This window comes from Coffea arabica, chromosome 10c (assembly GCF_036785885.1).
Source record: "Coffea arabica cultivar ET-39 chromosome 10c, Coffea Arabica ET-39 HiFi, whole genome shotgun sequence".
NCBI lineage: Eukaryota > Viridiplantae > Streptophyta > Magnoliopsida > Gentianales > Rubiaceae > Coffea > Coffea arabica.
The window spans coordinates 51,329,940-51,402,028 of NC_092329.1; the positions used below are offsets into that span (position 1 = coordinate 51,329,940).

The 72,089-nt window shown below is 35.2% G+C and overlaps 2 protein-coding genes and 2 long non-coding RNA genes across 4 annotated transcripts; 2 read left to right on the forward strand and 2 right to left on the reverse strand.

Annotated features, from left to right (window-relative positions):
• The first annotated feature begins 3,790 nt into the window (after positions 1 to 3,790).
• LOC113713325 (uncharacterized) lies at positions 3,791 to 4,684 on the forward strand. The gene is made up of 2 exons (XR_011822633.1): positions 3,791 to 4,087; positions 4,228 to 4,684. It is a non-coding gene; the product is annotated as an uncharacterized lncRNA (long non-coding RNA).
• A 22,197-nt stretch (positions 4,685 to 26,881) lies between these two features.
• On the forward strand, positions 26,882 to 27,347 carry LOC140015673 (uncharacterized). The gene is made up of 2 exons (XR_011822304.1): positions 26,882 to 27,091; positions 27,198 to 27,347. It is a non-coding gene; the product is annotated as an uncharacterized lncRNA (long non-coding RNA).
• Positions 27,348 to 48,141: 20,794 nt separating this feature from the next.
• LOC113715092 (serine carboxypeptidase-like 42) lies at positions 48,142 to 53,089 on the reverse strand. The gene is made up of 11 exons (XM_027239256.2): positions 52,951 to 53,089; positions 52,410 to 52,758; positions 51,479 to 51,586; positions 51,266 to 51,358; positions 51,021 to 51,113; positions 50,193 to 50,278; positions 49,770 to 50,048; positions 49,553 to 49,686; positions 48,763 to 48,855; positions 48,553 to 48,670; positions 48,142 to 48,465 (listed from the first exon to the last, which is right to left on the reverse strand). The coding sequence occupies exons 2-11, from the start codon at positions 52,648 to 52,650 to the stop codon at positions 48,298 to 48,300; spliced, it is 1,413 nt and encodes a 470-aa protein (XP_027095057.1). The 5' UTR covers positions 52,651 to 52,758; positions 52,951 to 53,089; the 3' UTR covers positions 48,142 to 48,297.
• An 11,885-nt stretch (positions 53,090 to 64,974) lies between these two features.
• On the reverse strand, positions 64,975 to 68,986 carry LOC113713572 (uncharacterized). Its single transcript, XM_027237324.2, has 5 exons — positions 68,588 to 68,986; positions 66,436 to 66,494; positions 66,113 to 66,288; positions 65,582 to 65,690; positions 64,975 to 65,436 (listed from the first exon to the last, which is right to left on the reverse strand). The coding sequence occupies exons 1-5, from the start codon at positions 68,886 to 68,888 to the stop codon at positions 65,128 to 65,130; spliced, it is 954 nt and encodes a 317-aa protein (XP_027093125.1). The 5' UTR covers positions 68,889 to 68,986; the 3' UTR covers positions 64,975 to 65,127.
• Between the last annotated feature and the right edge of the window lie 3,103 nt (positions 68,987 to 72,089).

Consider the following 72,089-nt stretch of genomic DNA (forward strand, 5'->3'; position numbering starts at 1 on the left):
AAAGCATCCAAAAATAAAGTTTAAAAACTAAAGAGAAACCGTGCTTATAATTTAAAGGTACAAAGTGAAATTTAGTCACAATAATTTGAAGTTGGAGTTCGAATTTGACTGTGGAATATAATTTCATTTACTAAGTTCTAATGTTAAACTGTACTTATGTCCTGAAATGTTTATATGTGAACAATTTGTCAACGAAACAAAAGATTTAGAATTTAAGTGTCATGGTGAAATGTACTCTTCTATCCGGCCATAGCATTTATTAAAGTACTCCAGCACTAGGATGGATTTTGATCTATGTTTTCAGAACCGGACCGGATAGTGACTCGGCCGAGGTCAGGGGTCAATGGGTTCGACCCGGGATCGATAGGGGTCGAACCGGATGACGTCATAAATAAAAATTATTTAAAAATTAAAATATTATATATATAATATCTAATAATATATTGATATTAATAAAGGTATATTCATATATATTTGATGTTTCAAATATATTTAACAAGAAAATACAAAGAAATTAGAACAATCAAGTAGCAATTTATATTATTTAATAAATATTAACAAGTTTAGAATTAAAATTATGAATTGAATTGAAAAATAACATCAAATTTTAGGACAATACTTATAAAGTATCAAATATTTGAGGTATATCAATAAGTTTTAACAATTTAGGGGGTCAAAACATAATATTAAAAAGTTTGATTTTTTTTAAAAAAAATTACTGTTGAATCGGAAAAACCGATTTTTTCCCGGTCAAACCCGGTTTTTGACTGGCTTTGACTGGGTTTTAAATTTCCGGTTTTTTAATATGACTCGGACTGGCTACCTGACCGGTTCCCGGTTCGACCAGCCGGTCCGGTCCGAGTTTTAAAACAGAGATTTTGATCCTCATTTATCCATAATCAGTAGCCAGCTTCATCAAGGACATAGAGTTGGTAAATCAAAATGGGAATTAGAAGATTACTAATATGGATGCACATAAACAACACCCAATGATTGTACAAGTGAAGAACAAAAAAGTAAAAAAAAAAAAAATCTTTTTTCTTACAAGCATGCAAGATGACTTCCTAGAATGCGAGAACATCTAGTTTTGAAACAGTATCAGGTGAACAAGTTTTTCCTTGTAAAGAAATGAAACTTGCCCGGCATAATGACCTGTATCAAGATCCAGATAAAGCTCATAGGCTGAGAAATAATTAAGAAATAAGCCACGAGTGACACTATAGAAATTACTTTATTGACAAAACAAATCTAAAACAAAGTTCCCTTCTCGTCGTTGTCATCCCAATTTTTTTTGGGTCTTTTTACAAAGTTGTTCTTAGAAAAAGAAAAAATACACGTACAAAATAATTGACACAAGTATGTTTATTGTCTTTTTTTTTCTCTATTCTCCCTTCCCACGTTCTTTCCACCCCCAATTGCCAAGTATAGAATTCAAGCTCTGAACTTGATATTAAGAAAGATGGTGATAGCCTTCTCTTAACCACTTAACATGTCTACCTATTATATAAGAAGAAAGTGGAGTTACTATAGCAACTCCAATGATTGCCAAGTGGATCTCTCTCATTTTGACACGTGGTTCATTCCTTTTCTTTTCTTCATTTTGCTTTGTTTTTTCTTTTGTTCACTTTATTTCCTTTCTCCTTTTTGATTAAAGATAATTAAACAAATCCTCATGTACACTGTAGGTTTGTTATTTAGTTTCCACTTTGTACTCTATTTTTTTCCCCTATTATCCTAATTAATCATTTATGCTATTTTTTTCTCTATTGGATTAGTTGATGCATTTTCTTTCATTTTTGTCCATAATTAACTAAATGAATGATTTCATTATCGGAGATCAAGAATGGGTTTGATATTTCCTTTCTTCCATAGTTCAATAATCATGATTCATGATCTTCTACTTTTAATGTCTCTTTTTGGTATATACTATTTGATTTTTTTTTTTGTCATTTTTTGCGTATTGATCAACAACCTTTGCTTATTGCTTTTCTCACCTATTTCTTCTTCATCTGACTTTCTTTTCTACCCAAAATAGGTATGTGATGCTGTGAATATTTTTCCCCAAATCTAAAGAAACATTTTTTTTAGTTTTTTATATTTTATTTATTCTGAATCTACTTTTTGATCTTTTTATTTTTAGAAAAGGCTGACAACAAGACGGGTGGTGATTACATGAAGAATTTTTAGGCTAACAATGAAAGAATTGTAACTACTTTTCCCTCATAAAATAAATAACACCATTATGCAGATTCATTCTAATTCTAATTTTTTATTTGTTAAAACTGTTATTTGATAATAGGGTGATAGTACTACAGTAGAGGAGAAAAAAATCTAATAAATGAAAATCCAAGGTAAACGATGATCAGGAAGAAAAAATGATGCCTATTAAATTAAAAAATAACCAGAATCTCTTAATTTATGGATAGGTAATTATATTTTAATTTATATAAAGTTTATTAATTGTGAAAAGTGCTTATAAACTGGATAAGGTGGATGACGGGTAAAATAATTGTTGGGGCTGGCAATTTAGAATGTGAAGATAATATTTTATATCTCTTCATTCAACATTTTGAATAACTAGCTTGTATCCATAATAGGTAGTTTATTTTCATGGTTTTAATTTTAGCAAATGATGGCTTGGAAATAAAAGAAGTGCAAAATTAGATTTCAGAATCTTTTACTTAAACTCGTTCTATATGACTTTGTACTCTTATCCTTTTCTATTGCTCATAATGATAGATAATGTAATTAGAGTTTGAGATAATTGTTAGGCATAGAACTGGACATATCATTACTATTTGGCTAAAGAAGTTAATAATATTTTGTCGATTTGACTAGTTAAAACAATTGCAGTTTTCAAAGGAATGCAGTTGGTGGGAAGTTAGTATTGAGACTTTTAGTTTAGAGTGTCACTCTACAAAATATTATTAGAAAATTCTATTTTGATTAAGAAGACATATTTGCAATCAAACAAATTGTTGGATTTGAATTTGCATATGTAGATTTACAAATATGGCAATTCATGTTTTTATTTAAACTTGCTATGCATATTCTATAACTATTTGGTTAGATAATGTTTTCATCTATTTGTAATGCTATTAGACATGATTTAAATGGATAGATTAACTCGCTCTTTCTCTCAAAAAAGAAAGACAAATATGCAAGTTTGTATATATTTTTTTTATTGATGTTGAAGATAGTGACAGGTTTTTGTGGCTTTCTATATTTTTTCTAATTATTAAAATATTAGAAACATTACGACTACTCTTTATTTAATTACAACTAAAACTATGCTGCTATTAAACCGATAATGCACTCATAATGGATTTGCTTTCTTTTCTTTTTTGGCATCATTACGTACACATAATATTGGTTAAAAATTCTTTTTCCAAATCACAATAAATTGGGGTTAACTTTATATATGAAATTTCTTTTCACAACAAATTTTAATTATTTTTATACTTAATATTTTTCCTATATATTTCTATTCATCATGTACTAAAACATTTGTTATTATGTATTTAACTAATGTTCTAAAGGGTCCGAGCCGAGGTACCTCTAGTACATGTACTAGACAAGAGAGGTACTCGGATAGTTCCCAATTTTTGGTTTGACAAATGTCACTCGTCACTATTTAGCTAGTGGATAGTTATTGCACGTTTTTCATGCAATCCAAAGAGAGGAGGTTAACTTGAGATTAAGATTAGGGTCCATCGTCTAAGCACTAATTCAGCATTAGTTAGTTAAATGAGTTCATTATTTGATGGCCCCAACAAATTTATATATACGAGGTTAAGGTCCTGTTTGGCACACCTCTCCTTCAGTCCTGCACAGACAGAACTCCTTATAAATAGGTAGCACCCTTACAACTACTACCACCACCAGTGTTTGCCATTTACACAAAACAGATAAATTGTGCAGCAAACGACTGCAATGGCAAACTGTGCCACCAGAATTATGTGTTTTCTCTTCCTCTTCTTGGGCTTTGTCGTCCTCAGTTCTGCCGATGATTGCTCCGTTGATTGGAGCTCTGAAAATCCCGACGACTGGACTAAAACTGCTGTCTGTCCTTACGGCCAAGACCTGGGTGAGATGATCAAAAGATTTATTTAGGCCTGTGATTAATCTTATTCACGTAGTTTAACCGTCCGATATATTAAATCCTCAACTGTATTAATTCGTGAACTTCGCTAATTCTTGCGTACCAATTTGTTTGGACTTTTGCAGTTATCAAGTGTGGAACAACCATTTCTTCGGTTTCGAAAGTTAGCCCGTCTGACTACTACAATTGTCCAGCAGTCCCTTATCCACCGACTACAACAACGAAACGGGTAGAGGACGGCCAGGTCGTCTTCAGTGATCTTCCATTCGATGCACTTTCGTATTTCATTCCTGCAGGTATCGACCAATATTGGTGTTCACAGGGGATGAAGGCCATGGTCCACGTCCTTCCCCCCGATGCTGCACTTTGAAAACCTAGTTTTTCTGCTATATGTACAATAAAAAAGTTCCATCATCAAGTTTGGAGCTTTTAATTTACGGCTGTACCGTACGGAGTCGCTCACCAGTGCGAGGGAACTCCGTACGTGATTGTCTGTTCTTGTTCTCTCTGATTCCTCCTGTGTTGCTTTGTAATGTGGTGTCGCTGTTTTATTTATCTCGAATTCAGTAACTTTTAAACCCACTTTTCTTGTCCCTCGTTCTCCGGTAACTGAATATATTTTGACTCCTCCTAATGGCTGATGCATGATGGAACTTCTACGCCAGCAAAAAGATAATAATACTAACTACACCAAATCATCATATTATAGTTGATCACAACTACTCCACCCGCCAATTATCTTCCCCACCAGTACCCTAACTAATGCTTTTCTTTTTTTTTTTCTTCTTAGTGATTTTATATATCTTGAAAGTGTTATAGAGTGTTAATTTACAGGGGATTTTAATAAATTTTATTTTTCTAAAATCGGAATGAAACACTCTTACGAAACACACCCTATCTTTTTAATTCAGGCGATCACATCAGTGTGATGGCAACAACGATACCAGAAAGGGGTAATACTTATACCACATGGGGGCGTTTACGGCAATTAAGAAAAAAAACTATTTCTTTAATTCATGTTCTCACATGTATAATCCCTCAAGTCATGCACTCTAATAATTTGTAATAAATATTAGTATTATACTTTCATTTTTCCACATGTTTTTACAAAAACTTTATTTTGTTAAAAAAAAAAGGGAAAAAAAAAGATGGAAACAAAAGATCTGAAGGAAGTACACTACATGTTACGATTTCTTACCGTCCTTATAATAGTAATAATTTCATATAAGAGTATTATTACTGTAGTGGCTAAATTTTGTTTGAAAAATGTACTAATTAGCCAGTGGAGATTCATCATTAATGTTTTAAGCAATCCAAGAAGAATAATACTTTTGACATCAGAATGGAAATTAGGGGGTCCATGCCATAGTTTTGATAAACCTCAGCTTGTGTAACATTACCGTAGCATCTTTTCGACTTTTGATTTGACTATTGAAAATTAGTTTTACAGAAAAAGAAAGAAAAAGAAAAGAAAGAAGCAGTATGATCACAGATTGATTTTAGCACACTTCTATGTAAGGGTGCAAACGATCCGAGTCGAATCGAATTTTGGTCTAATCGAGTCGAACCTCCAGTTAATTTTGTGAAGCTCGAACTCGAGCTCGAGCTCGATGAACTCAAAATGTCAAGCTCGGCTTAAAAGATAAAAAATAATAATAATAAATTTATTTTTAAAAAATAAAAAATAATTATTTATTTTTTAAAAAAAATAAAATAATAATTTTTTAACAAATAATAAAATATTAAGAATATATGTGTTATTTTACTATTAAAATAAAAAATAAAAAAATATATATATAATTGAGCTCGCGAGCCCAACGAGGTTAATGTTTTCGAGCTCGAGTTCGACTTAATTAGCTCGAGTTCGACTCGACCTCAGTGCTCGACTCGAGCTCGATATTGACCGAGCTCGAGTCGAGCTCGATATTGACCGAACTCGAGTCGAGCTCGTACTCGAGTCGCTCGTGAGCCGATTCATGAACATCCCTACTTCTATGTATTGAGTATTACTTCTTAGATGAATTACATCATCGTCCTATCCAAATAAAGAAGGTATAATTTCACAAACTTCCCCTGAAATTTATGACAATTGAAAAAAGGACCAAAAAAAAAAGTAGTAATGATCACAATAGTTTTTTGTAAGTGGGGAAACTCTCAACGCACCAAAAGCCATTGCCATATTTATCGCGATCCATCGTCGTCATAAAGAAACTAAACTTGCTCTCACAACGATTCTCATCTGGATCAAGCTCACAAACTTAGAATTAAGAAATTAGGCCATAAATTACACTAGTATTCTTATATTGACAAAATCAAATATAAATTAGTGCTGAAACCTTTTCCCCTCGTTTCTCAATGTCTCAATTGAGGTGAAAGTTCCGTTCTCGTCGTCTTCCTCTCTATCCTTATTCATTTCGTTTCATCTTTTTACAAAAAAATTTTTTTCTTGAAAAAAAAAGTAGTGAAAGATCTGAAACAAGGACACTATGTTGTAATCCGATTGATTTAAAGATTACTTATCATCTATATAGATAGTATTATAACAATATATGGTAGCTAAATTGTGTTTTTTTCAAATATAAGTGAAGGTTTATGCACATTCTTAATGCAATCCAAAGAAAAAAAAACTGTTCTTGTATGCTGGGATCTGTTTGCTTTGATGATTTCTTACCCTCTGCATAATATTCTTTAGCAAATAACAGTCAACTTCAATTTGTTTGACAAATATTAGTGAAGGCTTGTGCATCTTTTGATCTGAATGAGTCGTAATCTATTGTTGTTTGATTTCACAATTAATTGTTGGTTATGTTTTCGAGATATAAAATTCATAGCCAGTGGCGTAAAACTTCACTACGTTCTCATATTTTCCTCCACTGTGACCAGAAAGTGCAATCTTGGCGTGCTCACGCAGTGTTTGTATCTCCTGAGGTCAGTAGATGTCTACCAATTTTGGCGTATCCACGCAGTGTTTGTGTCTCCTGAGATCAGTAGATGTTTTATAATCTTGGCGGGCCCACGCGGTGTTTGACGACCCAAAACATGAATTAAAAAAAAAAAAGTTTCCTTTTAAACCTTCAGTTTTGTGTTTTCTTCAAAAATTCAAATTTTGAAAATTAAATTCAAAAACAAAAAAAAATTTACAAAAAAAAGAGTAGAAAATAGACCAAAAGCTAATATTATTATTTCTTTTTCTCCTTTCTTTTTCTTTCTTTCTTTCTTCTTTCTTTCTTTCTTTCTCTTTTCTTCCTTTTCTTCCCCGCTGCCTCGCTTTCCCCTTTCCCTTCTCTTCTTCGACCGAGATCCCTAGCTGCACGCCGCCAGCCCCTCTCCACTGCTCGATTTTTCTCTCTCTCTCCGTGACCAGTGCGGCCATCACCCGCTACCCACAAGCGCAGCCGACAGCCGAACGCTGCTCCACTCCTCTCCTTCACGCGCCCCCTAGCACTCCAAAGTCACCAATCCGCGTCCGCCACCTACCGCCTGCAGCCCACACACCTCCACCACCGAACGCAGCACGTGAGCTCAGCCCACGCAGCTTGCGCGCCACCAGCTCCACGCCGCCGCATGCCTCTGTCCTCGCGGGGCCTTCCCCTTGCGCGAAGCTCCGTCACTGGTCTGCGCAGCTCCTCAGTCCGCACGCCGCTGTCCACGCACACCTCCACCCTCAAGACAACCACCCGACGGTGCCGCCTTCACACTTGGGGCGTCGGTACACATTTTCTTCAACCCTTGATTGCGATTTTGCACTCTCAAGTGTGTGGCTCACCTTTCGTTTTCACTAAAGCCCTTTTGCTGCTTTCTAATTGAGTAGATTGATGTTATTTGTGGGCCATAATTTGTGTGGATGCCATTTTCTTTACTTACAGCTTTTGGGTGAATTTAATTGACCTGCCGGAGATAGTCTGTTTATTGATTCAAACTGGGCGTTTGCTTAGACCTTTTATCTTGACCGTGGGTGACTAGTTTGAGATTTTGATTGATTTGCTTGGAAGTTCGAGTTGTTCCATTTTCTGTGGGGCACACCAATGGTACTGGTTGTGATAGTGTGTATAAAATTTATCCCTCTTATGTTATTGGTTGCTTAATTGACTACGGGACATTTGTGCTTGAGTTATTTTAGTCCGCATTCTGAACTGTGGCTGCTGGAGTTATCATTTTCGTGGGTCATTTGCTAATATGGGTTGGTTGCATTGGGTAGTTGACTGCCCATTTCGACACCATTGTTGAGATTTTGGGTGGAATTGTGTCCAATTGTTGCGATTTGTTGTTTTGAGTAGACACTGGCATCGCTCTTAGTTTGTTTGAGTTGTTGTTTTGGTGCATTATTGGGAGCTGTGTCCTGGTATTGTGGGTACTTTTCTGCGTTCATTTGTTGAATTGGGATATGAAGGTGCCGTTTGCATTTGCTTATTGAAGTGGGTTGCCCCTAATTGCCTTGTGTGGGAGTATTTTGTCTTGTTCATTTCAATTACTTAGTTCATTGGAACACCTGCTGCGATTTTGGGTGCCTGCATTGTGCATTTTATTGTTTGGATTGCCTACTAGTTACCATGATCAAGCCACGATCCTCCCCCAGAGGTCGATGACTGGCTCCAACTCCGGATGACAGTTAAGAGACTGGAGACTCGAGTAACCCACATTGACATCAACTTGCATAACATGGTGCAGAATTTGGCAGCACGTATGCACCATACGGGTCTTGCTCCTCAATTCCCGCACACCCGCCCATGTTTTGACGACTTCAGGGAAGTACCATTGCTCTTCTCCTTCCTTTTGCTGTTAGTTTATCACATTGAGGGCAATGTGTGATTTACGTGTGGGGGGGTTAGTTTGGGTGCTAGTATTTCCAATTTTCAGTTTTTGGGTGTTTTCCCTTTGTTTTTAGTTTAGGTGTTTTTCCTGTTTGACCTAGAGGGGACTCGGATTCGACAATTTTCTGCCTTCCTTTAATTTTCTGCCTGGCTTGCAGTTATCTTGTTGAATATTTTGGCAGCTCACTCTTCTATTGCTAGTTGTAGTTTACTCTATGAATTTAGTTTCGGTGGCAAGTAAGAGCATGTTGTCTTGGTGAATATTTTAAGTTTAATAACTTGGTGCAATTTATGGCTAACTTGTTTAGGCAATATAAATATTTTGCTGACACTGTTGTGTGGATTGGTCCCCTGTTGACCTTGGTTCTCCATATTTAGGAGATGACGTGGGCTATGATCCTTAATTGCCTGGTATTTTGGTATTTTATTGTGAATAACATATGGCTATACTCCGCTAGTGTCGTCACCCAGTAACCGGGAGTTTTCACCACAAGTATCGACTCTCGCGTCAAAAAGAGGCGATATCTATGAGTAAATAGTCCAGGAGTTGTGAAAAGTTGAGTAACTGGGCTCTTTCAGCTAAAAATGTCAGAGTTCACGTCAAAAGACTTGAATGTCTTGGGATTAAGCATATATTCGTTCAATCAAAAAAAAAAGAAGAAAAAGAAAAAAAAAAGATCAGATGTGGAAAATATGTAAGTCTATGATCATGTTGGCCCGTCGATCCTTGGTTCTCAATGTTGAGATTTTGGTTGCCAGTTGACTTAATTGCTGACTGTTGACTTGACACTTAGCCACTAAACCTTGATTTTGGTGTAAGCACAGCTGGCAATAGATAACGTGAGAGTTAGCTATTGTTGAGTTGAGTTGTTCCCATGCTTGAGGGCAAGCATGATTCAGGTGTGGGGGGAATTGATAGGGTATTATTTGTTAGCAATTTTATTACTAATTTTCCTTTTATTCCTGCCAAATATTGTTTTAATTATTAATATCTACTTATATTTGGTATCTGAAATTAATTTCAGGAATTGGAGCAGAAAACTACAAAAAAGGAGGGACTTGCTCCATAAGTGGTAGACTTAAAAAAAAAACCCCATAGACCTGGCCCACAAGGAGAGAAAGAAACGAATTTCCATTTCATTGGCTGAAGAAGCATTGAGTTGGGTCTGACCCTTTGGTACTCTTGGTTGACTTATGCGGCGGGGACCATGGAGAATGAAAGGTGATAAGTTGTATTTTTGCGATTAATTCTATGATTATTTTCCTCTTTTATTATACCAAATATTGCGTTAATTGATAGATTCTACTTATATTTGGTTAATGGTGCTAAATTGCAGGAAAAAGAGCAAAACGTGACAAAAAGGGGCAATTTTCCAATTAATTTGATGGTGGCACGTTCGGGATCGATTTCCAAGTTCGATTCAAACTCTGGGCAGCTTTAGAGGAAGATTTGGAAGACTTGAATTCTAATTACTAGTCTTATTGTTGAATTAGGAAACTTGAAATACTTTCTTTTGTGGTTTATTTTGCTATTTAGGAAACTAGTTCTATTAGGTAGTATTTTTCCATTAGGAAACTAAAGAAGAGAAAGAGCCGGATCCCGCGTGATAAAGACTTCAGCTAGCAACAAATTCGGATCTTCCTTGGACGGCAGAAATAAAAGAGCACAATTGCTTTGTTCTTATTACTTTTTTTCCTGGGCTAGTTGGCCGATTTTGGCCAGGAACAAACTTGTAAACTTCAAATAGCTCTTTTGCACAGCTGGTTCTCCATTAATGGAGAACTAGTTTCTCAATTCTAGTCAAGGGGACAACTGAAGACTTGGTTCAATAATTTCTGTGAGATCTAATTTATTTTAATTGCTTCCTCCATTTATTGGTATTTATATGTTTCCTGCTTTTAATTGCTATAGCTTGTGTGAGTGATTGAATAGATGCGCAATATTTAATTATTCACGTAGGCTATTTTGCTAAATAGGGGTAATTGAATCCGTAATTGTTCGTTACCTCTATCCCGGTAGCAACTGGCGTAATTGGGTTTATGTCAGGGGAGCATACGATCTAATTTAAACAAACCCTCGTAGCGTGTTTGTTAGTTAGGATTGGGTCTTTCTAATTATTAATGCAATCTAGAAATTAAATCCTACGGTCGTACCTAGGGTTGTTTTTGGGTTAGAGAAATAGCTAACGGTCGTACCTTAACTATCGATAAATTAAGGAAGGGTTGGTTGTTTAGCGCGTGCGAGACAACTATAACCAATCTATTAATATGTGTTGGAATTATCTGTGAATCGATGATTAGTTGCATGAACCATTTCTGAAGTGTACCCTTGGTTAGAGTTTCTCTTAGTTATTCCTTTTAATTAATTATTTTCTGCATTTAGTTTGTTTAGTTGGCATTTGACACCAAAACCCCCCATTAATCTTGATTTGAAAAGAAACAAAATATCTTGCTAGTCCCTGAGGAGACGACCCTGCTTACCACTGTCTACTAGTTAGGGAATTCAGTTAAATAATTTATTCAGGTATATCGGATTAAGCAAACTCTTCGGGAACAGGGTGAATCAAGTAACCCATTGCACACCTAGAGTCCCTGCTCCAGTACTCGAATTGATTATTGACTGTTTTAAGTGGTAGTTAGGTTTTATTTATTATTATTGCACAGGTTCGGCACCTGTCAAAAGGATAAGAAGCTTTAGTCATTTATGGGTTTTAAAGGGGAGAACCAACGTACAGGCCGCTCTTATGCTTAGTTTTTAGGATAGTTTTAGTTTTCCTTTTTCTTTTTCTTTTCCCTTTGTTAGGCACACGCCTACTGTTCGACAATATTTCTCAACGAGAAAAACATCCCTTATTTCTTGCTTTCTAGTGAAAAACTTGATGCCTTTGTAATCAATTAATTTGCGTGAAAATTTATTTATACGGCATGGCTAAGCCTTTCATCTAGTCAAGGATCAACTCGACGGCGCAATCCCGAAAATCTGTGAGATCTAATTAGTTTTCACGTGTTTCTCAATTTATTAATATTTGCACGTTGTCTGCTTGAATTTTCATGGGATTATTTTATTAATTGGATGTCAAGGGCCCGATGTTCAATGTGATTTATTAATCTCCTGCCAAGTTAGTCAATTAAATTCGTAATTGTTTGATTGATTAATATTAGTGGCAACTGGCGTGTTTACACACTAGGGAAACGTGCAATCTAATTTAAATAACCCTTGTAGCGTGTTATTGATTGGAGTTAGATTTTTCTAGTTATAATGCAATTGGGAAATTAATTCCTACGATCGTACCTAGGAGTATTTTCTGGTTAAGGGTAATCAATGGTCATATCTTGGTTATCAATAAATTAAGGAAAAATTGGCCGTTAGACTTCACCGACGACTATAACTAGCCTATTAATAAATTAACTAAACCTCCCTTACATTAATGATCGGGTAAGTAGACTGTGTCTGAATAGTTGTATTCTTGACTAGAATTTATCTATTCTTGATTTAATTCCTGCTATATTCGTGCTAGTTAATTATTTATTTTTAGTTGAATTGTTTAATTGATTTTAGTTTCATTCCGGTGAAAACTCCTCTTATCAATTGGAATTTAAAAGAGACAAATATCCCCAGTCCCTGAGGAGACGACCCTACTTGCCACTGTCTACTATTTAGTAATTTTTGTCAACTAATTAATTTTGGTATATCAGATTAAACAAACTCTTCGGGAACAGGGTGAATCAAGTAACCCATTGCATACCTAGAGTCCTTGCTCCAGTACCTAGGATTAATTATAAACTGCTTTTAGTGGTAATTAGATTCTATTTTTATTATTGCACATGCTCGACACCCTGTCAAAACGCAATTCTAATTCCCAAATATCCAATTTGAAACAATTTAGGATAATTGAAGGATTTTTTTTCCAATTTTTTTATGGAATTTAGTCTTCAACAATTAGAAATGGCAATTTGAATCCATATCCACTTATCCATCCTAATAAACAAGTTTAAATAGATATGGATGACCATTTAAATAAATTATATTTATAGATTTGAGTTGTTTATCCATATCCATATAAATCAGTTTATCAGAAATAGAATGCAACCAACCAAGGCGGAAGAGAGACTCGTCTTGATTTGACACAAATGATCACAATTTTCGGCCATTTCACATTGATGTTGTCTAATGTCTGTTTCTGGATTTAAAAAATAAATAAATAAAACTTACATACTCCGTTCTCACTAGAACCCCCAAATTAAGCACATTCCAATTAAGAACGGCTCCCTCTTTCAGTTAAAGCATGATTAGAAATATAATCCAAAGTCCTTTATTAACATTACACTACTGCAAATAACACACAAATTTAAGTACAAAATCCACGAAAAGAAAGCAGAATTTGCGCTAACCAGGAATTCACACTTTACCGTCACTGTGATATCATTAATGCTGTTCTCTGTGGCAGATCTAGCACTGATTGTGCTGAAAGGTGAAGACTTTAACAGAATCCCTGAAAGATTAGGAGATAGAAGAGAAAATCCATATCGGAAAAATGCTGATTTTGATGATCCAAAGTTGGTTCAGAATTTGAAGTGCATTTCAGCTTATTAGCTTGAGAAAGAAAGTCTCTGTAAAAGGGCCGAATAAAGCTCAAACTTTGCTGGAAAAAAACACTAACCAGGTAAGCTCTGAAAGCCGACTGAATCCTAATAGCCGCCACTTCTTGCTGCCAGTCTCTGCCACTGTTGCCCGGAGGAGTAAAGGAAACAGTTCCAGCCTGACGACCTCTGCAGCTGCCTGAGCAGCAGCAAGAGTAGCCTCGGCGACGGTGGCGATGGCAGCAGCACGGCTATGGCATGTTCGTCGTAGGACCATCTGAGGCCACCGCCACCAGCATTTAAGGTCTTGTTGTCATAGTTGGAGGAAATGGAAGATTTGATGAGACACGGCGGCGGATGAGAAGTTTGATTGGAGGAAGTGAGGAAGGAAAATTATGTAACCTAATAGGGGAAGTGAGAAACAGAATAAGTTGTAAATTTTAATTGATTCAGGCGTATTTTTATAATTTTGTATTTATTCGAACCTAACGAGCAGCTCGTCGAGCTATCGAGCCTAAGAAATGAAGGCTCGAACTCGCCTCGTTTGTATTAACAAATGGCTCGAGCTTAGCTTGAGCTCGTATTGACGGAGCTCGAGCCGAGCTTGGACTCGAGCTGCTCGTGAGCAGCTCGAGTCGTCAGTAGGCCTAGATCAAAGTACTTCCAGATTACAAAAAAAAGTAGGATTCACCCCTATATATAGGCGATCCAAGATCAAAGATACATGAACCCTATTAAATACTAATACATGAATTTAGTACTTCAAGTACATCCATAAATGGGTTAATCCAATGTACCAATGAATCTAGAGAGAATACATGTATCTATCTTCTTGAGAATACAAACGGACATCCACATCTTATAATTATTTCATAACACTCCCCCTTGGATGTTCATTATACAAAGAACATGCCTCGTTAAAACCTTAATAGGGAAAAATCTAGTGGGACAAAAACTCTAGTGAAGGAAAAAGAGTATACTATTCTTGTGTAATAATTTCTCCCCCTGATGCAAACATTATACGAGATCTTTTAGCCAGTTGGCAATGCTTTGGTAAACAAATCGGATTTGTAGCACATCAACCTCACCATTCTTCTGTAAATCATGAGTAAAGAAGAATTTCGGTGAAGTGTGTTACGTCCTATTTCCTTTAATATATCCCTCTTTTAATTGAGCTATATAAGTTGCATTATTTTTATATAAAATTGTAGGAGGATTTTTCTTCTCGGAGATAGCGAAATTTGTGTTTAATACCAATCCAATGTCGTCTTGTAGGCGAGGAACTAAATCTTGCCAATAAACTCACAGCAAATGATATATCTGGTCTTGTACAATTAGCAAGATATATAAGCGCATCAATTGCACTGAGATATAAAATTTCAAGATCAAGTATCTCTTCATGTTCCTTTCGTAGCCTAAACGGATCCTTATTAGGATCTAATGATCTGACGACCATTGCGGTACTTAATGTATGTGTTTTATTCATATAAAATCGCTTTAATACCTTCTGGATATAAGCAGTTTGGTGGACAAAAAAATTTACCTTCTAAATGCTCAATTTGTAAATCAAGGCAGAATTTTATCTTCCAAAATCTTTGATCTCAAATTCTTTCTTCAAATATTCGATAGCTTTTTGAATCTCTTCATGAGTTCCAATCATATTGAGATCATCAACATATATAGCAATAATCACAAAATTTGACCCATTTTTCTTGATAAAAACACAAAGACATATTAGGTCTTTGGTATAACCTTCTTTAGTAAAACATACATTGAGGCGGTTATACCACATATGTCCAGATTGTTTGAACCCATACAAAGACTTTTGTATTCTAATAGAATACACATCTCTAGGATTTGATTTACATGCTTCAGGCATGTTGAATCCTTCAGGGATTCTCATGTAAATATCATTTTCAAGATTTTCATACAAATAAGTAGTGACAATGTCTATCAGACGCATATTAAGTCTTTCATGCACTGTAAAACTCACAAGATACCTAAATGTGATCGTATCCCCTACAAGTGAATACGTTTCATCATAATCAAATTCAAGTCTTTGAAAAACCTTGGGTTACAAGTCCTTGCTTTATATCTCATAATATCATTCTTTTCATTCATTTTCCTCACAAATACCCATTTATATTCAATTGGCTTTACACATTTAGGTGTTTAGACTACAGATCCAAAAACTTTCCTTTTAACCAATGAATCTAATTCAAATTGTATTGCATCATTCCATTTTGGTCAATCATTTCCATGCCGACATTTATTAACCAATTTAGATTCATGATCCTCATCAACTTCTATCAAGTGCTACATTCCATTAGGCTCCAATTAAATTTTCTATAATTTCATTCTTTTCAGGAGTTGGCTCTTCGGGAGCTGGTTCTTCAGGAGCGACCTCTTCAGGAGATTAAATTTTGTCATAATATTTATTTAATCTCCGGAGATATTTGAAATCAATTTATACCTTATATAGGTAGGCCGGCCTTTATTTGTAGCACTTGTGCATGTCTTTCAGGGATATCAATTTTAACAAGAGTATTTCCTGTGAGAATAGTTGATTTAATGACTCTTCTGGAGTCGATAAATATAACTTTCCAGTTCACATTATTTTGTATGAGAATCGAGAAAATCCAAATTTTATGATTTTCTTTTGGTTGATCTTTCCTCCCCTTAATGTCAGTAATCGTAGCTCATTAGAATAAATAAATTATTCAATAGATCACTCTTCTGGGTGATGCATACCCGACATAAATTTCTTTTGGAGCCATGTATAATATAAAGGGGGTATGTATAAATACTTGTCGACATTCAAATATTCTCATTTTTGTCAAATCATATATTCATTGAAATCAGTAAACTTCTAGTTTATTGCAGGTAATGATTATAGATCAAATGAAGACAACTATATCGATAAACATGATAACGTGCTGATTAGTAGATTGATAACATGAAAACATGATAACATGAAGACAATTATTTCTAAACATGATCTCCTATTGTTTAATATCTCAATTTGATATCCATTTCTTCATCAGGAAGAAAATAAACAAAGATAAACATTAATAAAAGATTCGAGAATAGATTTTTACAAAGTAAATTGATAAAACTAACAACATACCAAAGTAATTGACAATCTAGCAAAACTAACAACACATCAAACATCTGGACAAATATTAAATCTTTAATATATGATCATTTTGCATCTTCAGAATGCTCAAAGAAATCTGCAATATCCAGGTGTCATGTTAGCATCATCATCATCATAAGCATCCTTTTGGTCGATAAAATTTGTCTCGATATTTTTGTCTTTCTTTTTCAAAGATACTTGATAAAGGTTAACAAGGTGGTCAGTCGTACGACAGGTACGGGACCAATGACCTTCCATGCCACACCGATAGCATTTTTCTGATAGTTGTTATTATCCTACTTCTGGGGGATATTTTGTTGCTTGCCACGATTATTATTATAAGGCACAAATTTGCCATGTCCGCTTCCATGGCCACGACTACGTCCTCGGCCTTCTTGACCACCTCTACGGCTACGTCCGCGACTACGACCAGAATTTTGAGATTGAGTCGCATTTGTTTCAGGGAATAGACTAGCACCAATTGGTCGAGACTCATGATTTTTCAATAATAATTCATTATTTTGTTCAGTCAAGAGGAGACATGCAATAAGTTCAGAATATTTCTTAAATCCTTCCTCTCTATATTGCTGCTGCAGGAGCATATTAGAGACATGAAAAGTAGATAACGTTTTCTCTAACATGTCTTCATCAGTAATTTTTTTTCACCACATAATGTTAATTGAGAAGTAATTCTGAACATGACTGAATTATATTCATTGATAGATTTAAAATCTTGTAACCATAAGTGAAGCCAATCATATAGAGCCTTTGGAAAAACGACCAACTTCAGGTGGTCGAATCTTTCTTTCAAATCTTTCCAAAGGACGAGCGGATCTATGACGGTAAGATATTTTGTTTTTAATCCTTCAATTAAATGATGACGAAGGAAAATCATGGCCTTAGCACGGTCTTGGTTTGAGGCATCATTCTCTTCAACAATAGTATTACCAAGACCCATTGTCTCAAGATGAATTTCAACATCTAATACCTACGATAAATAATTTTTTTCAGAAATATCAAGAGGTACGAACTCTTGTTTTGTGATATTAGCCATAAGAATATGCAATAGATACGTAGGAAAGAATTTTTTACCTCGACAAGTAGCCAAAAGCTATTCAAACAGAATCTTGACAGTGTCTCGTGCTTCACTTTTGCTCAAAGGTTAGACTCGCGCTTTTCCTTCGCTCAAAGTAGAGGCTCGTGCTTTTCTTTCGCTCAAAATAGAGACTCGTGCTGATAACGTGTTGTAAAATTAATAAAATAAACTACCAAAAGTAAGGATTGGAATAGTAGAATAAGAAGCGAAGAGAGAGAGGAACTATAGTATTATTATCTTCACTGATCAAGGTACTTCCAGGTTACAAAAAAAGTAGGATTCACCCCTATATATATACGATCCAAGATCAAAGATACATGAACCCTATTAAATACTAATACATGAATTTAGTACTTCAAGCACATCCATAAATAAGTTCATCCAATGTACCAATGAATCTAGGGAGAATACATGTATCTATCTTCTTGAGAATACAAACGGACATCCACATCTTATAATTATTTCATAACAGATCATTAATTGATGGCCCCCAACAAATTTATATATACAAGGTTAAGGTCCTGTTTGGCACACCTCTCCTTCAGCCCTGCACACACAGAACTCCTTATAAATAGGTAGCACCCTTACAACTACTACCACCAGTGTTTGCCATTTACACAAAACAGATAAATTGTGCAGCAAACGACCGCAATGGCAAATTGTGCCACCAGAATCATGTGTTTTTTCTTCCTCTTCTTGGGCTTTGTCGTCCTTAGTTCTGCCGATAATTGCTTCATTGATTGGAGCTCTGAAAATCCCGGCGACTGGAGAACCAGGGCTCTCTGTTATCCCCCCCAAGACCTGGGTGAGACGATCAAAAGATTTATTTAGGCCTGTGATTAATCTTATTCACGTAGTTTTGACTGTCCGATATATTAAATCCTCAACTGTATTAATTCGTGAACTTCGCTAATTCTTGCGTACCAATTTGTTTGGACTCCTGCAGTTATCAAGTGTGGAACGACCATTTCTTCGGTTTCGAAAGTTGACTTGAGTGACTACAGCGATTGTCCAGTAAACCCTAATCCACAGACTACAACAACGAAACCGGTAGAAGACAGCCAGGTCGTCTTCAGTGATCTTCCAGTGGGTGCACCTTCGTATTTCATTCCTGCAGGTATCGACCAATATTGGTGTTCACAGGGGATGAAGGCCCGGGTCGACGTCCTTAGCCCCGATACTGCACTTTGAAAACCTAGTTTTTCTGCTATATGTACAATAAAAAAAAAAAGTTCCGTCATCAAGTTTGGAGGTTTAATTTACGGCTGTGCCGTACGCAATCGCTCATCAGTGCGAGGGACCTCCGTACGTGATTGTCTGTTCTTGTTCTCTCTGATTCCTGTGTTACTTTGTAACGTGGTGTCTCTGTTTTATTTATCTCGAATTCAGTGACTTTGAAACCCCCTTTTCTTATCCCTCGTTCTCCTGTAACTGAATATTTTGACTCCTCCTGATGGCTAATGCACGATGGAACTTCTACGCCAGCAAAAGATAATAATACTAACTCCACCCGCCAATTATCTTCCCCACCAGTACCCTAACTAATGCTTTTCCTTTTTTTCTTAGTGATTTTATATATCTTGAAAGTGTTATAGTACTGTGTTAATTTACAAGGTATTTTAATAAATTTTATTTTTCTAAAATCGGAATAAAACAATACTCTTGCGAAACACACCGTATCTTTTTAATTCAGGCGATCACATTAGTGCGACGGCAGCAACGATGCCAGAAAGGGGTACTAATACTTGTACCGCATGGGGCGTTTACTGTAATTAAGAAAAAACTAGTATTTCTTTAATTCGTATTCTTACATGTATAATCCCTCGTATCATGATGCGCTCTAATAATTTGTAGTAAATATTATTATACTTTCATTTTTTTCCCCTGTATTTGTCCAAAAAAAAAAAAACTGTATTTTGTTTAAAAAAAAAAAGGGCAAAAAAAATATGGAAACAAAGATCTGAAGGAAGTACACTACATGTTACGAGTTCTTACTGTCGTTATAATAGTCTCATAGCAAAATGATTTCATATAAGAGTATTATTACTGTAGTGACTAAATTTTGTTTGAAAAACATACTAATTAGCCAGTGGAGATTCATCATTAATGTTTTAAGCAATCCAAGAGGATTAAGACTTTTAACATCAGAATGGAAATTAGGGGGTCAACATGCAATAAAACAAAGGACTAGTCCCGTGCAAATTGCAATTTGGACATGGATTTTTCCAAATAGTTGATCGGTAGGATTTCTTTTGGTGCCCATTCAGAACAGTTGATCAGATAAACATGGCAAAAGTGACGGCAAAGTCAGCAGAAATCTAAGTTGGATTTAGGCTTTGGCTTCTGCTATTCAAACATTACGGATGTATTTGGTCCCTTCATCTTCATGGAGAAAAAGAAAAGACATTACGAGGTGTTTAAACATTTGATGGGATCACAAAATATGACAGCTAGCTGTTGAGTGGAAGCAGGTGTTAAAAGGTCCATTCCATTGGGATAGGAACATTATTGTGATCAACTCTAATTTGGTCAGCTCTACTTTTATTTTTCTACGACCCCTAAATGCTTTGAAAATTGAAAGTCGCTTTAAGAAATGTTTGTTTAGTCTGTGATAAGCATTACAGTCCCGCCATTTGCAAATTTGTTGCTGTGAGGAATGTTATATATTTGAGTGATTTGACTATTGAAAATTAGTTTTATGGAAAAAAGGAAGAAAAAGAAAAGAAAGAAGCAGTATGATATATCACAGATTGATTTTAGCACACTTCTATGTATTGAGTTTTACTTCTTAGATGAATTACTGTATCGTCCTATCCAAATAAAGAAGGTATTATTTCACAAACTTCCCCTGAAATTTATGATAATTAAAAAAAGGACCAAAAAAAAGTAGTAATGATCACAATAGTTTTTGGAAGTGGGGAGACTCTCAACGCACCAAAAGCTATTGCCACATTTATCGCGATCCATAACTAAACTTGCTCTCACAATGATTCTCATCTAGATCAAGCTCACAAACTGAGAATTAAGAAATTAGGCCATAAATTACACTAGTATTCTTATATTGACAAAATCAAATATAGTTTAGTGCTGAAACCTTTTCCTCTCATTTCTCAATGTCTCAATTGAGGTGAAAGTTCCGTTCTTGTCGTCTTCCTCTCGATCCTTATTCATTTCGTTTCGTCTTTTTACTTCTTTTTTTTTTGGCTAGGAAAAAAAAAGAAAGAAGAAAAGTAGAAAAAGATCTGAAACAAGGACGTTATGTTGTAGTCCGATTGATTTGAAGATTACGTACCACCTTATATATGGAGTACCATAACAATATATGGTAGCTAAATTGTGTTTTTTCAAATGTAAGTGCTGGTTTATGTACATTCTTAATGCAATCCAAAGAAAAAACTGTTCCTGTATGCTGGGATCTGTTTGCTTTGATGATTTCTTACCCTCTGTATAATCTTCTTTAGCAAATAACAGTGAACTTCAATTTGTTTGACAAATATCAGTGAAGGCTTGTGCATGTTTTGGTCCACCTCCGGTAACCATCATAGGACAACTACTTCTTCTGCTATGTACAATAAAACAGTTCTACTTGAACTTGGAGCTTAAGCTTTCCCCGTACTAGTTAATTTAATGCGTGTTTTCAGTAATTTGTATCGTTATCTTGATCGCTTAATCACTTTGTACTTGGTCAGGACTAGGGCTGCAAACGAATCGAGCCGCTCGCGAGCGGCTCGAGTCAAGCTCGATATTAATCGAGCTCGAGCTCAGAATATTAAGCTCGTTAGGCTCGCGAGTTTGGGTATATATATATATATTTTTTTATTTTTATTTAATAATAAAATTACGTATATTATATATATATTTTTTATTTTTTATTTTCATAGTAAAATTACGTATATATCCTTAATATTTTTATTATTTATTAAGAAAAAAATATTATTTATTTATTTTTTTAAAAATAAAATAATTATTTTTTATTTTTTTTCGAGTTCGAGCTCGGCTCGACTTGATTTGAGTCGAGCTAGAGCTCGAAATTTGCCAGCTCGTCGAGCTCGAGCTCGGTAAAATTTAGTCGAGACTCGACTCAATTAGCTCAAAACTCGACTTGGCTCGGCTCGTTTGCACCCCTAGTCAGGACTCCCAACTTGCAATCGGTCTATTCTCAAATTGAGCGAGTTTAGAAGTGCTTTTAGCCTTCGTTCTCATCTGATTCTCTTCTTTTACTTTGTTTACGGTGGCAGCACTTTTGGGTTAATTACACTGTCCCCTCTAAACTTGTAGTTGTAGGGCAATCTGGTCATGGTTGTAGGGCAAAAACACCAAAACATCTCCTAAAAAACACTAATAAATTCTTGGCCTGCTCTTCTTTCGTTTCAGTATATTTTAACCAATTGGCTTTAATTCACAAAATGTTTGGGGGGAGGGGGATGCGGGACTCAGGGTGGATCCTACTAGTGTTTTGAAAATCGGATTGGACTGATCGATTCGATCGATCGAACCATGAACCGGTCATGTCTCTGGTCTGGTTCAATAAAAAAATTCAAAGAATCAATTGAATTGGTTAAATTCGATCAAGAACCAGTTGAACCTTGCCTAACTTACAAGTAGATCCTAAGCGTTCTTCCATTCTCTCTTAATCGATTATTCTATCAATGTATTGAGTACTTCTTTAAAATAAAATATTATATCGCCATTTTTTTATTTTCTAAAATAAATATTTTAGTTTTATTCAAAATTTTTAGGGATAATTTCACAAACCTCCCCAAAGTATCTAATAGTTGCAAAGAGCTCCTCTCAATTTTTAGAAATTACACCTAGTTCCCTTGCTTTTACTATTTAGGTAACAAAATAGATCTATCAGGTTAGATTTTTCTTCAAATACCCTAAACTAACCTTGTTCTATATTAAAAACAAAAGAAAGAAAATTAGTTACCTTAACACTTTCGTCCAAATTTGCAACAACACCACCACAAAGCAAATATTTCAAACTCCAACGCCAAATCTAATGATTTCCAAACATGCGACAAACCTAGCAAGCAAATAATTTGAACAGTTCAAAAATTTCAGCAGCTCCAAAAATCCCAATCTTTGTCATGTAATATCATCTCGGCCTAAATGTTTTTTGAACAATCAATTCTCCCTTGACAACCAACAATCAAAGTCACACTCTAAACTTTAATTCAATACCCAACACTATTGCAAAACAAAAAATAATTTAACCTACCACCACTAGTAGAACAACACTCCAACCTCCATAAAAATATATAACAACGTCCTAAAACAGGGTAAAGCCATCCATAACAAAATTAGAACAAACAATATTAATCAAGTAAAGAAAATCAAATGCACTTATTAACATCCTATACAAGTATTTAGCATAATAATCAACCCAACAATTTTTCCACTAATCCCTCCTCTTCCATGCTTCTAGTTATCAATTGCATTATTTATTTCTTTGTCATCACTACAAGCATATTCATTTCTCTTTGGTTGATAATAAAATCTGCTCCCGCAAGTAAAATAGTGCCATATTCATCAAGTAAATAGAGATGGTTATGGTATGATAGGTCATCATTAAGATAAACAGAAATATAGATATAGAGAAGAGTTAAGAGGAGAGGAAAGATATAGAGACAATAAGAGAAAGGAGAAAAATATCGTTGCTTACAAGAGTAAGAGAAAGGGAGAAAGAAAGAATGGCTATTGGTGAAAAATTAAAGAGATAGGGTTTCTTTTTCCTTTTTCTTATTCTTGGTTTTATTTAACCTTGCATCATATTGTGAGTTATCTATTAAGCGAAGGACATTATAGTCATATTTTCACACCAAGAGAGGTTAGTGTAATTTCTTAAATCTGAACGGAGTTGAGTGAAATTGTCAAAAACTTCAAGGGAGGTTTGTGAAATTATCCCAAAGTTTTAATACTAAAATAAATAAAGAATTATTAAACCTTTGAATTGGAGTTGAACTAGTTGAACCACAATCCGAAAGGTTTTCGATTCACTCTCCGGTCAGAGGTTAAAAACATGAATTTACATTATTTGCCAGTGAGAATTGGCAGTATGTGCTATGTTTGCACCTTGCCAAATAATTCTTCTCCTTAATTAAGCACCGTACATGTTCCTAAGTTTGCTATAGGAGTAAATTCAACGAAGAATTTCTAGCAACCTTGCGTGACTTACAAGCAGATCCTAAGCATTCCTCCGTTCTCTCTTAACCGACTATTCTAGCAAATGTATTGAGTACTTCTTTAAAATAAAATATTATACCTTCCTTTACCACAAAGAGTGATAAATTTTAGAAAATGGTGTTGTATTCATGGCGTTCTAATTTCATTGACTTTGTTAAGAGTTTATATAGAAATTACCTACAAAGATAATAGTTACAAAAGATAAAATCTTATCAAACTAAAAATCAAATTACAATATAAAATCCTAACAAACTAGAATTCAAATTACAAATCAAAAACTTGATACAACAACTTATTAGATAAGATTTTGTTAAAATTAAAAACTAAAAACTAATTCAGGATGATGCTCATCAAACAAGTTAAAAGTGTTTTTACCTTTCAAAAGCTATTTTTTAACAAAAACACCGCAATTTCAAACAAAGCCGTAGCCAGATTATAAGGCAAGAGCTTCAAGCACGATTTCTTGAAGGCAGTGAGAGGTGCTAGTCTAACACTCAAAAGTTAGTCAGCGGAGCCTGAGAATAGTCTGAAAATTATGGAAGCTTGGGCAGATAAATGACAGAAGCAACTTCCTAGCACTTAAAATCACACGATATATATCTTAGTTGACTTTAAGTTAGTAAGTTCTTTGATTTAAACATTTAGGATTCAATTAAACATCCACGAGGTATTTGAAGAACTGAATGCATGGCCCCAGACGCCAGAACTTGCACAGGCAATAGTCTCTTAAGTTTCGGATCGTTTGGTTTAAGAATTTAAGACCCTTACGAATGACATTTATCGAAAAAACTGTCATTAGAAAAGTCCGCGGCATAAGGAATAGTAGTAATATAGCTAAACTGTCATTTGGCCAGCCGTGCTTAGTTTCTTTGATAAGTAATTCACCAAAATGAGAATTGGAAGCAAAAGCTTAAGCAAGTCCACGAGGCTGTGAACCCGTAGCCGATGAACGACAGTTATAATCTTTAATCAGACCTTCTCAACCACTAAGTTCAATCCAAGTTTCAAAAAAAAGTTCAATCCAAGATCCAAACTCAATCTCTTTCAATTTGCAGGACTTCGTAGATTTACCATCAAAAGAGTGGTACGTCTTATTATGTGGTGAATGATACGCACAGTCAATGCTTGTAAAAGTGAAGTTTTTATTGCTGGGGCTGATGCAACTGTAGCTACCGAGGTGTGTAACCGATTGGGAATGCGTCGGTCTCTTCCAGTTAGATATCTTGGCATTCCTCTAATTAGCACCAGACTAAATGCTGCGGATTGTGCTGTTGATTGACAAAATTCAGAATCGCATTTAGGGGTGGAGCAATAAGATGCTATCTTGTCGAGGTAAATTGCAATTTGTGAAATCTATTCTGGTGAGCATTCAAGTTTATTGGAGCAGTACTTTCTTGATACCACCGCAGATAATAAACAAATTGGAAGTGTACTTACAACTTTCATGTGGAAAGGAGCTGAAGTTGCTAGATCAGGTGTTAAAGTCCGTTGGAGAGATATGAGTAAACCTGTAGAAGCTGGTGGACTGGGTTTGAAGAGGATTTTACTATGGAACAAAGCCATGTTGATTAAACATTTGGGCCATTGCTTTGAGAAGAGACTCTTTGTGGATAGCTTGGGTACATTCTGTAAAGCTCAAAAATCAATCCTTTTGAGCTGTACCTATTCCACAGGATAGCTCTTGGTTCTGGAGGAAACTTCTTCAGCTGCAACCACTTGTTCAACATCAGATCAAGTATATTGTCGGTAATGGTGCCAGCACTTCCTTATGGTATGATAATTGGCACCCAAAAGGGCCTCTGATAAACATTTATGGAGAACATATTATGAAACAGTTTGCAAGCACTCCTCAAGCTAAAGTAGCAACAATTATTGAGAACAACAGGTGGAAATGGCCTGAGGGCAGGAGACATACAAATGCTGTAAATGAGATTATTCAAGCTCTTCCTCCAGATGACCATCTGGAATTCATGGTTCAAAGACTCGGCCGAGTCCGAGACGACTGGGCTGAGTCATCACCAGGTCCTCCCGATACAATACCGAACGATACGATTTTGACTTTTGAGATACTTGACTTGCCGAAAAATTGACCGAAATGTCATCGTGAAGAGTTGAAATTTTCGAGTCATTCCGAGTCAACTCAAATCCAACAAAAAATTTTTAGAAAGAAAAAAAAAAAAAAAAAAGAAAACCCGTGGCTTTAGGTAAAAAACCTTTAGACTCTGAACATAAGGATGAATCCTTATTGCTTGAATCAAGTAAATGCCATGTATATTCTTCCTTTCTTTGGACAAATGTGAAATGTTTTCATTTCATGCATTTAGTTCTGATGCGATATCTTCCTTTCAGCACTGAAAACTATTGAGTTTCTTAATTGTCCACAAAATTTGTAGAACGTCAAGTTGAGAAGACCCGTAGCTTAAATGGTTGGAATCAGAGTTTGGGCGTAAACCTGTTGTATATTCCAGTTTCTTTGGTGGTAAGCAGGAAGAAGGTCTGGCAACTGCCATTGAAGGCCTGCCCAAAAAGACAAATGCTTGTGAACTGGCTGCAATTGATGCAATTGCTGGTGGTGCTCGGTCTTTAGTTATTGTCATTGGAATCTTTCGTGTAGACTGAATATTGATAAAGCCATTGAGGTTATTAGACTAGAAAAAGATGGGTTTAATTCCACTTTGTCCCCTCAAACTTTGGGCGATTACCCACTTCAGTCCCTTAACTTCAAAATGGGACACTTAAATCCCTAAACTTATGAATTGCTCCCAGTTAAGGAAAATTGTTGACAGAATCCTGAATGCCGTTGGTGGTTGAAGAGCGTGGCAAACACTCTCCTTTGACTGAGGGCAACAATGAAAATTCACAAAAAATCACATATATAGATTAAAAAAAGATGGTGAAATATGGAGGGAAAGTTTCCCTCCATGCTACCCACTTCAGATGGATAATGTAGACCCGATCCAAATCATAAAAGGACACTTCAGGTCGGTATGCTGAGAGACCCAAGCTGTCATTCTGCTATCCACAAGGCAGGAAGAAGAAAAGGAGAACCCAACGCATGGTTCAACAAACAAAGAGAAATGGTGAGGCAATTTTGTGATTGTGGAAAGCAAACATTGATGATGACATCATGGACTGCCATGAACCCAGGAAGAAGGTTTTGTCGATGTGCCAAGTACAGAGTAAGGGAAATTAGGGTTTTGTGTTTATACTTGTTTTTTATTTTGGGTTTGTATGAATTGCAGCCACCTAATCTTGTCTGCAAACATAATGTTCTTGTCAAACTAGGAACAAGGAGGCTGCATATACTGGGATTGGGTTGATCCTGAGATGTGTCAAAGGTCAAAAGAAATAATACCTGGATTGCTAAGGTCGATGAACAAGATGGAAGCTGAGTTGGATAGGTTGAAAGAAAATTCAAGGTGCCAACAATCGAAAGTGAGAAAGCTAAGGATGTACTTGATTATCCACTGGGTTGCCATTGTCATGTGGTTGTTTTTGTTCAAATCTGGGGGAGAAGGTCCAAAATGAGTTGTAGAAGAAGCGACCGCTTATGCCGGACTGCCCGTTTTGTTTGCTCAAATATGGGACCACCTTTGTCTGTCATTGCTAAGTAGTGGACCTTTTGAGTGGTGCAGGAAGGAAATTCTTGCTTTTGCTGACTATGTAATTAGCAGCACTTTCTCTAAAAGTGCTGGTTTTAAATGTATTGTATCAAATTTAGGGATATAGTGGACCTGCTATGTCCCATAATTGTGAACGTTGGACCTGCTATGTAATCAGAATTTGTTGTTTAGGGATTTTAGTGTCCCAATTTGTAAAGTTTATTGCAAGTAATCTATGTCACATTAACAACAGCAATCAACCAGAACATAAAATTTTCAGCAAAAACCTTTGATCATTCAACAAATCATCCAATACATAATAGCAATACCAGGAATGACAAAAATTCCACATTAACAGCCTCTGAATTTCACCCATCTGGACTAGCAAGACAAAGGCTATATGAGTTCCACAACAGAGGCTACCAAAAACAGAGGCTAACAAAAATTCCATATTAACAAAAAAATTCTTAGTTCCAATGGACTATATGAGTTGAACAAAAGTTCGCCACATCTGGACTAGCAAAACAGAGGCTTTTACTGCCCAATTTGACTGTATCTGCAAAATAAAAAAGGCTATATGCCTGTACAATTCTTGAGTTGGTTTGTCCAGCATCAGTCAGTTCATGCTTGAAGGCTATTTGGCCTATTGCTGCAATTTTCCCAACTTAACAGATTGGTTTCCATCCCCATGGAGCTGCACATTTTCAATTCCAAGTGACTCCTTCGCATGTCCCGCAGCTGTCTGTAATGTAGACAGGTTAACACACAAATTGCCTTGCCATGTGAATTGTGCTGGCTTAAGTCCACTGCTGGAATGAGAGGCTGTCCCCAAGTCCACGTATGAGTGTGGTGCTCTCATCGTTACTCCGTGGCTGTGGGAATAAAGTTTGCGACCATCAGCTTTGGAGCTTAACTGCAAACAAGCACATAACATGAATCAATAAGACATGACACCCATAAATAAAGACCTGATGTATGGAGACCACTTACATGAGTTGTTGTAGGACTCTTTTCCACATGCTCAGAACTATTTTGAGCATGATTATATGGGTTTTCCAGATCATCAGACCGTATTTTTACAGTTTTGAATCCCAAGTCTCCAGTCATGTCCAGTGAGCTTCTAAAGGTCCATTGCCTCAACTTACAATTATTCTTTGAGTGACCATGCTTACGACAAAATGAGCATTTTCTTCCTTTTTTTGTCACTGGTTCTTGTGCCCCTTGTTTTGGCTGATTGGCATCCAAATTTTGAGATGGACCTGTGTGACTCTGTTGCGTACTTACTCCAAGTATGTCAACGGTCACATCACTTGGACAAGCCTCGTTAGTACTTGGCTGCATAGATGGACCTGTATCTCCCATATCACTGTTCTCCTTTGCTGAACTTGTAGTTGTCCCCTCAGTGGTTTGCTTATTTTTATCCGGACATCCTCTTTTGTTATGTCCGTATTTTTTGCAGCGGCTGCAGCTCATCATGGTTCCAACCTTGCTAACCTTGTGAGGTTTAGTTGGATTGACACAGCTGTCCCGTCTGTCTTCTTCTGAAGCCTTTTTTCTCATTTTCTTTGGCCTTCCAGCAAATCTTCTATAAGTCGGAGGCTTCATTGCTGGAAGGTCTATGTGCTCCCACAAATTAGGACCATTGATTGGATTAAGTACAGGTTCATAACTTTGTAGATATGTGATCTTCAAGTAGGTGTTGGAAACATGCTTCTCTGGTGCTTCATGTCTCCTGTTGATGGCAGCTACAGCATGGCCACATGGTATTCCCCTTAATTGCCACTTTCTACATGAACAGGTTTTGGCAGCCATGTCAACAATATACTGGTCCCCAAATGGACAGCTTATCTGATACTTCATTGTCCCAGCATATGACGCTATGCACATACACTGCTCTTGCTTAGCCTTTTCCAATATCTCAAATATTGCTGGACAAAGAAGACCTGAATACAAAATGAAAACAATAAATTGGTCATAAATTTCTCAAAGAAGTTATGAACTGACCTTAATACTAGTAAATAAATAAAATGTTTCTTAACCTTCGTGCTTGGACATTGCTTCCCTGTTCCTCTCCATCCTCTTCAGCAGGTACAAATAAATGGTCTGCAGCATGGATATGATTGGTAGTGACCTGGCCTTTAAAATTACTGTATTAAAGGACTCACACATATTATTCACCAAAATATCACAATCCAATCCACATCTAAAATGGGCTCTACACCAAGTTTTGGGATCTTTTTCATCAAGCCAAGAATGCGCAGCTGCAGATTCTTGCCCCAACTGTTCCATTTCGACTTTCCAGTGGGTAACATAAGAAGCTTTTGCGCATTTCCAAAGTCTTTCTTTTAAGGCCAGGCCTCTATGAATCTGTTTGAAATTGGTGTATAGATGTTGCACACAACACCTGTGCTCAGCTTGTGGCATTTTGTCTCTAACTGCCTGAACTAGTCCCTGTACACGTTTGAATACAACTTGGCTTAAATAAAAAGTTGTACCTAAGTTATTAAATAAAAAGTTGCTGTATAAATAAGTGCTAATACAATTTATCATACCTTTTGCTTGTCAGTCATGACACACCAATTACTGGAATCTGAAATTTCCAAATCTTGTACAAGCAATCCCAAAAACCAGCTCCAATTGTCATAATTTTCCACTCTAACAACTGACAAAGCTAGTGGAAACATTTTATTATCCCCATCCATACCCACGGCTGTAAGTAGTTGTCCACCATATGTATCCTTTAAGAAGCATCCATCCAACCCAATCCAATGCCTACAGGCCTTTAGAAATCCTCTCTTCAATGGCTCTAAGCACATGTAAAGCCTTTTGAATCTGACAATCCCATCCTCGTCCTCATCCGTCTCAACGAACACTGTCGATCCAGGATTTGCTCTCCTCAATTCACCACAGAAGTCCTCTAACAATGCATACTGTTTTTCATGACTGCCTTCAATTATGTCTCTTACTTTTTTCATTGTCCTATAGCCTTGTTTAAGACTGAAATCTACATTTAATTCTTCAGTCACCCTAGTCATGAGCTCCTGGACTGTCATGGATGGTGTTTTTCTCACCTCATCTACAAACAACTTGGTAGCTAGTTTTGATGTCATGTTTCTATTATGGAAGACACGTCCACAGGTGTGCTCCTTGCTAAGTGTCTTGATCTGGAAAGTGTTTTCACCTTGCATTTTTGAGCCAAAAATTTGCCATTCACAGCCTCTGCATTTCACCCGTACCCTATATGTGTCATTTTTTATGAATTGGACATCCCTTCCCTCCATAATAGCCTGGATTCTAACAGCCAATCTAAAAATAACAACTGATGAAAACCTCTGGCCTACCTTAAATCTTGGACTTCTCATTTCAGTTTTCTCATTAAAAACTGAAAATTTAGGCTTCTTATTTCTCTTACGACCATCTTCATCTTCGGATTCACTCTCACTCTTCAACTCTCTAGAACAATCTGTTTCATATTCTGACTGCATATCCTCCACATTAACCATGTCAGGCTCATCACAAACATTTACTTCGTCAACAGCTTCTCCTTCCCTACCTGCTCTCTTCTTTCTTGTGTCTTTGCTGGTAGAAGGTCCAACTTCAGGAGCTCCTTTATGCACACCAAATTGTTGTCCAATCTTCAAGGCTTCATCAAATAAAACATCATCCTCAACTTGCCCCGTATAATCTGGATCATCGAACTTGTCATCAGCCTGCATATCATCATTAGCCTGCACATTATTATCAGCCTGCACATCAGTCTCATCAGCTTGGATATCATTATCAGTTGCCATTTGTGATTCTTCCCCTGCATTATCTCTCTTGTTGTCCTTTTCTTGTTGCAAATTAGGACTTTTGGAATCAAAATTCTCATGACTGTTTGTAGCAACTTCATTACTGTTGTCATCAGCCACATTTTTCCTTCTGTTGTCCATATCATTGAAGTCAACTTCTTCCAGTATTGCTATGTCACTGTCTATTTCAGATGTTTCTTTATCTTTTGTATCCTGCTTAGCAGAAGTGTTGTGGCCTTCAGGCATGTCTACATACTCTGTTTTTTGAGTTTGAAACCTCACTGGATTATCATCAGTGCCAACTTGTAGATAAACCTCTGCCACTCTATTCAGTGGCAATGTGTTTACTAGAAGATCACAATCCCAATCACACATGCAAAAATATAGTCCAGTCTCAAGCGGCATACCAGGAATCCTACCATACCACCCAAAACGAGCATCTTTCGGGTATCCTAGTCTTACTGCACATTCATCAAGCACTTGTAGTGACCATTTTTCAGCATTACAGTTATCTATATAGTCTACCCTTCCTCCCACGTATTCTTTGCTGGGAGAGCTTCTGAACTCACCCTGATGGTGTATCGCCAAGGAAAATGAGTCGGGCAAAATATCATTTGGACCACACTCTGGTTAAATAAAAAAATAAATCTTTAATAATTAACCCATTAATTATTAACAACATTTTTAGCATTTGGGACCACAATGTCTTCAACAGAAGGAACATTAGGGTTCCCACAACACTCACTTTTCAGTAAAATATGCAGACCCACTAACAGTACCATCAAAAATATATAATGCCTTGGACATGCATTCCACAACCATCCAAAACCCTAACTTTTCAACAATCATTATGGCTTTAAAACGTTTTTCTACTGCTACCGTAAATTCTTACCCAAATTTCAATTATTAAATTCAATTAAAGTACACAAAAAGCTCTAAAATATTTTTCTCATACCAGTACTTGTCTTCTCTTTTGCTTTCCATTGTTTCGCTGCGGACGCGGACGCTTTTTCTCTCACATTGACTCGCTTTCTTCCCATTCTTGCAATCTTCAGTGTTTTTCAGCAACAATCATTCGGATTTTTACACACTTTGGCTTTACCTCTCCTCTCTATTTTTTCATCCAAGACAGAGGAAAGAAACGACCACTATCTGACTGTTTCGCACTTTCCCTTCTCTGCAATTTGTCTTTGTTTGTCCTTAATTTACGACCCAAATTTACGTTTATGTCCTTGTCATTTTCAGTAACAATATTCCCCCATCTTCATTAACGGAGAGTGTTTGCCACGCTCTTCGACCACCAACGGCATTCAGGATTCTGTCAATAATTTTCCTTAACTGGGAGCAATTCATAAGTTTAGGGATTTAAGTGTCCCATTTTGAAGTTAAGGGACTGAAGTGGGTAATAACCCAAAGTTTGAGGGGACGAAGTGGAATTAACCCGAAAAAGATTTACAGGTTCTAGTTTATGTTGTTTTGTTTTATCCTCTTACATCCCTTCCAAATATTCATAGTACCTCAAGTTGTTGCTTTATGGTGTTTCTGAATGTAGACAGCTGGGGTCCGGTTGAAGGTGGACATGATGTTGACATTGCAGATCTTGTAGTTTAAGTTGCATCTGCTGCTACTGTTTTCCTTGAACTTACTGCGAGAAAATGACATCTGTATGCTTTTTCTCTTCTAAATAAGCGTATACATTTTTTTTTATTACTTTTGCTTTTCATGCGTTGTTTCATCAACAGTCAACACTGCCCCACCTTCCCCCTTGCCCCCCAACCCACCCATTGATCATTGATGGAGCCAAGGAGGCTGAGGGAGTGAGAGGGACAATGACCCTCCCAAGTTTTGAAAATTTTAATTCATAGTATGTGAATATATGTATAAAATAAAGTTGATTTTTCCTAATTTTTTACAATTTTAATTTATATAATGAAAGTTTTTATATATATGAATCAGTCATCTTTAAATTATTTTATTCTTCAAAAAAAAAAAGTTGTTTATTTTTTATTGTGCTAATTATTTAACTTTCAAAAAATTAAACATATAATTTGATGATCCATAATAAATTGATCCAATTTGATATATTATAATAAAAAACCCAATTCATAATTATTGATGGACTAAAACAAAAATAATTACTTTAGTGGCCTATATACAAATTTACAACTTAGCCCTATTGATTAGATTTGTTCTCAATCTTCTTCCTGTATCAACTACAACAACAAAAGGAGCGTTGCCAATTATGAAGATAATCAAAACAAAACTCCGATATAAGATGAAAAATAATTTCTTGAATGATTGCGTAACTGTATACATAGAAAAGGAAATTACTATAAAATTTAGTACTGATTCAATCATAGATGAATTCAGTTTTATGAAAGAACATAAAAACTCATTTTAGTTTTAAGAAAAGAGGTTGACATTTCAAGGTATGTTAATATAACATTTATCTTTTTTCAAATTGAAAATATTTATAGTTATATCACATATATATATTGCATAAATGACATCTTGGAGCATCTTCTCATAATGTGCAACTTGGATGGTTGGTGATGTTATAAATTATTTAATTAAAGGTTATTTCTTATCTTAATTTTCATTATTACTATGCTGCATATTTATGAAATAAACATACCTTTATAATTACAGTTAATATTTGATATTTTTAGATGTAATATATTTCTTTTTAAATGCCATTGTATTAAATGATTAAAAGTACTTATTGTGTTTAATATGTATAAAATAGTACATTTTACAAATTTTCTTTTGTTTTTTTTATTATTTTTGTTTAGCATACTTTTTTTATATTATTAACAATTTGTATAATATTAAATGCTTCAAAATTTGCCTCTCACCGAGACCGCGACCGATATGTCAAGACCGATATGGAACGTTCCGAGTCTCGACCGTGACTTTGAACCATGATCTGGATAGCTGTTGTCCAGATTCAGTTCATTGGTTAACTGATAGCTCGGGCATTTTCACTCTCAAATTAGCTATAAGATTGCTTGTTCCCGAGGAGCATGCTGTATAAATACTCCATTCCTAGACTTTCTTTTTTTTTTAATGTAAATTCCTAACTTTTTTATTGATCTAGAGAAGAATGTACACTATAGAAGGGATTTGTCCCTTAGTCATATACATCAAATCAAGAACAGAAACCTATAATCTATACTATAAGTCTATACAGTGTCATCAATGATACAAAGGAATATCAAGTTCAGCGCGTAGCAGTAAATTTTCCTGCTTCCTATCCCCCTTTTTCCATCCGATTATTAGGCCTCGAACATCCTTAAGAATCATATGAACTATATACTCAGGAGAATGCAATATTTTCTTAAACACTTGTTGATTCCTGCTCCACCACAAGTGATACACAGTGGCTGCAAACGCGATCCTTCTTACTTGAGAAACAAAGTTTTGTTGAGAGCAATGCATGATCATCCATTGCAATTCCCTATCCCACTCAAGAGCCTGCATGTAAACCAAACACTTTTGTTGTACGCCATTCCTAGACTTTTATTTTATGGATGTCGTGTTTGAATCGACTGAATACTAAGGATTGCTTGGTGCAGTGGGGAGTAATTTCTGATCCGTGGTGTCCATTGTGTACAACTGCTTATGAATCATGTGAGCATTGGTTCTTCCAATGCAACTACGCTGCTTATGTTTGGTCTAGAATTCAGGAATCGCTGCTGCTATATAGGGGAGTGTTGCGGAAGCCCTACCAAATTAAGGTATAACGAGTAAATTATTGTACCTAAAATTGCAAATGATAATTCCCAGGAAATATTTGGTGAGGCACACTGACCTGCTTAAGTACCAATTTCCTAGACAGAATTACCTATATATGCAATTGATTGCACAATAACTCACTACAAATATACCTACAAATATAGCTACTAAATAGACAATAAAATAGAATACCAGAATTTAACGAGGTTCGGCTAATTTGCCTACGTCCTCGGATACTACCGACAATTTAATATTTCACTAGAAGAAATATTACAAAGAGAGAGAAGGAAGCAAGTTATTGGCTCTTGCTTGGTGTACTTGAATTGATTTGTTTGAGAGCCATTTATAGCTCTCAAACAACCTCTCAAATGTTAAACCTAACCGATGTGGGATTTAGAAACTTAGGCCAAAGAATTCAAAGTCCTCAATTTTGGCTTGGAAAAGTCATCAATTGAGGATTGGATTTGAATTCAACAAATATCCACCTTGGCATAATTTCTAATCCCACCAAAAATACAAATCTTTTTCCTCAAAATTCGGTGATGTCTTCAAATGCGTTGTCAAGTGCCAATCTTCAAGTTGTGCACAACATTTATCAAATTCAAACAATATTGGAATTTGATAGTTGTCACAACCTTCGTAAGTATATCTGCAGAATTCTCCTTGGTCTGAATCTTTTGAAATAGTATCGTACTATCTTCCAAAATTTTCCTCACAAAATGATACTGTACGTCGATATGCTTCGCCCTTGCATGATAAACCTGATTCTTTGCTAAATGAATAGCACTCTGACTATCACAATGAACTTTGATAGACTTCTGTCCGATTCCCAATTCATCAAGCAACCCATAAAGCCAAATTGCTTCCTTAACAGCCTCCGTAACTGCCATATACTCCGCCTCTGTAGTAGACAAAGCAATCGTTGACTGTAAGGTAGATCTCCAACTGACTGGTGCCTTAGCAAGTGTAAATACATACCCAGTCGTTGATCGACGTGTATCTTGATCACCTGCATAGTCAGAATCACAATATCCAACTACGCATTAACCAATCTTCTCATCCCGCTCAAATACTAATCCAACATCTACGGTGTTCAAAATATATCGTAAAATTCATTTCGCAGCCTGTCAATACTCCTTGCCAGGATCATGCATGTACCTGCTCACAATTCCAATTGCTTGTGAAATGTCGGGTCTTGTACACACCATAGTATACATCAAGCTACCCACCGCATTTGCATATGGTACCTTTACCATATATTCTCGTTCTGCATCATTCTTTGGAGATAATGATACACTGAGTTTGAAATGAGGAGCAAGTGGAGTACTAACAGGTTTGGTCTTTTCATTCATGCCAAACCTTTTTAATACTTTACTAAGATACTCTTTCTGAGTCAAATAAAGCCTCCCCAATCTTCTATCTCTGCTTATCTCCATGCCGAGAATCTTTTTGGTTTCGCCGAGATCCTTCATTTCAAACTCCCGACTCAAATGAGATTTTAATTTTTCAATCTCACCTTGATCCTTGGAAGCTATCAACATATCATCAACATAAAGAAGGAGATATATGTAGGATCCATCTCGTAGCTTGCGCAAATATACACAGTCATCATATTTGCTTCTTGTGTACCTCTGCCCCATCATAAATTTGTCAAATCGCTTGTACCACTGTCTTGGAGACTGCTTCAATCCATACAACGATTTGTCAAGCTTGCACACCATCTTTTCTTTACCAGCAACTTTGAATCCTTCTGACTGAGTCATGTAAATTTCCTCTTCCAAATCACCATGTAAAAACGCAGTTTTTACATCTAATTGGATAAGTTCCAGATCCAATTGTGCTACCAAAGTCAATAAAATTCTAATAGAGGAATGTCTTACGACTGGAGAAAACACTTCGTTGTAATCAATTCCCTCCTTCTGAGCGTAGCCTTTAGCCACTAATCTTGCTTTGTAGCGAACACCAGACTTGTCAGGAAATCTTTCCTTCTTTGCATATACTCACTTGCATCCGATTGCCTTCTTTCCCCTTGGAAGACTGGTTAGCCTCCATGTTTGATTCTTATGAAGGGAATGTATTTCTTTATCCATTGCAATCCTCCACTTTTCTTTATCCGAACTTTGAGCTGCTTCATTGAAAGTGACAGGAATATCATCATTTATGGTTGGGGATGCATAGGCCACTATATCAGTAAAACGAGCAGGTTTTCTGATTGTCCTCTTTGGCCTACTGGTTGCAATTGATTTATGTTGCTGTGGAAGTTCTTCAACTGGAACGTCTTCTTCAGTTGATTCTTCTTCTATCATAGGAATTCTTTCATCTGCTCCTATATCCACTGTTGGTCTGATAATGCTTCTTTCAAACTCCACCTGTTTAAGAGTGCTCTCCACCTGTTGGGGAGTACTATCATTCTGCTGTACATCTACCTTTGTTAATATGGTAGATTCATCAAAGGTGACATCCCTGCTGAAAACTATCTTTTTCGTCTCGGGACACCAAGGACGATAACCTTTAATGCCTGTCGTGATCCCCATAAAGAACGCCTTCTTCGCCCTTGGATCCAATTTTGATTCTTTAACATGATAATATACAGTAGAACCAAACACATGTAAGGAATCATAATCTGTAGCAGGTTTTCCCGACCATTTCTCTAGTGGCGGTTTACCGCTAATAGCAGTTGATGGTAAGCGATTAACGAAGTGATTTGCATATGCTAAAGCCTCAGCCCAAAATTGTCTGCCCAACCCAGTATTGGACAACATACACCGAACTTTCTCCACCAATGTCCGGTTCATACGCTCTGCTACCCCGTTCTGCTGTGGTGTATCTCTGACTGTGAAGTGCCGAACAATGCCTTCATTTTCACAGACCTCCATGAATGGATCACTAGTGTATTCACCTCCGTTGTCTGTTCGAAGGCGTTTGATCTTTCTTTCTGTTTGAGTTTCCACCATCTTTTTTCACTTGATGAAAATTTCCAATACTTCACTTTTTGCCTTCATAGTATACATCCATACTCTTCGAGAGAAGTCATCAACAAAGGTGACAAAATAATTTTTGCCTCCCAGAGAAGTTGTTTTGGAAGGTCCCCACACATCAGAGTGCACATAATCCAAAATACCCTTGGTATCGTGAATTGCAGTGCCAAATTTTACCCTTGTTTGCTTCCTTTTGACACAATGCTCGCAAAAATCTAACTTGCAAACACTGGCTCCTTTCAATAGTCTTTGATTCATCAGAAGATTCAAGGATTTTTCTCCAGCATGCCCTAAACGCATATGCCATAATTTGGTTATTTTCAATTCTCGATCGTCGTTGGAAGCCACTGCCGCTACTCCAACAACTGCATTACCTTGATAGTAATACAAGTTATTATTTTTTCGGATTCCTTTCACCAACACCAATGCACCTGAAATGATTTTTATCACTCCATTATATGCCGACACCTTGTAACCCATTGATTCTAGTACTCCCACAGAAATGAGGTTCTTTTTTAATTATGGCACATATCGGACATCAGTTAGAATCCTAATTGATCCATCCTGATTCCTTAGCCGAATTGAACCAACCCCATTTGTTGCTAATGTGGTCTCATCTGCTGTGTAGACAACTCCACCTTCTTGTTCCTTCAAATCAAAGAACCATTCCCTATTGGACGTCATATGATGACTACAACCTGAGTCCAATAGCCATGTACTAGAATGACCAGTAGGCATGACAGCTAATGAAAAGTCTGAGTCTTGATCAATGCACTCAGATACATTTGAATCCGCAACAGATTTTTCCTTGTCAAGTCTACCCTTCAGTTTTGGGCAGTCCTTCTTCCAGTGCTCTTTCTCTCTGCAAAAGGCACACTCATCTTTGCTTAGTCTGGCTCTCGATTTGGATCTATCTCTTGTCCCCTTTCTCTGGTTTTGTGAGCGTCCTCTAGTTACCAGAGTTTCTGCTGCTCCATCTCTACTACTTTGCTTGTCTTTTCTTCTGAGTTTGTAGCTGTACAGGGCAGAGCTAACCTCTCGCTGAGGGACACCTCACCTTTCCCATGGGGTAGAGTTGTTTCAAGATGCTCAAACTCCTCAGGAAGAGATCCCAACAACATGAGAGCCATATTTTTGTCTTCAAATGTCACATCTAAATTCATCAGATCAGTGATTAACTGATTGAAATTAGTGATGTGATCACTTAGAGTTGTGCCAGGAACATAAGTGAAGCGAAATAAACGCTTCTTCATATTGAGTCTGTTCTGACAATTTTTTTTCAAGAACTTCTCCTCCAATCCAGTCCACAATTTATTTGCAGAAGTTTCTTTTGAGAACACATATTTTTGTTCCCTTGAAAGACACGATCGAATTGTACCACACGCTAAACGATTTAGCGTCTTCCATTCCTTCTCTTCAATCTCTTCTGGTTTCTCTTTTTCGATGGCAATGTCTAGACCTTGATTAAAAAGAGCGTCTAGAATCTCACTTTGCCACATATCGAAATGACCAGTGCCATCAAATGTCTCCACATTTAATTTTGTATTCGTCATAGCATTTCTCGCCATAATAGATGATGACGAGCTTGTTGATGCTTGCATTGTAGATGAAGATCTATTTTCGGCCATCTCTAAAAAATTATATTTAGTAGCTCCTAAATATAGAGTAACAATAGCCCAAGAAATCTTTTCTGATGTGGAAGATCAGACTATGCTGCAACCACAGAGCATACTAAGAAACCTCGAGCTCTGATACCAATTGTTGCGGAAGCCCTACCAAATTAAGGTATAACGAGTAAATTATTGCACCTAAAATTGCAAATGATAATTCCCAGGAAATATTTGGTGAGGCACACTGGCCTGCTTAAGTACCAATTTCCTAGACAGAATTACCTATATATGCAATTGATTGCACAATAACTCACTACAAATATACCTACAAATATAGCTACTAAATATACAATAAAATAGAATACCAGAATTTAACGAGGTTCAGCTAATTTGCCTACGTCCTCGAACACTACCGACAATTTAATATTTCACTAGAAGAAATATTACAAAGAGAGAGAAGGAAGCAAATTATTGGCTCTTGCTTGGTGTACTTGAATTGATTTGTTTGAGAGCTATTTATAGCTCTCAAACAACCTCTCAAATGTTAAACTTAACCGATGTGGGATTTAGAAACTTAGGCCAAAGAATTCAAAGTCCTCAATTTTGGCTTGGAAAAGTCATCAATTGAGGCTTGGATTTGAATTCAATAGGGGAGCACTTCCGTGGTCAAGGGAGTTGAATGGTTGGAACATCACCTTAAGAAAAATCCTTTTTCTAATCAGTTTCGTAAATTAGCTGTTGGAGCAATTGTGTACCATATTTGGGAGGAAAGGAATAGACGCGTGTTCAAGCAAAAGTGTGTTAATGCTACTGCAATCATTTGCCAGGTTTGTGAGGAACTTCGTAGCTATGTTAGTACTTGGAAAAATGTACCAAACACCAACGAAAATTGGGAAATTAGTGTCATCTGGAATCTTCCTCACAGTATCTTTGCAGCTAGTGGGGTTAGATAGATTGTTATAGTAGATCATGGATGAATATATTTGATTTGAGGAGATTTTGTAATACTGCAACTGCAGTGTGAATTGCAGCTCTGCTGCAGTGAACTTAACGGTTACAGCAATATGTATAGACGCACAGTCATTGCCATTTTCCCTGTAACTGCTGCTTCTGCAATAGACGAACTGTGACTAACATACAACATCTTATCTCCCAAATCTTCCAATGATTCCCAAGAAAAGTTTGAAAAATTTAGTTTCTTAACATGGACGTGACCTTGGTTTTGAGTAACAAGCACTGCCAAAAGTTGGCCTTTCACTGCCACCATGAAACTTTGATTAATAGAAGTGCGAGGACTCTGCTCCACGCACTTGAAATGGACATGCCAACTGTTGTTTCTTTAGAACTTGATAAGCCCGATCAACCTGCAAAACAAAAGTCAAAGAAAGAGAAGTAAAGTAATTTTGGCTAAGTGAGGCGCGGACTAGGTCGCTCTCTTAAAACGATTCGCGCCCCTCTCGAGATTATGCCCGGTGTAGGAGGTTGATGACACGTCGCCTCTGGGATACAACAGCTCAGCCTATGCTGTTGTTTCTACTAAATCTACACAATTCAGAGAAGCTAAAACTCTTCTCAACACCTAACTAATGCCCAATAGAAGTGAGAGGAAGATAGTTTTTTGAGATAGCAAGAAAAGTGTATAAAACTTGGTTGATAGTGGCCTCTATTTATAGGCTAGAATTTTAGGAGTATTAGAATACCACCATTAAATGGAATAAATGTGTCATATTTTTCAGTTACAAAATTTGAAAAGGTCTAAGTCATTGTATAATAGTCAAAATTTAATAAATCAATTCTTAAAACCTAATATCACATAGATTACAAAAGCAAGACATAAATCTTATAAGTTACATTTTTAATGGTGATCTTGTAACTGAAAATTCATTTCAAAATTAGCAACTCATAAGTTACATTTTTAATGGTCATTTTGTAACTGAAAATTCATTTCAAAATTTGTAACTCATTGTATTTGAATTCAAAATAAGCATGTGAATGAATTCAAAATAATAATGATCTTTTTTATTAAAATATCCAACAATCCCCCACTTATTTTAATAAAAATAGGTTGGGCATATAGTGAGAACATCATGCCTAATGAAAGTGGCAATGCCTTTAAACTTCCACTTAGTGTTTTAGTTTTCCCGTATTAGAATCATAGTGGACTTAGCCTTTAAACTATGATTACTTGAGGATACGTAGAAAACTTAACACACATGATATTCTAGGTGTTCTTAACCGAGCTTTTCAAGCCAGTACATTATGGCCATGTACTTTACCCCAGTGTTCATGAGTGCTTTAGAGAATTAGCCCAAATTCTCATAAGGGCGGCCAAACCCTTACACTCATATAGGTGAGTCTATCAAGGATGTTTCTGTGACTAACACATCCCACCCATAAGGGCTATAGAACTCATTAAGAGATTAGTTCTCAACCTCTTATATACATCACAGAATTACATGCATTGCATCATATGATTGGACTAAAAATTTGCATGTATCACAACAAGCGACTCTATGATTCGTTTGTCTCCAACCTAGTTCCTGGGATCTCCAGTCCCTAGGTGGTTGTATCCTCATAGGTAGCTTTTACATTTTTGGGTTTTAATCCAATCTCTCTTGATGCTTTCCAGATCTTTTCTCTAGCCAGAGCTTTTGTAAGTTGATCGACAAGATTATCGCCCGATCTCACAAAATCAATGGTTAATGAACCATTATTTAAATATGATCTCACAGTACTGTGTTTTCTCCTTATAGATCTGGATTTTCCGTTATAATATTTATTGTGAACTCTGCCAATAGCAGCAGTACTATCACAATGTATTAAAACAGGAGGTATCGGCTTATTCCACATTGGAATTTCAGATAGTAAATCACGTAACCAACCTGCTTCTTCACATGCAGAAGCAAGAGCAATTAACTCTGCTTCCATGGTAGACTTTGCGATTATATGTTGTTTTTTAGATCGCCAACAAATGGCTCCATCTCCCAATGTAAATAAATAGCCAGTATTGAACAAAGAATCACTAGATTGTGAACTCCAATCTGCATCACTAAATCCTTCAAGTACAGCAGGATATTTTTTATAAAATAGATCATAATCTAAAGTTCTCTTAAGATATCTCATGATTCTATGAATTGCATTCCAATGTGTAAAGTTGGGTTTACTAGTAAACCTACTAAGTACACCAATTGCATATGCAATATCAAGTCTAGTACAATCAGTTGCATATCTCAAACTACCAATTATACTAGCATACTCTTTTTGATTTATTACATCAGAATCATTTTTAGTAGGAAATAAACACATATGAGAATCAAAGGGTGTACAAACTGGTTTACAATCAAAATAATTATATTTCTTTAATATTTTTTCAATATAATGAGATTGATCAATAAAAATTCCTTCTGAATTTTTTGTAATTTTCATACCAAGTATGACATCAGCTTCACCTAAATCTTTCATTTCAAATTACTTTTAAGTAATGCTTTTGTAACCTCAATTACTTGCATATTAGTCCCAAATATCAATAAATCATCAACATATAAACAAATTATCACATGAGAGTCTCCAAACGATTTATAATAAATGCACTTATCACTTTCATTTGACCTAAAGCCATTAGTCAATACACATTGATCGAATTTTTCATGACATTGTTTAGGTGCTTGTTTAAGTCCATATAAAGATTTATTCAATTTACAAACTTTATTTTCTAAACCAGGTTAAATAAATCCTTCGGGTTGATCCATATAAATCTCTTCATTTAAATCACCATTAAGAAAAGCTGTTTTTACATCCATTTGATGTATTTTTAATTCATGAATTGCTACTATAGCTATTAAAAGTCGTATAGAAGTCACTCTTGCAACTGGTGAAAAAGTATCAAAGAAATCTATCTCTCCTTTTTGCTTAAAACCCTTTGCAACAAGCCTAGCTTTATATTTATCTATAGTGCCATCAGGTTTAAATTTTTTCCTTAATATCCATTTACAACCTATAGTTTTACAACCTGGAGGTAAATCAACTAATATCCAAGTTTTATTAGACATTAAAGATTCCATTTCATCATTAATTGCTTCTCTCCAAAAATCAGAATCAAAAGATGATAAAGCTTCAGAAATAGTTATAGGATCCCCTTCTACATTATAAGTTTGAAAATCAGGACCAAAATCTTTTTGTGTCCTTTTCCTTTTACTGGTTCTCAATTGCTTTTTTTCTCTAGTTGAACCTTTAGCATTAAAAGAACTAGCTTCTTTGGATTTTTCACTATATTCATTCAATTTTATACCCCCACTATCTTTAAATGGAAATTTATCTTCATGAAAAATTGCATCTAGAGATTCATTTACTACATTATTTTCTAGATCTAGAAATCTATATGCTTTACTGTTTAAAGAATATCCAATAAATATACATCTAATCGCTTTTATTCCTAATTTTGGAATTTTTGGTTCAGAAATTCTTACATATGCTAAACAACCACATACTCTAAAATATTCAATATTGGATTTTTTGTTTCTTCTTAATTCATAAGGAGTTATTAAATCTTTTTTTCCATGGTACTCTATTTAAAGTATAATTAGCTATTAAAATAGCTTCACCCCATAAATTTTTAGGTGCACTCGAATTTGCTAACATAGCATTTATTAAATCTATCAAAGATCTATTTTTTCTTTCAGCCACACTGTTTGATTGAGGTGAATATGATGGAGTTACCTCATGTATTATTCCTAATGATTTGATAAAATTTATAAGGCCAATAGTATCATATTCTTTTCCTCTATCTGTTCTAAATCTTTTGATTTTTCTTTCAAAACGATTTTCAACCTCTTTAACAAAAGTAGTAAATTTCTCAAAAGCCTCACTTTTATGTTTCATAAGGTAGACATAACAATATTTTGAAAGATCATCTATAAATGTGATAAAATATCTTTTACCTCCACGTGTTAATATACTTTCAAATTCACAAATGTCAGAATGTATTAATTCTAATAACTCTGTTTTTCTTTCAACTTTCAAATGAGGTTGTTTAGTTATTTTAGTCATGCTACAATATTCACATTTTCCAAACTCATTATGCAATTTTGGAATTAACCCTATGTGGCTCATATTTTTTAAATATTTGCTATTTATATGACAAAGACGCGCATGCCACATATTTATACAAGAAACGATATAAACAGAAGTAGAAATTTCATTCATCTCAACATTAAGTTTAAACATACCATCACAAGCATAACCTTTTCTAACAAAGGTAGCATTCTTTGTAAGCACATATTGATCAGATTCTATAGACTGCTTAAAACCAGCCTTATTAAGAAAATAGCAAGAAACCAAGTTCTTCCTAATTTCAGGAACGTGAAGAACATCTCTTAGGGTCAAGACACGCCCAGAAGTAAACTTTAGTTCAACTTCGCCCATGCCTAGAACATTGGTTGTATGTGAATCCCCTAGCAAAACTTTTGTTTCTTTTTCAATAGGAGAATAACTTTTGAACTAAGTTCTATCATAGCAAACATGCCTAGAGGCACCAGAATCAGCCCACCGCCCTTCAGTATTTCCAACAAAATTGATTTCAGAAACCATAGCCACAAATGACTCTTCAATTAGTTGAGTCACATTAGCTTGTGGCTTAAAATTGGGTCCAAATTTTCTAAAACGACAATTTTTTGCACGATGACCCAATTTTCCACAAACAAAACAAGCTCTATTATTCATATTATTTCCAAAATTTGGAGTATTTGAAACTTGTTTTGAAGGGGATCCTTGATTTGACTTTTTCTGGTTAAAATAATTTTTTGAAAACTTGTTTTTCATATTCTTTCCTCTAGGCTTCAAATAGGCGTTATTTTTGTCTTGTTGACCCTTAGAGACATTCTCACTCGAAGTTAGGAAGTTTACCTTAGTACTCCCATTGAACTCTTCACCTTTGTCTTGTTTTCTAGCTTCTTCTTCAATGCGCAACTTTGCCATCAGATTTGCTATTGTCAATTCTTGTTGCTTATGGCGTAGCCCTTTCTGAAAATCTTTCCATGATGTTGGAAGTTTGTCAATGATGGCTGCAACTTGCATTTGTGGATCGACTTTGACTCCTTCAGATTCAATCTCATGGACGATCATTTGCAAGTCATGAACTTGCTCTAGTACTAGCTTGTTTTCCACCATTTGAAACTTGAAATAACGGTTACAAGCATATTTTTTCGAGTCTGCTTCTTCAGTATCATATTTTTGTTACAATGCTCTCCAAATTCTTTTTGCTGAAGTATAAGATGAAGAATAAAAATCATAGAGTTCATCAGACAAACAATTAAGGATATAATTTCTGCAATCTTCCTCATCATTTTCCCATTTTTGAAGTTGTTTGGCATGATTCTCCCTTTCTTCATCAGTCATTGAACTGGTGTCTATCTTTTTTGGATTCTTTATGGCTAAGACCCAGGCAACCTTCATTAGCTTCAAATAGAACATCACTTTCTTGGCCCACCTTTTGAAGTGTTGGTCACTAAAGCAAAATGGTTTGTTGAGATCACTAGATCCAATAGTGGTAGCATTTGCAACATTGCTTGCAACTTCCATGGTACTCCGTATCGTCTTAAATTATTGTTCCTTTAGAACTTGATAAGCCCGATCAACCTGCAAAACAAAAGTCAAAGAAAGAGAAGTAAAGTAATTTTGACTAGGTGAGGCGCGGACTAGGTCGCTCTCTTAAGACGATTCGCGCCCCTCTCGGGATTATGCCCGGTGTAGGAGGTTGATGACACGTCGCCTCTGGGATACAACAGCCCAACTTATGCTGTTGTTTCTACTAAATCTACACAATTTAGAGAAGCTAAAACTCTTCTCAACACCTAACTAATGCCCAATAGAAGTGAGAGGAAGATAGTTTTTTGAGATAGCAAGAAAAGTGTATAAAACTTGGTTGATAGTGGCCTCTATTTATAGGCTAGAATTTTAGGAGTATTAGAATACCACTATTAATGGAATAAATGTGTCATATTTTTCAGTTACAAAATTTGAAAAGGTCTAAGTCATTGTATAATAGTCAAAATTTAATAAATCAATTCTTAAAACCTAATATCACATAGATTACAAAAACAAGACATAAATCTTATAAGTTACATTTTTAATGGTGATCTTGTAACTGAAAATTCATTTCAAAATTAGTAACTCATAAGTTACATTTTTAATGGTCATTTTGTAACTGAAAATTCATTTCAAAATTTGTAACTCATTGTATTTGAATTCAAAATAAGCATGTGAATGAATTCAAAATAATAATGATCTTTTTTATTAAAATATCCAACACCAACCATGGTCAATATCTTCTGGACATAACGCCAACTACCCCTCTAACATGTAAACAGTAGAACAATCCTTGGTACCAAATTGGCACACAAGTGGAAACTTGAAATGTATCTAGGAGTTGATGTTGCTTATGTCTCCAGTCTTTTTTTCCCCATATCTAACAATCACAATATCAGCAAATTTATTTTGAAACTCTAACATCGACAATCACATAGCAATTGGTATAAATTCCAAAAACCATGGAGTCCATTGATGTTGCAGGGGAAGAGAAGCCCACAATAATGAAGGGAACCGGACAGCTTGGAAGTTCCATCTCTACCTTTGTAAAAGGATTCAAGAAAAACCAATTGAGTTCATCTCGAGATACCAGCAACCAACCAAACTTGGAACAACGTACTTTCCCTCCTGTTAACTCGGGCAAGTCCATATTGTAAAACTTCTTATGCAGTGAATGGAATAGTTTGCAGGTAGATTTGCTCCTCTGGGGAATGAGTAAAGTCAGAGAGGAAATGAATGGCGAATTCGTAGGCGGTGGGAGGGCTAAAAATGGAGGTTGTTGCACAATTATTCCTTGTTTTGCATGTTGCTGTGAAGGCAAATTAATACGTCTCCAGCTTAAATGTATTAGGAGATCAAGGTTTAAACGTCTATTCATAAATCTGACCAACTTCTTTCCATCTCTTTTCCTTCCTCTTGACTGTTGTCATATCCAAATGATTTAAGGTATTGATGGAAAAGTCTTTTTCCAGTATCAACGTAAGCAATAGCAAAACCACATTAACCAGCGGATTGTGCAGATCAACGGATTAGAGGGCAAACTACCTTATGAACATAGTAGACCTCTTCATAAAGATGAACAAAAAGCAAATGCAAAAAAGGACAAAAAAAAAGAGAAAAGAAAAGTTATGCTTCAGGAATAACGAGCAGATATATTAAGTGGACCACAAAACTACATCCCCCTTAAGTTGACTAATTTGCTACAGTTCAGTGTCTTTTGCTTAGTATTCCCAAGGCTGTAATGATCTAACCCAGTCTATCTGCATCTAATTAAGTTGCGAAGCAAGGAAACTTCTTTGGAACGTAAAGGTGATGCAAGCAAACGTTGATACGTGTATGTCTTATTTTTCTTCATGGTTTAGTACTGAAATCCTGCCTTTTCCAACGTTTCGAAGGTAGATCGAGGTTTAAAGGATTTTTTGATCTGAACAGAAAACAAAATATCTGCTTGATTTCATTTCCTGTTCTTCTTTTTAGTTCCAATTACATTTGAATAACATAACTCTTATGCTGCCTTTGGCAATAACCAAGATCAAGACGGATTAAAGCACCTCGAGACTTGCTTCAAATACAATATCTATACTTCATCAATCATCCATCCTGGTCTGTGTTGTATTTGGTAATCTCCAGCCTCGCACAAATGAACTGAAAAGATGCAGAGCCCTTGAAGGCTGAGCGAAAGGTACCATATGAGCAGCACCCCTTACAGTTGCAAAGGTTAACAGATTTCCATACTCAGTTACCCAACCACCCACCTATGCAAGAAAAGTCGAGAAATGAATGATACAAGAAGCCTCGTTGCAGCATGAAAATACATGGTAATATGCTGGCATCTAATGTACCTGACGCTTGTGAAACCAAGCTCCATATGGGACTGTAGTTTGCAAGTGCAAATCATGAGCAAGTTCACGAACGAGTGTCCGGGAGCCAAGCAATGGTACAACAGAATCTTGATCACCACTGTATTTGCAGTTAATTTTTTGTATTAATGATCAATCTAACTAAAAGAAGTAGTAGTACATTTTACGCTTTTGAATGATTTAATACTTTACCTAAAAACCCACACTGGAATGCCACTCTGTAGTATTTGCTTAAGCAATGGAAGCATGTCCAAGTTTCCATCAGCTTGAGTGTAATTAAGATCACTGCAACAACAAAGGAAAAAATGATAAGCAGGCTCTCAAGAACTTAACCTCCGTAATTCTACTCTGTAACTTCTCTAGCATGCCTAAATAATGTATAAGGAGAAGAGAAATCAATAGTGTAAAAATCTAGGAAGATATATAGGCTTAAAATATTCACAGAATTGGCAATTATTCTCCAATGCAAAGAGTCCCCCCAAATTCAACTACCAACCTTGTCCCCTCACCCACCCCCCCCCCCCCCCAAATTTTTTCTCTTTTCCATCCATATGCTTAATCCCAGAATTGAGGCATTTTTAGTGCTTTAACACCACAAGTTTCAGAGCCTCAAGGGCCTCATTTCAGCAGAACAGATTACTTTTGTAGAATATTCCGTCACGAACTTAAATAAGAAGTTCAGCTCATTTTTCTAGATTAATAAGATCTTGAAGTTTAATAAAACTTCATACACTTATTTTTTCCTTTCCTGATTCTTTGATGTGGAAAAAAAGAAAAAACAAAATGCAATTTTCTTCTTGGATTGGCATTAAATGCTAACAAAAGTGGTAGTTGAAGATGGAAATGAAGGCACTTTCAACCATGATATATGAGGACTAGGATGGGAGGTTGAGAAGCAGAGAAAGTCCAAAGCAAGGAGCAGTTCAAAGTCTCGAATGTTTGAGCATGGTAAGTTCATAGTAAGGATGCTTTAGTGACTTACTCATTGCACATGGACCAGCCATGTGGTAAATTGGTCCTATTTGCATGAAGAGCCTTCTGGACTTCAGGAAGATTAAAGTAGAAACGCCTTTCATAAGTCATGCACACATCAACTCCTAGACTAATCTTAGTAGCCTGTAAAACAATATAGCATCACAAGTGTTTGATGATACTGCAATAGTTAATTGATCTTTCAACTGAAGGAGAAAAATGAATACCAGTTTCTTTAGTCGCAGCTCTTGCTCTACTATTGATGGATAACATACATCAAGAATAACATCATAATTGTTTATATAGTCTCCAACAATTTGGTTTGCTTGAGATATGGCAGAATTACATGCTTCTGTGACATTGTGGGGACTAGGGTAGGTATAGTCTTCAAAATCACAGTTGTTCATTATAGCCAGGCCAACCTCATCAGAAATCATCCCATGGGACCAAAAGTACTCATATGTTGCTGGAACATCACGATCCAATTTGAGGAGTGGATTTCCTATCTGGCCAAATGAAACCATATAAATGCCAATGACCAAAGGAACTAACAGAAGCCTATACACCAAGAAATCCTCCTCAAACTCCAGAGCAGAAAATGAAAACTATTCACTCTCTCGGAATCAAAACTGAAATTCATTTTTCCTTACCGCGACTCCTTTGATATTGAACTTGAAATCTTTAGAATCTGCATTATGGTCCAGCAGAGCAACAGCCAGCTGTGGAATGTAATGACCTATAAAATGACATATAGAAATATATCATTCGTCCAATTATGAAGATAACATCTTCAAGAGGGACAGGAAAGAGTTCGCTTGATGTCAAGTGAAATCATAACATCATTTGTAAGCAACATAAAACCTAATTATGAACATAGAAAAAAGGACAATAGACAACTCACAGTTTTTGCCTAGCTGGAAATTACTTTCTACAGTCAACCACAACTATGTTCCATACAACCTGTTTCTTTCGTTTTGAGCTTGAAAATTAGAATAAATGTTGTCTATCCTGGATTTGTTCTTCCTTATTCATGAAAGCCGAAAACAAGAAAAGCTGCGCGGATGTTAGATTCATAGTCAAGCATATCATGAAGCTTGATACAGCAGGCTCCATATGAGTACTGAGGATGACCATAGGCTTCATTTTAGAGTTGGCAAGTGATGAGGACCACATAAAGGGAAAATTTGTGATAGCGTCAAGTGACAACAATTGCCAGGACAGCTACTTTTTTTTTTTTCTTTTTTCCCACTTCTAACAAGATAAGGTGAGCCAGGTCACGCGTGCTTTCCACTAAATTCAAAAGTGGCAGAAAATTTTCTATTACTCAATGAAAACTATTCATGACTTTACAACAAGAGCACTATTTAAGTGCTTTAAAGAATTCAAACACCATAGCCCAGCACTTGATATCACCAAACACCCAACAAAAAAGAAAAGACAGTCAGACTAACATTTCCCACATTGCAAACCATCTTTACCTGCATAGCTTTCTCCAGTGAGAAACAAAGCTCTGGATCTGAATGAGGGAAACTTCTTGAACCATTCCATCATAAATATGTGCATATCCCGCGCTGCCAGAAATTTTAAAAGAAAAAAAAAATTTCAATTCTCTTAGAGAATTTGCAAGCATCATGTGTAGCTAATCGCCTACTACTGATATCTCGTCCTCCTGGCCATCTATATTAAATCCAAGGGTAGTTTAAAGCCACATGGTCTCATTTACCTGTATTGGCATCACCAGTGTTGTAATCTGAACTTGTATTTGAATATGACCATCCTACTCCTGCTGGGGACTCGACAAAAAGGAGATTTGATGCTACAAGAAAAAGAAAAACATCAGAAAAGATGAGTACAAACAAGAGCCTTTTTCATGCTTCCTAGATTAATCAACGATAAGTTTTAAAAATTATCCGGTATCTTAACTTGAGCTGCATACCTCTATTCCATGACATCTTATTTCTTCTAAGGGCTCGGCCATCACCTCTGGGAAAGAAGGGACCGAATTCTGTGAAGGCTCCCCCACCAATTGATGAGCAACCGGGGCCTAGAGAAGAATAGGTCAAAGTGAAACCTCTGTTTAAGTGCCTATCTTAAACAAACCCCACGAACATGGCCTAAAGTTAAATAACTATACTTTAATCATAATATTAGACATCCATGAACATTTTACTCACCCTAGAACTGAGGTACGTATAGGTAAATTATAGTAATAATAATAAAGAATAAAGTTGAATCAACAGCTAATATAGTTCAATTGTTTTGGAGTTCAGCAGAAAGAGCTCAAACTCTGTCTGTTAAACCAGGAGCCAAGCTATGGAACTCGATAAAATATTCAAGAATTCTGAATTGCATGTTTTGAACATTAGTATTTCACCTCAAATTCTTTGAAAGTTCCTAACTTTATGGAAGTAGGAAAACTTTTCATCGAAATTTCACATTGGAAAGATAAGAAAGAAAGAAATTCTGGTTCAACTTGTACTAGTTATTGAAGGATATACAGTTGTCCCTGCAATCGGAAAGAGCGCAAGGAGCAGGACTCACTTTCGTTTTATAATAAACAAGGAATAAAAGAATGGATTCTTATCCAACAGAAATTTCCAAGAAAGTACAGTGTCCTGGCCCCAACACAAACGGAACAAAAGAAACATCTAAACATCCAAATACTTAATCAATTTAGTACACAAGAAAGTACAGTACGCATCAAAATTAGAACCAAGCCAGCTCTCACTGTGTGTAGTGTGTGTAACAGACAGAGTAAGAGCGAGCTGTGAGCCCAATTGACTTCAATTCTTGCATGTAACAATCAAGAAAAGCACAAAGAACAGAGGGAATGCAGCAGACTATACTAATTACTGAGTAGCACTAACCTCCATTGAGCCAGAGAGCAACAGGTTTCTGATCAGGGTCCTTCTCAGCTTCAACAAAGTAATAAAACAAGCTTCTCCCAGCTTTGACATCCACATCAATATACCCTGCATACTGCTTGAATCCAACTTTAGGCTGCCCAGGCAAAGCCTCCACAAAATCCTCAGCTGGAAATCCATTCCCACCAACCATCAGCCCCGCTAATATCACCAACAATGAAATGCAATGCCATGCCATTCCCATCTCTCCCACCAAACAAATTAAATTTCTCTCCCCAACCAAAGTACAGAATTTCTTTCCCTCCTCTGCTTGACATAAAACAGCTGCCCAGGACTCTATCCACTCATTTCTCTTCAGAAAAGAAAAAACAGGAGAAAAATAAAAAAAAAAAGTGGGATGTCAAGAATGATTACGGATGATGCAAATTTCAGTTCACAAAGAGAAAAAGCACGTGAATTCTGGGACACCTTTAGCAAAAAGGGATGTCCCTGAAGATCTATATTACAGTAAAGACAAAATTGATAAGCATTTATTAAACAATACCTATGACAATTTGTGCATGTATCAGTGCTGTAAATGTGAGCAAGGGGAGTTAAAGTTGCAGGTTTTTGCTGGGGTAGTAACAAGTAGTCAGTACTAGAAGTACTGAAGAGTGTGAGGTAAGGTCCTCTGGCTTTGCATTACGCAGAGCTGGCTTTGTTTTGGCAGCTTAGCTGGCCTTTTAAATTTGCTGACAGAGTTTGTTACAGAGAGAGAAAACTGATAAGCCCTCTATCTATTATGAAGGGTTTTTCTTTTTTTTTTTTTTCCTAGAAAATGGCTTGTAAAATGGTAGAAGTTTTCGATCTATCATAGAGGGAATTCCCTAATAAAGTGCCTATCAATGGTAAGCTGTTAACTTTTTATATAGAGTGAGTGTGTTATCTTTCGAATGATTGCATTAACAATTATTCCCATTTTATTTCACTTTCAATAGAATTTTGTACATCACTTTCAGAAAATTACAACAGCAATATACTTTCTCTATTTCTCGAGTAAAAATCATTATCAAGTCAACCGATTCAGTCCACTATATACATAAATGATTACACTACTACTATTTGCCATTCAACAATCCACATTCCAATTTAAGCAAAATTGGAGCCATGTTATCGGACAAAAGAGACACATTCCAATTAATCTTGATTGCTTAGAGTAATGAGGGGGCAATTTTCTTGCGTGGAAGAGAGAGAGAGAGAGAGAGAGGGGGGGAGTGACTTTGGGGGGGCCGGAAGGACTCTGAGGTGCAGGACTGCAGAGTGATAGTAGGGACAGTAAATGCAAGAATTAATATAGTAAGGGATAATTTCAGAAACCTCCCCGGAGGTTTCTGACAATTTCACTGCATTCCCTTAAGGTTTGAAACATTACACTTACCTTCCTTGATTTTATAGTTTTAATAACAAAACTTTAAAATAATATTGACTTAGACATTTTTTTTAAATGAATATCCAGAAATGCCATTGTGGAATGAGTTTTAATTTATTTCTCTATACAATTACAAGATTATTTAGTATAATTGTAAGAAAAAAGTGTCAAAATTTTCATATTCATATCTACTATATGTTAAACAGGATTTAGATTTGTAAGATAGAAAAGAAAATGTTGAAATAATTCATTTAGAGTTTATAAATTTTTGAAATAATAGGATTATCATAATTTAGTAGAGCTTTTGGGCCATTTTTTTATTTATTGTTAATTTTAATACCAAAAAATAGAAAACGAAGATCAGCAAAAATATTGAATTATATATAAAATTAATTCATCAAAAAAAAATACTAGTTCGACACTTGGTTATAATTGAAACCTAAAGGCAATAGTGGTAGTTCTACAGTTTTATTGACGAAAAATTTTTAAAAAAAAGGAATAAGAATGAAAAAATAATTTTAAAACTCATTCTAAGGATAAGCATACCAAATAAGGGAATTTCATTCAAATATTTAAGGGTAAAATTGTCATTTTAAATGAAAAGGGAGGTATATATAATTTTTTAAACTTTAAGGGAGCTCAGTGAAATTATCAGAAACCTCAGGGGAGGTTTCTGAAATTATCCCTAATACTAATATTGTTGAGATCTAATTGGCATCTTTTAAGGTCAGCAAAAGAAAGAATAAACTGCAGTCAGTCAATAAAGTCCAAGAAAGCAAGTACATCAGGAAAAGGTTTCTTCTTCTTTCCGCTAAATAAATGGGATTCTGATACCTTGCAGATTGCGTCTTCTTCCTCCCAGCGAGAACAGAATCCACAACAGTACACTCCCAGGCCAGCTTTTATTACCATTTTCAGACGAGTACAAAAATGGGATTTTGAAGTTTCGATGATAACATGCAATGCTGATTTGTCAGTCATCGCATTTGTACGTTGGACTTTTATCACTCACGGGACATGTCTTTCACAAGAATTGTAATACAATGAACATGGTGGCATGGTGAAGCTTAAAGAATTTCAAAATGCTACATGAAAAATCGCATTGTGATTTATGGTCGTGACATTTGTGCTTATGATTTCATCTTAAGAGCATTTACACTTACAAACTTGTAGAATTATTCTTTCAAGTACCAATAAGAAAAGTGGTTTGCTTCAAAAAAATCTAAGCGGGTGTGTTGTGCATCCGTTTGGTTCGGTAGTGATTCAGTCCACTTCAAATTATTCCTGGATCTCCTTAGATCCGCCCCTTCTCCTTTAATATAGAATAGATTAGGTTATACAACAATTGTCGTCTCTGACAAAAAAAAAAAAAAAGGTACCAATAAGAAAAGTGGCTGGAGGGATCTAGCTGCTAGATGCATTAATAATTATTTGGATTTTTTTTTTTTTTGAATGGGCATCTAATAGGCAGCCCTAAGTTATATTTTGGAGACCATACAGCAGGGCATGGATTTCCCTAAAAGTATCAATGTTTAGAATTGGCATCAGAACAATTTGATTGGACTACAAATTGGATGGTGTTCAATTCTGGCTGTCATATATATGTTGAAAACAGAATCAATTGTATCTTGTGCATTATTGTGACAGCTCAGAATAGCAAGTCTATCCTTTGTTGGCTTTATTTGCGTATTTGATAGTACTATTTGCATAAAATTTAACCCTTTGGATAAAGTTTCCTATATCGAAAATGAGTGTAATTACGGGTTTAAATACATGACAAACAAGTTTAATTAGAATTCAGTAACGTGTGTGATTTTAGCTTGGGATGCGTTTGATAAAACTGAAATTTGAAATCTGAAATTTGAATATGAATTTATTAAGTTACTAAATTGTTAAGTAGTGAATATAACACATTTGAATGTATATCATATTAAGTGAAAAGTGAATAGTTTATTACTTATTTTTTTGAGCAAATTTTGACTAGGAAATTCAATGACATTTAATTAAGTTAGATGTTCTATATTTTGTTATGAAACGCATCTGAACATGTTAAAATCTAAACTCATTAAATTTAGGTACTGAATTAAATTATCAAATAAGGCCTTAGTAAAAAAACAAGAATGAACTTGAGGAAGGGACGGGAAGGGGCTTCAATTTCTCCTCTAATACTTTGAAAGTTTTGTATGGCATTTTCTTTTATGAGTAAAACTTTTAGTCCCCTCAAAAATTTTGGATGCTTTTAAGTTGCAACTTCATAGTATATATGTGTATGATATTCGCCGCTCAAAGTAAATACTCTGACTCTGGACTCAACAATTTCCTCAACTCTCAACAATTGAATGAGAAAATCAAGGCCAAGATTTAACCAACTTGTTCCCAATCACATCCCGATATCCTGGTCAATTGGCCTCAAGAATTTTCTCAACAACTCAACAATTGAATGAGAAAATTAAGGACCAAGATTTAACCACCTCACTTACCCAAGATTTTAAAACTCTAAGGTGCTGCAACAACCCAAAAATCTATTGAAATTCTAATTTTTGCGAAGGGTCCCTGAATAATGCTTCACTTTCCATATTTAAAAAGACTCATTTTGCACCTTAATGAAGAATTCAAACAACTAATCCTAGTCTTGGCTCTTTCTTGAGATTCATGCAACGAAGAAATGATTGGAGGAAAACAAAAGAAGATACTTCCAAATCCAATAATGGATACTTTGACTGCTGTTTTAGATTCAAGCAATGAGGAAAATCATAAAGAACACTTTGGCAAATAATCTCTCAACTTATTAATAACGTCAATTTAGACCACACCTAATCTTCCTGCTCATTTAGTAAAATTTGAACTACTCTATTCGGGCACATAAATGATAACCAAAGAACACCAACTTTTAGGACTCGATGTTTTGACTCACTTTCTTGGACTTGTGGGATCACTCTAGTCAATGATCAGTTGATAAAACGATTGATTTGAACTTATAGTTAATTATTTGGTCAAGTACTTAATTGATCCTCATTGTGTTTTTTTTTTTTTTTTTTCATGATGAAAAGCAAGAACTGTACCTAATCTGCTAAGACTAATCTTATCCCATTTCTTGGCACTATCAGGTGACGCTGACAACTCAATAAATATGACAAGACGAGGCGGGGAAGATCTTTAGGAAAATTACGTTCAAGTTAGTTGTGCATTTTACAGTACTCAAATAAAAGAAGTTTGTGTTTTATAGACAATCATTCTTTTCATCTATAATATACCGAAATCTGTCACTAAAATTTTCATTTTGGCTGTATATAAAAAAAAAAATGTATGCCATGTTTGGATTGCCATTTTCTGCCAGAAAATTGCGTCATTTCCGTGATCACATTTTTCTATTATTTTTTTTCCTCACATACATTCAATCGCTACAGTAATTTTTTTTTATGAAAAATGACGAAAAATACAATCCAAACGGGATCTAAGTTTTCTGCCCACTCTTTTTTCATGTCTGCCCTCTCCAAAATTTATATGAGCATAAATCAGGAGCATACGTAGCATGCTACTAATGTTACTCGAGATGCTCTTGCAAAATGTTCAACAAGCAGAATTACTTTATCTTCAACCTAAAACTAGGTGCAAAGTCATCATGACTAATTGCTAGTCCTTATCCTCCACGGAATCTTCTTATTTATGGTAAATCCAAAAATCTATGTTAGATATTATTAAGTACATAATGATTTGGCTAACTGAAGAAATTTCATAAGAGATTAAAGAGGAGACAAAAAGAAGAAGAAGAACATCATTATGTTGCCTTAAGAACTTGCTCCCTCCACTCCCCTTTAATTGGATTTTTACAAAGGTAACGCACTAGAACTCGATACTCGATAGTACACTTAAATCAGACAGAATTATCATGTGAATAGACCTAATCCTCCATGAAATCTTCTTATTTATGTGTCTTTCCTTAACTTTGTATAAAATATTTAATTTATTAATTATTCGGAAAAGTTTGTGATCTATAAGCATAATTATGAGAAGAGGACCTACGTAATTCAGATAAATCTATAAGCACGTTCACCTTTTTTATTTTCAATGTTTTTAGATACTGAAGTTCTTGAACTCTAAAGCCAGTACCACAATAAAAAGGCCGTGGTTTGAAAGTAATTGCCTTATAATATGATTTTGGTATCACCTATATGGTTGCTATAAATCCTCTATAAAAATTCAAGAACAGAAGTATTGAACTTGAAACCTAATATTTTGCTTTCCAAACATTGCAATCCGACATGTTTCTTAAATGTTAGTGAAAAAAGTCAAATTTAAATAATGCATCCATTTATGAATTAAACTCATGAAAATAACACCAAAATAAAAGTCTTCCTCCAAATAATTGCTAATCATGAATAAAACCAAGGCGGTTGTTACAAAAAAACTTAATCTCAATGAACTAAAATGGCGTGAAGCAATTAAATACATTTCTTGAAAAAAAAAAAAAAAAAAGAGGACATGTGAGTTTAGAGAAAGCAAGAAAGAGATTGGTTGAGCGTTTAGCTTAGGAGAGACAAAGGGATTGTGCTCTTACAATATGCGTTTTAGAAATGCATGCAATGTACGAAGGAAAACTTTAATAAATGTGATAAGGGTGTTTTATCATATATATATATATATATATATATATATATATAGTAATACAGACATGCTGTATAGGATTGGGGACTTTCAGAAAATAAGTGCTATGAACCAATGGTTGGAAAAAAGAAAATTCTTTGGAGTTCTTGTATAGGGATTTAGATAATTAAGCCTTGTTTGGGAAGCTATTTTCTTTTAAAAAAATTTTTCATTTTCTCTTAAACACATTCCTCAATCCTATTTTACGTCACATATATCAATTCATTATAATAAATTTTTCTATAAAAACTTATCAATTCATTATAATATATTTTTCTATAAAAACTTCGAAAAATAACAATTCAAGTTTTTCAACTGGGATATGCATTTAGTTAGTCTGTTCTAACATGTGTAGATTGTAGATGACATCTATGTAGACCGAGATGGATAGGCAGAGATAACATCTGTCTAGATTTGGACTGCAAACGAATCAAGCCGCTCGCGAGCGGAATGTAGATGGAGATGGATAGACAGAGATAACATCTGTCCAGATTAAGGCTGCAAACGAATCGAGCCGCTCGAGTCAAACTCGAGTCGAAATCGAGCTCGAACTCGAGTTAAAAATATTAAACTCGTTAGGCTCGCGAGCTCGAGTATGTATATATAATATTTTTTATTTTTTTATTTTAAGTATATATTTTTTTATTTTAAATATATATATTTTTTATTTTCTTATTTTAATAGTAAAATTACATATATATCTTTAATATTTTATTATTTATTAAGAAAAAATATTATTTTATTTATTTTTAAAAAAAAAAATTTTTTTTCGAGCTCGACTCGAATCGATTCGAGTCGAATTCGAGCTTTAAATTGCCGGCTCGTCGAGATCGAGCTCGAGTTCGAACTTGATAAAATTTAATCGAGACTCGGTTCGATTAGTCCAAAACTCAATTCGATTCGACTCGTTTGCAGCCCTAGTCTGGGTCAAATCAATAGTAAAAACTTTGTACATATGTGCAATTGGTACGAAGCTTAGCATACCAGCTAATCAATTGGGCATAGCTTTTCACTTTTTCTTTCACACCTTCACGCTTGCCAGAGCTAGTAGTTGACTGCTCTCCTAAGTCAAAAAGCGCCCACATACTGACAGCTTGCCAAGGCCCCCAAAAGAAATCAAAAGGAGGAACACTTTCAGTGGATCTAAACAAAAACTGAAAAAAGAGCATTAGTTTGACCCGCAAACATCCTGTAGCACTTTCAACGGATATAAATTATTTAAGATAATTTTTTTAAAAAATATTATAATATTTTTTGATGTGATATATATAATATAAAAAATAATTAAAAATATTTTAATAATATTAAAAAAAATTCCTTAGCAGTGCTGTGTTTGTTCTTTTATATATGGTCAATCAATTATAAGAAGCATGTAGGTCAATTTGATATGATGATGCCCAGATTCCAGTCGTTGAATATGCAAATTACATACTTTGAAAATGCCGGAAATGATCATCACTTGATGGCACATGACATCTTTCATGCCAAAAAATCATTTGGTTTAGGAATTCAAATAGTGCGTTTTGAATATATATAATGAACAAATATATATAATAGTGCGTTTTGATAGGAAAAATGGTAAAATCATTTTTTAGAGATTTTAAATAGCATGATTTAACATGTTAAGCTTGTTCCCATTGAATTTTTTTTTTTTTTAGCTTCGTCTCTACTCATAAGTAGGGGTGGCAATTTTCGACACGACCTGAAAACACGACACGAATCTAACACGAAATTAATGGGTTTGGGTTGAGGTTTTGGGAATTCGGGTCAGAATCGGGTTGGACCCGATGAACCCGAAAAGAAAACAGGTCGATTTCGGGTCAACCCGTGGTGACCTGATATGACCCGATATGACCCGTTTACGAATTAAAAATAATTTAATAAATATAAAAATAATTTTATCTAACTAACCTAAGTTATTCTTTTTTTCAAAGGCATTAATTACTTAATCATAAATGAATTTATTTAATTTGTGTGAAGTTGAAATTATTATATTTTGACAAATAATATATTATATTATTTTTTACTTTTATACTGTTTTAATTTATTTTATATTTTGTTTGGGATAAAACACTTTTACGGTGTTTAATTTATTTTAGATTTGGTTTTGAATTACTTATTTAAATTTTTATTACTTGATTATGTAATTAGTTTGGTGAGAAATTGATTTTATTAGAAATTACAGTGATAAATTAATAAATTAAAATTAAGTTTCGGGTCATTTCGAGTCGACCCGCCAACCCGTCAACCTGAAATTTTCGGGTTCGGGTCAGCATACCTGACCCGTCACGGGTTGGCGGGTCGGGTTCGGGTCAACAGATTTTCTGGCGAGTTGACCCGAACCCGACCCGCCAACCTGATTTGGACCCGAATTGCCACCCCTACTCATAAGTCGTGAGTTCATACCTTTATACCAGCAATTAAATTCAGTGTGTATTGTAATGCACCTTTTGGTGTAGAGGTGAATTTTTCTCCCTCTAAACCTCTTTGGACAGTTGGACATTTCCCTAGTATATATTAGCTTACAAATAATGTAGATATTGTCAATTGACAAAAAAAAAAAAAAAAAAAAAATCGTGACAGTAAACTTCTCAAGTATAGTTTTAGCTTCATCTGTATTCTAAGATCATCGACCAACAACTAAATTTGATTAGCCAGGATTAAAAGTCAAAACATAAAACTAATTTTCCTACATTAAATTCTAAAGAAATCATTGATCGACAAGCTATCATAAACATACATACTCAACACGTTAACATCATGAATCTTCAAGAATGCTAGATAATATTCTTGGAAAACTTCAAGGAAGGTTTACGAAATTGTTTTTTTATTGCATTGCATATCGGGTGTGTTTGGATTGAAATGTGTTAAAATAAAATAATTTATTTTATAAATTTTAATCACTTTTTAATCTTTTTATTTCGCATGCATCATATCACAAAAAATATTACGACAAACACCTCAAATAAATCATCCAAAAAGAAGCTCCTATCCCAACAAACACATTCGTGCTGTAAAATTTTCTTCTTTGGGACCGTGCCTAGGTAGAGATGCTTTGAATTGCGGGAAAATCAGACAGGACACATCGATGACTTGAGTACTCAAGGCTGGGACGTAAAGATTCCATCAGATGCGACGAACCATATTACTGTGCATTCATATAATCATAGCCAAAAGTCGAAACATCCGCACGGTTGTGGTATGGTGGACCTCTCACTAAAAGACGGAAGAAAAAGTCTTGCAAGATATTTCCCTCGAATAAAATACAGCATATGTGAAAAATAAAAGAACTATTCTTAATGTTGTTATAATAATATTCCTCATATTAAGCAGAAGAAATTTTTGTTTGATTCGGGCTTTATTTTGGAACTTATCTATCTAATGGAATAAAAAAGGACCGGACGTTAGTTTGATCTCTTGACATGCAAGAGTAGCTCGAAATTGCATGCGCGCGGTTTTGAACATGCAGATGAATGGTGGGAGGGAAGCTTTTTGCCTTTTAGAAACTTGAAGACGCAAGGGGCATAAATAACAAACTTGACCAAAACAAAAGTCAATTCATGTAAAAATAGAAATGGCAACTAGGTTGATGGCTCTTTTCTTGAAAAATGAAACGTTTCAAATGATCCGTGAAATTAATTCATTTTGCCACTTTGCCTAATTAGGTTATGCTTCATAAAATGTTTTCATCCAATTCTAATGCACCCACAAGAAAAAAAGAGAGAAAAAAGATTATTATCCACTCGGAGAGGATTAAATTTCAACTTCACGAATATAGTTGAATAGTTTTAATAAATGGGTTTGGGTAACGAGTGTCTAGTAAGCAATGATTAAGAGGGACATAAGGTATTGATTTTTTAAATTAATCTTTTATACATGATAAGTATATATACACTAGCTAGCAGGATTAAATGCATATCACATATGCAAAACTTGAAATAGAAATTTAAATCTAGATTATAAGGAAGGCAACAAGGTCTGCTTGTGTATATACTGACATGTATAAAAGATTTACAATAATTTTTTTGATAAAAGTGAAACTAATTTGAAAAGAAATATCTAAATGTAGGGGGTTGAATAAACATGAGTGTGTGTATCATGTAATAAGTTAGGTATAAATTATGTATAGTAATAGTATCCAAGGGGCACCCTTGTAAAAAAAGGCCTTAAACGAATCCATTCAGGACAAGGATTTAGCTTTTGAGTCTATTCGTTTGAACCATTCGCTTACGAGTAGGTTTTCCCTAGCATGTAGTAGTAGTATACATGTGATGAAAGTGGTTCAACAAATAATCATGGAATCTTCCCATAAAGATGAAAGCTACAAACCTTCATCATTTGTCAAGGTAACCCTAAATTGTAGGAAAGAAATCTCTTTTGTGATAGGCAAAGGGCCATGGAAATAGGGAAAAAGAAATCCTCAATTTGTTGTTAAGACTACAGTACTGTTATTTGAAAAAAAAAAAAAAAGTGAAAAAGGGAACGTTGTTGGTAAGGCTTAGAGATCGAGCAAATTGGACCACATCCAACCAAGAAGAGTATAAGCAATTCCCTAATGGCCAATTGGGAGTTTGGGATGATAAAGGGCATAGTCAACAAAGAAAATGTTATACAATAGAAAATGTTATACAATAATGTCAGCCATGAATTTGAATTGATGAGCGGGAATTCCAACTTCTTTCCTATTCAACTTTACAATCTTTCGGTTTGATGACCAGAAATAATTAATAAAGAAGATGGCTCAGTGGATTGTATAGTTTATAGGAAATACACAGAACTATTTGTCCTACTGCGCATTAACAGTAATATCTTCCCATCTGACATTAAAAGGGATTGGAGGACTCTTCAATTTCCATTCAAAATTGGGTAAAATATAAAAAAGTCTCATGTGATAAACCTAATACACAGAAAAGCTCCACATGATTTTAAAATATACAACACGACCCCTCATGCTTTGAACTAAATTGTAAAGCTGACGGAATCCGTTAAACTTAACGGAAATGAACAAAATGACCAAAATGCCCTGATATAATAAAGCAAAAGACAACTCAAAAAAATCATTTGCTTTATTCTCTAAATAGAGAGAATTGAGGGTTAAGGGGTAGAATAAGTATATTTGATAAAAATTAGGTATAAATTTTTTTTTTAAGGTTCCAATAAGTTATTTCCGTTAAATTTAACGGATTGCGTCACCTTTACAATTTAGTTCAAAGCATGAGGTGCCGTGTTGTATATTTTAAAACCATAAGGGGCTTTTCTGTGTATTAGGCTTACCACAAAGGGTTTTTTTTGTTTTTTACCCTTCAAAATTTTAGGAATAATGTGTGTTAACATAACATGTTAATTGTTAGTAACACATACATGTCTGCACTAAAATAAATCAAATAGGCCTTCTTCTTCTGATGGTGATCAAAGTTGAAATCCTAAAAATGCGAAATTTAGATTCAAATATCTCTCCCTGCTTTTTAAACAATGTACACTAAGACAGCAATACGTAAAAATATAACAAATTTCTACTCACTGTAACTTGTATTCCAAATTCAATATATCCCATCAAGTCAGTTTTCAACTGTGGCATTTCCTCTCCCTTAATTATGTACTCTACAAAGTGCCAGTGGTCCTCCTTTTCAGTTTTCACGTTTCTAGTTTACGGTCATTCAAAAGAAAATAGTGCTGTGTGGGCTTTGCATATGAAGCAACCTCATGCACATGAGAAATAAGAATCTAAAAAGCAGTAGACTTTTGACTATGATGGTAAATTTCTGGCTAATTGATTTTGTTTTATTCAATTCAAATGATGGAGCCCGACAATTCATATGAGTGGCTACCAAACGAATGTATAGTCAGAAAAGTATGCAGCAAATGGTAATATGGAAGACAACATGTATTGTCTTGTCACTTTCATTAGCCTAACAAACAAGAATCCATTTGTAGGAAATCAATTGTAATACATATATATTATCATAACAAACAACAATCTGATTCCTGGATTTTTCTGCTCCCCGTCTTTTGTGGGAAATCAATCGGAAAAAGAAAAAGAAAAGTCAAGGTAGACATTTTTTGTATCAATATCGATCACATTTTAGTCTCTCTATTTAGTAGGTTATGATCAATAGTCATGTATCATGATAATGGAATACTTCTCCATCCACTTATGTCAAGGTTGGCAACAAAGTTGCACTTAAAAGTGAAAATTGGGTTGAAAATTGCTGATGAATGGCAACCAATTTGAGCACAGTTTTGATCTAAATATGAAGTCCAGTGTGGAGTTGGTGAGGTGAGCTTGACAGGGCACTTGTGGTATGGTAAGAAAACTTAGGTTAGCCACAACTGGTGTGGAGCCCAATATATTCTTTCCTTGTGCTTTTAAAGGTTTTCGGTCATCTAGTCTGATTGGCAGGCCCAATCTTTTCATTCATTAGTTGGTCCTCAGAAAAATGTTCAATCATTTGAAGGTTCTTAACCTAACCTAAGGCCTACATGTATCATCAAGAATGGAAATCTGATGTGCAATGGTTTTGTGGAACAAGATTCTGATTCTACTTATTTATTGTCATTACTGTTATTGGCTAGAGCTGATATGACAATACAATCCAATGAAGTAATTAATCCATAGGGCCTAAATACAGAGAGTTGCTGCAAAAATGACCAAGTTGGAGGTGCAAATGTTCAGATTTCAGAATAAAATCGAACTAAAAGTAGGGAATCAAAGGTTGTTTCCAACCTCCATTCCCTCTGCTTTTTACTAAGGGGCCTTCCTTTTCCTGCTTTTTCTCTATTTACCCTCACATCTGCTATTCCCCAAGTGCAAGATTTTGCCTCAAGATCATATGAGATTAGTCTGAATATGCCATCATGCTCAGATGTTGAACCGCTTTCAGTAACGCCGCTGAGATACTTTACAAACATTGGACGTTCCTTGAAACGTTCGAGATCTTCAGGAACACGGACAACCCTTTCAACACCGGGTGAAGATACCTGAGAAGGAGATGCAAGAATTATGAGATGCACAAAACTTTATACGTTTTACACGAATGCTCAACAAATAATCCTAGCCCTCTATCATCAGAAACCTTTACGAGGCCAACAGCCAACTTTAAGGTAACATAGGGAGGGAGCGAACCTCAAGAGTAATGTTATCAGGAATAGATCCTGCAACCTCTGCTTCATCTAGCCGTTCCCTGTAGGCTGAGGTGAAATCTTCAATATCTAGCATGCTGGGAGAACCAGACCTGAGAGATCATAAATAAATTGTCTTGCCTCAAAAAGTGAGCAAGAAATTTAATGGTCAGGATGAAGTGGTATTCTCTCGCAAAAGGCTACACCAGTATTTGAAAACAACTAGATGTCAAAGTGATAAACAACTAAGCAAAACATGAATCCTTGATCCATTATGTAAAGGTCAAATCATGAGTACCCATATTTCATTGAGAAATTATCACACAACAGTATTGTGCATGTATGGCAAAGTAAAAAGACATTTGTAAGAGTTCCATAGGTATAACAAAAAAAAAAATTGTAACCTCTTGGGACGTGATGTCCACAAATTAAGAGGTCATAATCTCCAAAAAAGCTGATTGGGTAATAACAAAACAAAATTCAGATTGAAAGAAAATAAACCCTTCCAATATTTGACACATATCTAAATTCTTACTTGTTTGTGAGTCTCTCTATTCTTATTTGAATAATGGAATTCAACAAGGTCCTAAAAGCATATATTCCTAGTTCTCCATCGAATGACAGAGCAACTTCCTCGGCAATTGCCAATGCTGTTTTATCCCACCAAGTCCCAGCAAGAGACACTCCACCTCCCCCAGATCCATCCCCAACCTTCAGAAAGGAGAACAGAAGAATCATCACTCAAAATACTCACAGTATAGTGGTAACTGGACAAATTAGAAAACTAATGCCACATTATCATTTTTAGGGCCCTTATAAAAGAACTGGAATGAGAATTATGCGCATCATGAAACTTACACGAGCCTCTTCTTCAATGTACTCATCATCTAGATAATCATCATCTTCATCAAGGCCATCTACAAAATGATGAAATTTTAGGACATACTGAGCTTGATTATTATGAATGCTAAAAAGGCAAACCAATAATAGCCATTCAATAAACATTTTTATGTTATCTTGGAAAGGATAATTATTATCACAATTACATACTTTTGATGTCAAAAAAAAAAAAACAAGTGGCTTGATTGAATCTTTTAATTGTCAATGATAGTTCCTCCAACACATGGTTAACGAGTTTCATTGACATGACAATTCAAGTTGTACTTTCATCAGATGTTCAGCTAATCACATGTCCAAATTAAGATGCTTTGCAAATTCTATGTTTCCATCACTAGTAAGAAGACAAGGAGATAAAATTGCATATGCAAGATACAGAGACATCAATATAAACAAATAAGCTTTTTCACAGAAGACGAATGAATTAACTCCAAGTTAAAGCGAAAGCCCCATTACATGGCATGTTATGGAGTAAGCTATTATATGCAAAGCTTCACACTATACCTCTAGATAGGGTTTCTTCACATATTTTCTCTTCTTAAGTCAGTTTGCATGAGTAATATTAGCAACACCACCAAAACTATAAAAAGAAAAACAGAATGTCGTATGATCTCATTCTAGAAATGCCATATGCTTGTTTCTTTCTCACCTACATATCCTCCCCTTTTCTGTCAACTATTTGCACATAGCTTATAAATATAGTTTGTTTCCACCTTTTTGTTAAAGATCCAGGAGTTTGTAAAAATGCAAATTGCATTTTAAGTAGAAAATCATTAGGAAAGGACTGATATATACCTGCAACTAAGAACACCTTGCATGAGCAAAATAATTAAAAGGAGCATTTTTATTCTTTCAAGTTCAAGATGTTTCCCTTTCCATGTTTCAGCTAATATAATTTAGTTGTGTCACTGAATACATGTGCATCACACAGAGAGCATGCTACTGATTTTACATATATCTTTTTGCAGAGACAAACAATAACTCAAAGAAAACAGAGAAGATCATGAGTGAGGCTGATCTGACAAGAAGAACTGTTTTTCTATTCCTTTTTGAGGCAAAGATTATACTGAACATTTTCAAAAGAAACATAGATACTCAGTTCTGCTAGAGTCCCACAGCTAGCTAGGAAAAGGGCAATCACCAATCAATTATTCCACTTCTCATTCTCTCAGATCCTAGAAGGAAACAGGAAAAAAGTGCAGGAATATTTCAAAAGAAGCACATTCTCAACTGGTGCTTCAAGAACAAAGAACTGTGAGGATCATTCTCTCCCTCTCGTCTTATCGACTATTGTATTAACAGCAATCTAATATGAAGCATCAGACTAAGACATACCTATACCCACTTATAAGCCAGACTCAGTGGTTAGACCTAACTCTGAAACAGCTCATGAAACTCTGAGCTAAAATATTCTAAACCTATTTATCAGCGATCACAATTTGTGCACTTTCTCATTAAAATTCATAAAATTCTGAATGCCTACATAAACGAAAGAAGAACTGTAGTATGTAAATGAGACAACTAGACATTCTATCACAGCAGAGATAAGGGAAAAGACAAAACTTACATCAACTGCAATTAGCCTTAACCTTCTCAAGGCTGAGAAGGAAAAGGATAATAAGAACAAAGTATCAGTACAATTAACAAAATAGTTAGTACTAGTTAACACCACCTTTTAGTGTTGCTCTAAACATATAGGGTTGAAATTGAACACATGGAATTATAATCACATTTGCATAAACGATGAATGGTTAATTGCAGTTAGAACACCATTTGATAGGTATTCATTACAAAATCCAAAAATCTATAATTATGGGATAAAAGCAAACATTTATCCAGAACACTAGCAATCTGCTGACAGCCAACTTGTCCTCTGGTCATCCTTGCACAACTATCAGCAGAAACTACCAGAATTTTCAGCTAAAACCAGATTTTAGAAAAGAAAAACAGTTTCAAGATACCACTCTATCATTACAAGTTAGAGAGTCAAAACAACACCCAAATTCTCGAGTCAAGAAAAAGAAAATCATTGAAATTGCGCCAAGTTATTGAAAGAAACAATAAACAGCGGTTGACAATGATTTTCAGAAGATAAATTTAGATAGCGAATTACCATCATCCAAGTCATCGAAGTACAGCCCATCTTCTTCATCATCAGCCTTAGCTGACACCTCTTCAACGATTGAAGGCTTAAGAATTGGTTCGGACTCTGAGCTTTTCTTCTTAGCTGTCGATACATGGGACTTTCTAAGCAAACAAGGAAAAGGGTAGGATGAAAATGGGAAACAAAACACATGCCTATGCATATAATTACAATTGCCACCATAATTCATGACCCTTTGTTGTGATATTGGAAATATAGCAGAACAAAAGCACCATTTCATTGCTGGATGGATAGTTCTAACTAAATCCATTATCTTATGGCCACTTTTCCAATAGCAAGAAATTCTTGGGAAGTTAAACTAGGAAGGCAGGAAATTGGGAGAAGGGAGTTGCCTAACTGGTTTTGAAGAAGAGCGTCAGCTCGATGTCCTATTTTCTTTTTACACATTTTCATTTTGGAAATTTCAAATTTAGTCCTTCAACTTATTTGAAATTCGACGTTGAACACTTGAACTACCGCAATTTTTCTGGAGTGACGGTCCATCAGGTATTTGGATTCAAACAGGAGGGCCCCAGTACGATCAGAAATGTTCCATGAGGAACCCTAACCAACAGCCCACTGGGTTGTTGTTAGATTTTGGCCTATCAGGCTTTTACTTTCTTTTCTAACCCATGGGCCAATTAAGGCTTTGGATGCAGTCTTTTTAGCGTGAACTGGCAAAAAAAAAAATTCTAATAAAGAATTTCCAAAGGATGATACATTTCAAATAACTCTTGCTAAAAATGTTTCCTCATTTTGATGCATTTGCTGGATTTTTTTTTTTGCCTAAAAACTTGCACTGTTTGGGAACTAGTTTCAAAGAGTATCACTGATTGTGTGTGTGTGTGTATATATATAGGATAAATTTTATAAATACTGATAATGTATATACTATCATCGTTAGATTCATAACACATGTACAAAAGTTGAATTTCAAATTCAAATTTTGTATAATTATTATTCATCCAAGACTGAGTGTAGGAAAGATTTATATATATATATATGCTTTCTCCCACTCATGAATTAACCATCTATTATCTTAATTTGTTTCATACTAGTTGAGCAATATAGATAATAGAGTTACTCACTTTGGCAAATCCCTGCTTGCTCAATAAAAGATTCAAATAACAGCCTAAATCTCTTTTTATTGGTAGGTAATAACAGCTTACGTTACCCCAGAAAAGAAGACTGAGGTATCCTTTCTATGGTATAGTTAAAAGGACGGTCAGTATTAGACATGAAAGCTCTGTTCAGTTTAACTGGTTAGCAATATTATGTAGGAAAGTGGTAAAATTAACTAGTACAATCTCTTGTTTAAATAACTGTAACCATGGCAACATGATCCCATCCATGGACTGATCACAGTCATACTTTGTAAATTTAGAATCTTTCAGGTACACAATGTTATATGGATGGATCACAATCAGTACAAGATTCTCGACATGGGACTTTCTGCTTACATTCTTCGGTAACTTCTACATGGTCCTTATGATACATAGTTAATATATCATTGAGCAGTATAGAAACGCAATATGTTTTGGAATTGGTGAAATACCTAGTTCTTCATTAGCAAAGACATCATCAGGAGACGTAGATGTTGGAAAATTTGAGATTGAATTATCATGTTTGATTGAAGCATTAGGATCAATCTTTGGAATATTTTGATGCCAATCTATTTCTTCATTTGCAAATAGAATAGGATATCGAAGTGCATTATAGCAACCATAATAATGCCTAACTCTGTGTCTAGTACCAGAATGAGAATGTGCTACCATTTCTCTCTCAAATGGTATGTTTGCATTATTTCCTTCAACCCACATTGTATCAGCCTAACTCTGTGACTAGTACCAGAATGAGAATGTGCTACCATTTCTCTCTCAAATGGTATGTTTGCATTATTTCCTTCAACCCACATTGTATCAGCCTAACTCTGTGTCTAGTACCAGAATGAAAATGCACTACCATTTCTCTCTCAAATGGTATGCATTATTTTTTGCATTATCTCCTTCAACCCACATTGCATCAACCTAACTCTGTGTCTAGTACCAGAATGAGAATGTGCTACCATTTCTCTCTCAAATGGTATGTTTGCATTATTTCCTTCAACCCTCATTGCATTAACTTGATCAGCAGTTCGGCAATTATAAACATGTTAATTTAAATTGACATCTTTCATGACTCGAATATCAGATATTGAAAGAAAGTCTTGTAATCTTTTGAAAAAATTTAGGTATGGTTTTTCTTCCAAAATGTTCATTAACTTCTTCACTCTTCATTTAACTTTCCATTTGGTATCATGCACATTCTATTTTTAAACTCATGTGCAATATCATGAAAGTATAATTGAAAAATATTCAGGACTATTCTCCTTAGGTGTCAGATCAGGAAAATCATGATAGACTTGTCCTTGCATTTAGGCATGCAATAGAATTTGGATTAAATCCCTTTGATCTAGTTTCAAACTTATTAAATTTAGTTAGATCCAGACCGAAACTTAACCTTTATGGATCTGAAAAAGTAAACTCAGACTCCGGCTCTCATGGATCTGGAAATCCAATAGGTATCCGTGAGTATTTTTCTGAATATACAGTGAATAACTAAAGTAAAAATATTTTAAAAATATATAAAATTAAAAAATAACATAAATACCATTCAATTTTTGTTTTCAAATAATAAAATTAACATTCAAGAAATTGAATACAATATTATGAACTCAAAGGAAGAATTATTATCAACTAGTCTATCTATTTTCAAAGTTTCATATGCATCTATATCCAATTTACTTACACACACATACATGGATTTAAATAGGGTTTGATTTTTTATTATTCGTATCTAATTTCAGATCTAAACTAAACCCTACCTGGATCCATGTATAAATAATATATATATAATTATGTATACTTATATAATTTATTTATTTGAATTACAATTGCGTTGTAACATGTGCCCCATTTGGCTAAATAAAGGGTAATATGCTTGGTGAAATAGTAATATGAATGTATATATATATATATATATATATATAGCAAAGTTAGAAAGAAAAACAAAGTGGAATTAAACAATCAAAAGAGTTGACGGGTAGCAAACTAATGTTTCAAAAAGGAGGAATAGTAGCATATGTTTGTAATTTTAATTAAATATCTTGACTAATGTGATTAAGCCCGGACACTCTATTTAAAGATTGGAATTAGCGAGCCAGTTTCATGAACAACCATACATACGTGCACGAAATATCTTGTCAAAACGAAAGTGATTGAAACCATACATAGATTTGGCCATTCATATGTAGTATATATTGCTAAAAGTATGCAAGCCATGAATGGTAACAAGACATCAATTAGCAGCCACTATGATTAAGATATTTTTAGTTGCACCTTAAAGAAAATATATTGAATACGCAAACGAAATGATCTTTACTAATTGTACTTTTTTTTGGGCACGTTTTCTAGTTGTACCGTAACAGCCACTA

Coding starts and splice junctions, on each gene's coding strand:
- LOC113713572 (XM_027237324.2), bottom strand. CDS start 68,888: ATGGATTTAGTTAGAACTATCCATCCAGCAATGAAATGGTGCTTTTGT. Junction 66,289..66,435: donor ACATTGAAGAAGAGGCTCGT/GTAAGTTTCATG, acceptor TCCTTTCTGAAG/GTTGGGGATGGATCTGGGGG. Junction 65,691..66,112: donor ATAGAGAGACTCACAAACAA/GTAAGAATTTAG, acceptor ATGATCTCTCAG/GTCTGGTTCTCCCAGCATGC.
- LOC113715092 (XM_027239256.2), bottom strand. CDS start 52,650: ATGGGAATGGCATGGCATTGCATTTCATTGTTGGTGATATTAGCGGGG. Junction 50,049..50,192: donor TCAATATCAAAGGAGTCGCG/GTAAGGAAAAAT, acceptor TCATTTGGCCAG/ATAGGAAATCCACTCCTCAA. Junction 49,687..49,769: donor AGCTGCGACTAAAGAAACTG/GTATTCATTTTT, acceptor ATTGTTTTACAG/GCTACTAAGATTAGTCTAGG.